Source organism: Salvelinus namaycush, chromosome 37, assembly GCF_016432855.1.
Source record: "Salvelinus namaycush isolate Seneca chromosome 37, SaNama_1.0, whole genome shotgun sequence".
Lineage (NCBI taxonomy): Eukaryota > Metazoa > Chordata > Actinopteri > Salmoniformes > Salmonidae > Salvelinus > Salvelinus namaycush.
The window spans coordinates 5,878,481-5,939,428 of record NC_052343.1 but is presented as its reverse complement, the minus strand read 5'-3'; the positions used below and the strand labels follow the sequence as shown (position 1 = coordinate 5,939,428).

General features: G+C 43.7%; 4 protein-coding genes across 4 annotated transcripts; 3 read left to right on the top strand and 1 right to left on the bottom strand.

Moving 5' to 3' along the window:
• The first annotated feature begins 476 nt into the window (after positions 1–476).
• Positions 477–7,834, top strand: LOC120031602 (trophoblast glycoprotein-like). The gene is made up of 6 exons (XM_038977408.1): positions 477–609; positions 885–969; positions 1,073–1,104; positions 1,225–1,513; positions 3,047–5,052; positions 5,799–7,834. The coding sequence occupies exons 5-6, from the start codon at positions 4,793–4,795 to the stop codon at positions 6,811–6,813; spliced, it is 1,275 nt and encodes a 424-aa protein (XP_038833336.1). The 5' UTR covers positions 477–609; positions 885–969; positions 1,073–1,104; positions 1,225–1,513; positions 3,047–4,792; the 3' UTR covers positions 6,814–7,834.
• An 8,417-nt stretch (positions 7,835–16,251) lies between these two features.
• LOC120031581 (keratinocyte differentiation factor 1-like) lies at positions 16,252–20,515 on the top strand. Its single transcript, XM_038977390.1, has 3 exons — positions 16,252–17,353; positions 17,702–17,779; positions 20,424–20,515. The coding sequence occupies exons 1-3, from the start codon at positions 16,252–16,254 to the stop codon at positions 20,513–20,515; spliced, it is 1,272 nt and encodes a 423-aa protein (XP_038833318.1).
• Positions 20,516–28,448: 7,933 nt separating this feature from the next.
• LOC120031271 (nuclear receptor subfamily 0 group B member 2-like) lies at positions 28,449–30,811 on the bottom strand. The gene is made up of 2 exons (XM_038976948.1): positions 30,031–30,811; positions 28,449–29,739 (listed from the first exon to the last, which is right to left on the bottom strand). The coding sequence occupies exons 1-2, from the start codon at positions 30,560–30,562 to the stop codon at positions 29,498–29,500; spliced, it is 774 nt and encodes a 257-aa protein (XP_038832876.1). The 5' UTR covers positions 30,563–30,811; the 3' UTR covers positions 28,449–29,497.
• A 14,451-nt stretch (positions 30,812–45,262) lies between these two features.
• Positions 45,263–54,190, top strand: LOC120031334 (zinc finger protein 407-like). The gene is made up of 2 exons (XM_038977040.1): positions 45,263–48,918; positions 54,072–54,190. The coding sequence occupies exons 1-2, from the start codon at positions 45,324–45,326 to the stop codon at positions 54,188–54,190; spliced, it is 3,714 nt and encodes a 1,237-aa protein (XP_038832968.1). The 5' UTR covers positions 45,263–45,323.
• Positions 54,191–60,948: the final 6,758 nt, after the last annotated feature.

The following is a 60,948-nucleotide window of genomic DNA, read 5'->3' as shown; positions in this document are numbered from 1 at the left end:
CACACAACACAATGTCACAAATATCTAACATTTTAAGGGAGTGTGCAATTGGCATGCAGACTAAAGGAATATCCACCAGAGCTGGTGCCATGGAATTGAATCTTCATTTCGCTACCATAAATCTCCAACATCGTTTTAGACAATTTGGCAGGATGTCGAACCGGCCTCAACCGCAGACCACGTGTAACCATGCCAGCCCAGGACCACCACATTCGGCTTCTTAACATTGGACCTTTGAGAAGTAGTTTTTTGCTAAAAAAAAAGAGAGAGATTTTCCCATTTTAATGGAAATCTAAGTTACTTAATTGTTACCGAGAAATTATTTGATATTGATATAAAAACGTCTGCATTTGACATTTGATTAATATCCAGGCTGGCTTTGTGATATTTGGTGCGTGACTGCTTTGCAGACGGCCTGGAACGCGGCCGCCATTTTTGAGCTGTGAGTTTAGTAGCCATAGGCTACGTCAGAGTGTCAAAATGACTAATGGCGCAGGAGGTGGACGAAATAGACATAATGATTAATTATCACGGCGGATTCGAAAAAATAGACCGGAAAAACAGCCGTTATCCTTATTGTATCGTTTGGACACCTATTCCAATACTGTCGTGAGTAGCCACTTTTCCGGTTGTTTTCTTTTGCTCTCACCATCTGAAATGGAGACACTATTTACGTGACAGATCATGTTGATAAACATCAATGGTCATGTAGGCTTTCACATCTTTTGGACATTTAAATCACTAGCTTGCATTATAGCTAGTGAATTTCCAAATACTATGTGGGCTGGAATTAAAATGCCCATACCGTTAGATGCCTTATAATATACGCACACTTTTTATTCCCAGGACCCCCCAATACAGTGCTGTACCTCTGTTTTGTTCAGGTAGTTGCTCCCCTTCATTGGTCACATGGGGATCTGTACTTCTGCAGGCGTGATAAGAGACTTCGCTGGATCGTACTTAGTGTCTGTGAGTAATGCAGATCATGCTACAGCTTTATGTGCATAAGCCTAATATTATTGGACCATCTGTTTCGTGATAGTTCCTCAACATTTCCCATCTTTCATTTCAGGAAGATAATATGGCCTTTGGAAGACCAACAAAGTAAGTTGGCTTTGTTCGTTCAATGCTTGGAGCTAGGCCTGGCATATTGTGCTCAAAATTGACATGCAGGCATTGCAGTTATGTAGTAAGGTATCTGCAGCATTGCTTGTCTCTTAACAGGTACTGGAAGCTTGATGTTGATAAGGTGTGTGGCACTGGCTCAGCTGTCTGGGACAAAGCAGTGCACAATGCATCGGAGGAGTACAAATGCAGGCCGGTATGAACATTGACAGTGTCATAATAAGACAGACAGGAAGGTCTAGTAGTGGAATTATATTTCCTTCCTAGGTTCTATTGAACATCACTCCCACGTGGCCCGGGCCCTCAACCTCATGCGTTACGACAACAGAACGTTCTGGAACATGGTCAACCTATGCCTGCAGACCCTTATCCATGGCAGGCATGTCAGGTGAGATACCATGCAATCATGCAATGAAGAGGTACTCTACTTTATGTAACAGAGTATGCTCATTTCTGTCCTAACCAAGGCGCGAACACTGAACCTTCTGTACAACAATACTTGCCACTCACAAAGCATCATTCTGACTGACCAATCACTCTCTGTGTGTGAGTTTCCTCTGGATCATTTGACTAACTGGTGTGGAAGGACTAGAATCAGACATGCTGATGAAATGGGCAGAATCAAACTATGCAACACCGGTCTGTATTGCAAAACAGCATCACCGAGTCTGAACAAGCAAGCATGCACCTACCAGCAGGCAACGTTCTGCAGGAGGGACAGAGGAGCTCCAGACACGGGGAAACATATGCTGTTGAGAAACCCCCTCATTATTCTCCCCCGACCCACATAGGGAGCTGGCGTCACTGCTTTGTGCAGCATCCACATTATCGTCCGAGGGCACCACGTTCTTAAACAGTGGGGCAGCGTGTAATTCATCATTGCCAGATGTGGCCCCCTCATCACCACATCAACTCTCTGCTGGGGCTCCCACTGCTGGATCGGGGGGGACAGGGGTGGAGGACAGGGAGGAGGACGGGGAGGGAGTGAGGGGAAGGGAGTGGGGTAAACCTCTGGGAGATAAGGGAGTTGGTCTACCCTCAGTGCCCTGTGTAAATTACCCTGGCTTCGGGGAAATTGAACCGACTGCACGTCCTTACCTGTCCCTATATACTGCCCTACAAAGGCAAACGCTCAAGCATTTTTCCCGCCATAAAGTAAGAACTGTTTCATCACATAGAATGTTTATATCTAAATAAAAAATATTTGACTGTGTAGATTCTACAATCTAAATGTGTTTATCCAACACTCTTGTTGTTTTTCTGTTTGACTTTGAATGGTCATTTATTTGACTTAGGGGTCATAGGTCAAATCAGTGGTCATGGTTGAACGCATAAAAAATTACGTCAGAATAAGATACTACATCAGTGCATTATCACTTATCTACCTAAAACATATTTGTCTGGACAACAAATTAAACTTTAAAGCCATTTTTCTCAGTTTCACTGTTGCGTTGAGTTTCACTGCTCTTTGTATGGCAGGGTGGGTAACTGCAGTCAAAACACGGTGGAACAAAACCAAAGTGCAGTAACTTCAGTTACTGCTGTTTTTACTTAGAAATTTGCAGTAACTACAAAATCCAACTCAAACTTTCTATGAAACAGAACATAATTGATCCAGGTCACTTTGTCACAAGATAAAACAGATACTACAAAGCCTGATTTCAGTCTTAACTAAATTCTGACCAAAAGTGTAGTTCCTGCATTTTGCCTTTGTAGTGCAGTATAGATTACAAATGTCTTAAGAGTATGTGTTTTTGACCAACAGCTGAAATGTGAAGATTTAATGACTGTCATTCCTGTTCTCTCTCTCTCTCTCACTCACTCACTCACTCACACACAAAATACCTGGCTGCCCTTCCTCATGCTGACTGGAGCCCTTGTCACCTTCATCCTAACACTCAACCTGCACTGACCACACCAGGGAGCTGGAGGAGTGGAGAGATAATACAAGGGATTTTCCTGCTCGGTTGTAATCAGAAAAAGTGAATGAAGAAGAGGAATGTTCCGATGGGACACTTCTTTGTGCAGTGCTAATATCCGCGCTCTCCGACATCCAGCAGAAAGGTGTCTCATGCGGGCAGTTATGTCCGGTTGTTCTTGCTTGTTTTGAAGTACCTTTTACTCGATAACAGAAAGGAATGTGGTATAAATGAATGTTTGGCTTGGGATAGTCATAACCATAAATATAGAACTGATATAGCGTCTGCTAAATGACAAGAATTTGAACGTAAATATATTGTCTACGGCCATAAATTCATACGGGTCTCTTTTACTGACCCCTGAACCCAATTTAACCAGTGTAATAACAGCTCAACATCATTTTACTTTGTAATTGTTTACTGTATTTTATCAGACAGTATTCGTTCATGCAATAGTGTAAGTTCTCTGAAGCAACATGCTCAGGAATGTTAATATACTGTACAGTAGTACATAATCATGACCAAGCATTTGATAGAATTACAGAAATGATGGGGAATAGGCTGTACCATATAGGCTAGTAAAGTTAAAACAAATTGCTTCGTAAACAACAGGTGTAGACTAACAGTGAAACGCTTCCCATCAATGCAGAGAGAAAGAAAATATAGAAATAATAGAAAAGTAATAATAAATACACAGAGTAACGCTAACCTTGCTATATATACATGGGGTAGCAGTACAGAGTCGATGTGCAGGGGTACGAGGTAATTAAGGTAGATATGTACATATAACTAGGAATAAAGTGACTTGGCAACAGGATAGATAATAAACAGTAGGGTATGTGATGAGTCAAAAAAGTTAGTGCAAAATGGGTCAATGCAGATAGGTAACCAAATAACTACCCAGGCTATTTAGCTAAACTATTTAACAGTCTTATGGCTTGGGGTAGAAGCTGTTCAGGGTCCTATTGGTTCCAGACTTGATGCATCGGTACCGCTTGCCTTATGGTAGCAGAGAGAACAGTCTATGACTTGGATGGCTGGAGTCTTTAACTGCCTGTTATTGAGGGCGGCACGTAGCCTCGAGGTTAGAGCGTTGGGTTCGAATACCGGAACCACAAGGTGAAAAACAAATCTGTCGCTGTGCCATTGAGCAAGTCACTTAACCCTAATTGCTCCAGGGGCGCTGGACAATGGCGACCCTGGCCGTGACACCCCACTCCCTGCGGGTCTCAGGGGAGTTAGCATATGCCCCCCCCCCCCCCCCCCCCAAAATATTTTATATTACACACTTGTGTGTAGCAGGACAAATATATGCACCGCCCAAATTATTATATGTACCGGGCAATGCGCACTACCCTGTTTTGTGTTGTTATTTATTGGAACAAATATAAATAAATATGCATAGCCTACTTATTCATTGTTTATAAACTGTTAAATCATATCACACAAAGACACCACAGAGGTCTACTGGTCGACTGTTCTGTGTAGTATAATATTATTAGCGTCTGTGCCTTTAAAAGACGTTCACTGTTATTCCTCTCCTTGATTCTGCGCGGGTATTTAAACTCAAGCTAACAATTCGCCGGTCCTGTTGATCAGCAGATGAAATATCCTTCTCACTCTCACTCAATGCAGACACAAACCATTGGGCTATCCATTCGGCACCATCTAAAGAAAGGCTAACACCTCATACCGGAATCCTTCTGCATATTCTGGTATTTATCAGTTTATAACTTTTCTGTTGCGTTATGCATAATTTGGTGATCATTGTACTTTTTGGTGCGCTACTCTGTGCGCTCCACGAGTGCTTGGAGTGCCCATCAGGCTGCGGATGCGTTGCTGACACGCGCACAGTGAAATGCGTCTCCAAGGACCTTCGCGCCATACCACAAGATATTCCAGGATACACAAGGAATGTGATCATCACAGGAAATCATATATTCAGAATTGGATCAGAGACGTTTCAAGACCTGAAAAATGTCACCACCATCATTTTGAGCAACAATAGGTGAGTAAATATTCTCATCAAAGATAATTGTTTTCTGAGGCGTCACTACAGATCCGGGTTCAATCCCGGGCTGTGTCACAGCCGGCCGTTACCGGGAGTACCATGAGGCGGCGCACAATTGGCCCAGCGTCATCCGGGTTAGGGGAGGGTTTGGCCGGGCCGGGATATCCTTGTCCCATCGCGCTCTAGTGACTGCTGGTGGCAGGCATGGCGTCTGCAAGCTGACTCTGGTCGCCAGTTGTACAGTGTTACCTCCGACACATTGGTGCGGCTGGCTTCCGGATTAAGCGAGCAGTGTGTCAAGAAGCAGTGTGGCTTAGCAGGGTCGTGTTTTGGAGGACGCATGGCTCTCGACCTTGGCCTCTCCCGAGTCCGTACGGGAGTTGCAGCGATGGGACAAGACTGTAACTACCAATTGGATATCACAAAATTGGGGAGAAAAAGCGGTAGAAAAAATATATATAAATAAAATAAAGAGAACTGTGTTCTTGCCGTTGCAGAGATTCAACATTTTCAACCATTGAGACATATGCATTTGTATTTACTTGCCTATACATTTCTGAAGCTTTGAGTTAAGATTCTAAACTACAACAAAATGATTATTCCATGTTCTCCTGAATGCTATCACACCAACTTATGAAATATTTAGATACCTCTATTTGAGCATGACAATAATTACGCAAACATTACTTCTGAATCCAATAATCGGTTTGGGGACTGTAAACATGGTCCATCTGTCTTCCCAGGATCACAGAGGTTGCGTCCCACAGCTTCTCTACCCTTTCTTACCTGCGCTCCCTGGACATGAGCTGCAACCATCTGGCTCTCATCCACCCTGAAGCCCTCATGATCCCAGGGAGTCCTCTAAAGGAGCTTAACCTCAGCCGCTCCCTGTATAACTACACCTCACTGACTGATCTCACCACCGCACTGCGCTGGGGAGGCCTAGGTGGGCTGCTCAGCCTAGACCTCTCCGGGAACCGCCTGGTCTTCCTACCCCCAGGGATGTTCTCCCACCTCCCCAGCCTGCAGCACCTCCTCCTGGGTAACAACTCCCTAGCATCAGTCTACAACGGCACCTTCTTTGGCCTGCGCCGCCTGGAGCTGCTCGACCTGACCCGCAACTCTTTCAGGATGTTCGGAAGCGATGCTCTGGGTGAGCTGGAGAGGCTGGTGCAAGCCCCCCGCATCCTGCTGAGCCACAACCCCTATGTCTGCACATGTGAGATCCAAGACTTTGCCGTGTGGCTCAAGAGCTCCCGGGCTCAGGTGGGGGATGCAGAAGCCCTGACCTGCGCCTCACCCTGGGAGTTTCAGGACAGGCCCCTGCAAGGGCTCGGGGTCCAAGTTATCGGATGCCATGTCACTTCACCACCTCTGGTCGGAATCAGAGACGAGGTGGACAACCTCTCCCTGCAGACCTCCTATGTCCTCCTGGGTCTGGTGCTGGGCTTTGTGGGCATGGTCTTCCTCTTTGTGCTCTACCTCAACCGGCAAGGTATTAAAAAGTGGGTGGTGGAGACGCGAGATGCCTGCCATGAAGTGTTGGAGGGGTATCAACACCGCTATGAGACCGACACTGACCCACGCCGGGAATACCTCTCAAAAGACGTCAGAGTCGAAGAGATGCCACCGACAAACGGTAGTTTTGGACAGGCTCACTCCGATAACCGCTTATCACAGCTACCCACTGACACCTGTTTAGTTCAGATCTCCTCAGACACACAGGTCAAGCCAGGCTCCATCTCGGTGGATTTGTGATTCCTCATTCCCTGGAATGGAACTGGACTGGAGTGAACTTGCATTCAGGGTTGGGTAGGTTACTTTCTAAATGTAATCTGTTACAGTTTAGTTACCTGTCCAAAATTGTAATCAGTAATGTAACTTTTGGATTACCCAAACTCAGTAATGTAATCGGATTACTTCCCCTTTATTAGAAGTAGACAAAAAAGGATCAACACACACACGTGGTCTCTGACTTGTGGTCACACTCGCTCAGTTGGAACAAACTTAAACCTGTGCTTTTATCAATGCTGAATTAAATGTCATTGAGAAAACAGCAAACATCCTTTCTGAATTTGAAAGTAATCCAACAAGTAATCATCTAGTTTTTTTTCTGTAATCTGATTACAATATTTTTTTGCTGGTAACATAACTGATTACAAGTAAATTAAAAAAAATCAGATTACATATCAGTTTCTGCCCAACCCTGCTCACATTTGTGAGGGACTTATCTGTATCATACATTCCTGTACAATGTGTTGAATATAATTACATCACTTATGTAAGCATAAAACTGCAGAACAGTTATGCTATTTAATGGAGAGCCTATTTTAAGTGTGAACAGCCGGGCTCGTTGTACCTGCATAGCCTTGATACCTCTTTTACTGTGGCCACATTTTAACTGACTTGCATAGATTTAACCAAGTTGCCATCTGTCTTTGGTGTTGTATGTATTATTATATTATACTTTGTGGGTCTTATTGACATATCTAGATGGAACCAAAGCAATATTACCTATCCGAAGGGTCTTGACTGCAAAACTAACCTTGAATGTCTACTCTTTTGGGAAGATTGAATGATTCCACACTGCACTAGGTCATCTTTTCGTCCTTAACTGACTTTGTAACCAGATGTGACCGGGCAAGAAAGAAAGGGCACATATTTCCAGAGTGCAGAAATGAAATGGTATTGAAGTGATGAAGCAGGATCTAGTGTGGTGTATAAACTCATGTGCATAACTTACCAGTGCTATGTAAGATAATTGAAATGAAACAATTGTAAAACCCCTTTGTGCTGCTCAATAAAAAATGTTTTCAAAATGTTAACCAAATCACATTTGCAGTAAGTTTCCATTTAATCTTAAATTAACTTTACAAATCTACAGGGTACTCTTGGGAATGACCACTGCTCCGTTGTTCTGTTACTAAGTGTAGGGCTAGTGTGATTCTCCTGCTTATCGCAGATGGGGGAAAGGGAGATGATTAAGTGTGTCTGTAGGGGGAAAGTGGGACAAGATGAAGGATGCTAGACAGAGTTGCACCTGCTGGCTCTGCAGGCAGCGGTGCATCTCTCTATCCCGTGTGCGAGTTTATTTGCAGGATTGTCTAACTAATGATCGCTATTGATCGAAGCAGCACTGACAGTAGATATTCATCCCCACCACAATGCAACTGGCTCTGGTCTGTGTGAGTTTATCTATTCAGTATTTGAATGATCTTATGATATAGCACTAAATGATGCCTGATATGTTGGAGTAACGTAAAGTGCAAATCGTTTTACAGATTGATTGCGTGCTACACACCGGTAAAGAATGATCATATTTTCAAAGATGTCAAGTCCATCTTTTAATTAGTCATTTATGAAGTGGTATCTTCAGCTAAAAGTACACATGCTCAGTCATCCCAAGGCAGGTGACGTATTGCACTGATACACTAGTGACACAGGCCTCGGTTGCTGTCAAAATGATGGAGGTGTACGGAGGATGTGGTGCGCACGGGCAGAATTTCTAAAACACCTGGAAACGCTGGCTATCATCAATAACCCCAGCAAGGTCTACATGCACTCTACTGAAGAGAGTAAATGGGCTGGGATTCACCATGCACCGAGTAAGGTCAAAGCCAGTCCTCTGATTACATGCACTTGGAGCAGAAGAGGCAGCGCATTCCTCCCGGCTCACTCATTATTTGTTGGAAGAGAGGGGCATAACCTACAGAAAGTCAGCACAAAAAAAAGGAGAGGAGATATAAGGTTCGTATGCTCGAAACAAACGTGACCTGGAAGCGTTTCAATGGTTTTACGTGACTGATGAGCCCATGTTTTGCTCTATGCTTTTTGAATTGAAAACAGAAATATATAACATAGACACTGAATGTGATATAAACAGTTCCTTTTCACCCTTTTACCAAGGAATAACATCGCCTCACCACACCAACTACATTTGCCAGGCAGCTGTTTTACACCAGCAAGCTCCACTCTCATCAGTTATTTAATGCAGTAAAGTGAAAAGTATACAGAAGTTATGCTACTTTTAGGCTGAGGCATTGCTATTATTGTGTGACTCGCTCCTGTAGTGGGTTTAAAAAATGTACTCTTCAGGAAACCAACCCATTTGGGTCAAATCAGTCAAATGTATGAGGGTGCCCTCTACTGGCATGAGTCTACTGTGTCTCTGTTAGACATTACTAATTCTATGGACATATCTAACAAAGGGATGACATGTTGCCTTCTGTCACACCATAGGCCACTTAATTGCAGCACCACAACAACCCAATTCCAAGAGTCCAATCAAACAAAAGGAACATCACAAATCACCTGAGGGGAGGTTGCTTTTTCAATTTGTACTTCGCTATTGACAAATTACTTTGACGTTTGCCTCCGAAATGAAGTTTGTCAGTATTGTTATCTGGATGGTTGTTTTTTTTGTTACAGATGTTTAGGCAGTTTGTGATACCCTGATGCTCCCCTTGATCCTGAAGCAATGGCCAGCACCCCTCCTATCAACATAGACACACAGCCAGCTCTGAGAAATATCTACCAACACTGGACAATGATACAGGCCACCACCGGACAAAGATCTCACCATACCATCAGAGATGCTAATACACCCAGGTTTGGAGCCATGTTTGGAGAACCTCTTACCCGACTAACTGAGCTTGGGAGTGGGGAGAGCGCAGGATCCAGCAGACCTGTCTGGAGGAGGAAGGTTGGAGAGGCCAATGGGAGTGCTGAAAGAAGGAAGGAGGCTGAAAGATGTGTATTTTGGGCCTCTCTGTTCATACGTTTGGACAGATCTTCTGTGTGTTGGGTGGCATAGGCCTGACCAGCTTCAGATGGCTTCTACAGGTACAGTGATGTGAAGGGCACTGGGGGTATGAGGAAGTCTTCGAAAGGCTATAAGCTAGCACAATACTTTGGTAGCAACCCACTGGGGACACACTGGTTGAATCAACATGGTTTCTACTTAATTTCAATTAGTGGAAAGGCAACAAGATAAATGAAAAACTGCACTTTATGTATAGTTTTGTTGTCTACCAAGACTTAAGCCATGCATTTTTCTTCACTTCCTAAGATATTGGACGTGTCAGAGTTTGATGGACAGGAGAAGCAGGATAGAGTTGAGTGGGAAGTCAAACCAGCATCAACCTCCCATTGCTCCATAAAGAAGATGGGCCCCACAAAGAAGGGGAGGGACTCACCAACCTACTGATGATTGAAAACCCTTAGATATTGAGGGTCAGAATTTCAAGACCTTTTATACTAGACAGTATTTTATCCAGATTACCAATATGGGGCATCATTCATTCTTATTTGACATTTTTTTAATACAACTTTTGCTAATAAAAATATACTTTTTGTTTGCACTAAATTGTGTGCAAAATTTTAGGTTTTAAATTACTTAAAAAAAAACATAGTTTGAGGCATTAGGATTAGAATAGTATAAGGAAAACCTTCAATATAATAAAATACAAATTAATAAAATGATTGAACTGTCTATTTCCATGTATAATCCTCAAAATATAAATGTATTTGTGTATTTTATTTTCTATTTCAGCATTTCTTTTCCAGTTGATCAGTCTAGGATATTTATTTATTTTTGTGTTGCATTTTCTATTTATCTATTTCATTTCCACGTTTAATTATTTCTCGACTGATATGTATTTATTTCAAGTGACACTGGGCATTCCATATCTCTGATGCTACTCATATCAGTAGATCTCTGGTCAGATACTTTGCAAATTGCGCCAACTACTGGATGATAAATATGTCATATGAATAGATATCCGCCTGGTGGCCGACACACGGCGGAAATGGATGTGGAGCTTGAATACGAGGGCGGTGGAAAAAAGGATGAGTGGACTTTTGTCCAAAAGAATGGAAAGGGGAGCAATGTTGTTGTGGTAAATGTCTTTAGTGCTGCAGATACCTCATCGTATCTAGTAGGAATGCGTTTTGGGGGTAAACAAGACATCTCAACTTAGTGAATCTGTGTGCACAAATTTGTTTACATTCCTGTTAGTGGGGAGGGGGGGGGGGGGGGGGGGTGATGAGGAGTATTTTTTTCTGTAATAAAGCCCGTTTGTTGGGTAAAACGAATTATGATTGGCTGGGCCTGGCTCCCCAGTGTGTGGACCCATGCACTCCCAGGCCCACCCATGGCTGCACCCCTGCCCAGTCAATTGAAATCCATAGATTAGGTCCTAATGAATTTATTTAAATTGACTGATTTCCTTTTATGAAATCTTTGAAATTGTTGTATGTTGCGTTTATATTTTTGTTCAGTATACATTTAAGAAAAGTATAACATGTCTAAAGAGGACTTTTCAACATTGCCTGCTCCCTAGTGTTCTCACTACTTAGAAAAACATAATATTGTAGGTCAGGGATAGTCTAGATTCAGGAGCGGGCCGACTTTTTCTGGAGCGAAGGTCGGGGGCCCAGAACATAATTACAAATATGTTTGTAACTACCGCAAGGCAAGCGGTACCGCAGCTCCAAGTCTAGGTCCAAAAGTCTTCTTAACAGCTTCTACCCCCAAGCCATAAGACTCCTGAACAGCTAATCAAATGGCTACCCAGACTATTTGCATTGAACCCACCCCCCTCTTTTATGCTGCTGCTGCTCTCTGTTTATTATCTATGCATAGTCACTTTAACTCTACCTACATGTACATATTACCTTAATTACCTCCACTAACCGGTTCCCCCCGCACATTGACTCTGTACCCGGTACCCCCGGTATATAGCCTCGCTATTGTTATTTTACTGCTGCTCTTTTGTTATTATACATATATATTTTTTTATTTATCTATTTTTTACTTAACACTTCTTTTTCTTAAAACTGCATTGTTGGTTAAGGGCTTGTAAGTAAGCATTTCACTGTAAGGTGAAACACCTGTTGTATTCGACACGTGACAAATAAGATTTGATTTGAGACTGCAAATTGACAGCAAGAACATCCTGATTTCAAACCCTAGCTTACATTTGAAGAAAACCCTAGCTTACATTTGAAGAAAACCCTAGCTTACATTTGAAGAAAACCCTAGCTTACATTTGAAGAAAACCCTAGCTTACATTTGAAGACAATCACACGTTTACAAATGCTAAAATCACTTGGAGCAGATTTCCTGGTGTTTTTACAGTCTGCTATGTCCAACAATGAAAATTCCACGTTAATGCTACTTCACTACAATCTTACCGTTATCAGGCCCGTTACAGCATGTTGCATAAAATCCTAATTCGTACCAAGGCTGGGCATATCATGAACTAAAATTCAATTGTTATACAAAATGGACACGTAAATAGCCTACTAATTATGAGTTAATTATCATAAAACTCAACAGGATTAAACCTGTCTCTAACTAGGATTCATTTAAAACTAGGTTTAACATTTGGTGCAACAAGATGAATAGATAAACCTTGATTTAACCCAGTTTAAGAGTTAATCCATGTTGGTGCAACCCACCCAGAAAGTTGTGGTAGAGGTTTATCAGATGAAGAAATATTAAGCTCTAAGACAAAACTTAATTAGATGAGCAGCATGTAACTGGAGAGGTTGACGTCGAAATAGGCGAGGATACACTGAAATGTGTTTTGTCAGATGGAGGGTTCAGGCATACCACTCCAAATAATGGTGTGTTTACATTGACTCGTGATGAATGGGAGAGGGTCCATTCGGAGAGAAGTGGTAGGTATTTCAAAACGTTCTCATGGGTAGGCCTATTTGCAGGAAAGATTAAAGAGTAGAATCCTTACTGTGTAGTACATTTTCGAAATCATACATTTTCAGGCATATACACTGCTCAAAAAAATAAAGGGAACACTTAAACAACACAATGTAACTCCAAGTCAATCACACTTCTGTGAAATCAAACTGTCCACTTAGGAAGCAACACTGATTGACAATAAATTTCACATGCTGTTGTGCAAATGGAATAGACACCAGGTGGAAATTATAGGCAATTAGCAAGACATCCCCAATAAAAGAGTGGTTCTGCAGGTGGTGACCACAGACCACTTCTCAGTTCCTATGCTTCCTGGCTGATGTTTTGGTCACTTTTGAATGCTGGCGGTGCTTTCACTCTAGTGGTAGCATGAGACGGAGTCTACAACCCACACAAGTGGCTCAGGTAGTGCAGCTCATCCAGGATGGCACATCAATGCAAGCTGTGGCAAGAAGGTTTGCTGTGTCTGTCAGCGTAGTGTCCAGAGCATGGAGGCGCTACCAGGAGACAGGCCAGTACATCAGGAGACGTGGAGGAGGCCGTAGGAGGGCAACAACCCAGCAGCAGGACCGCTACCTCCGCCTTTGAGCAGGAGGAGCACTGCCAGAGCCCTGCAAAATGACCTCCAGCAGGCCACAAATGTGCATGTGTCTGCTCAAACGGTCAGAAACAGACTCCATGAGGGTGGTATGAGGGCCCGACGTCCACAGGTGGGGGTTGTGCTTACAGCCCAACACCGTGCAGGACGTTTGGCATTTGCCAGAGAACACCAAGATTGGCAAATTCACCACTGGCGCCCTGTGCTCTTCACAGATGAAAGCAGGTTCACACTGAGCACATGAGCACATGTGACAGAGGTGACAGAGTCTGGAGACGCCGTGGAGAACGTTCTGCTGCCTGCAACATCCTCCAGCATGACCGGTTTGGCGGTGGGTCAGTCATGGTGTGGGGTGGCATTTCTTTGTGGGGGCGCACAGCCCTCCATGTGCTCGCCAGAGGTAGCCTGACTGCCATTAGGTACCGAGATGAGATCCTCAGAGCCCTTGTGAAACCATATGCTGACACATGCACATTTGTGGCCTGCTGGAGGTCATTTTGCAGGGCTCTGGCAGTGCTCCTCCTTGCACAAAGGCGGAGGTAGCTGTCCTGTTGCTGGGTTGTTGCCCTCCTACGGCCTCCTCCATGTCTCCTGATGTACTGGCCTGTCTCCTGGTAGCGCCTCCATGCTCTGGACACTACGCTGACAGACACAGCAAACCTTCTTGCCACAGCTCGCATTGATGTGCCATCCTGGATGAGCTGCACTACCTGAGCCACTTGTGTGGGTTGTAGACTCCGTCTCATGCTACCACTAGAGTGAAAGCACCGCCAGCATTCAAAAGTGACCAAAACATCAGCCAGGAAGCATAGGAACTGAGAAGTGGTCTGTGGTCACCACCTGCAGAATCACTCCTTTCTTGGGGGTATCTTTCTAATTGCCTATAATTTCCACCTTTTGTCTATTCCATTTGCACAACAGCATGTGAAATGTATTGTCAATCAGTGTTGCTTCCTAAGTGGACAGTTTGATTTCACAGAAGTGTGATTGACTTGGAGTTACATTGTGTTGTTTAAGTGTTCCCTTTATTTTTTTGAGCAGTGTATATATATATATATATACATATATTTTAGCTCCATAGAGGGAGAAACTTGCATTGTCATTTCATAATACTGCTGCATATAAGGTGCACACCTCCGCTGTTTGGCCACCCAGAACAGAAGTGGTAGATACACCAGTGTTGAGAAACATAACATCTGAACAACGCACAAATAACTTTTGGGATTCTGGTGAAATTAAGTCACTACAATTAGTGAAATAAAAACTTAAAAATGAAACATCGGCACAAATAATAGTTTTTCCCGTACAGCGCTTTATTTGTACCGTATAGCGTTCAGGCAACCCATTTTAAAATGTTTGACCACAGTAAAAGTCCAGCAACACTGCATATTATTCAGTTCCCCATGAAATGATAGCACATATAGATTCTACAGACCCTACTGAGTATTCTCTACAATACTTTTATTGCGACATCTAGAAATAGTTTTTGCTCTGGTTTTCTGTTCTACCTGATAATTAATTGCACCCACCTGTTGTTACCAGGTCTAAATCGTTCCCTGATTAGAGGGGGACAATGAAAACAAGCAGTGGAACTGGCTTCGAGGTCCAGAGTTGAGTTTGAGGGCAGAGGGATTCTTATTGTGGGCAATGGAATGGCTGGAGTAAAAGGCCAGCAACATTCTGTATTATCTAGCGCCCCATGAAAAGACACCATATATAGCCTACATTCTACAGACCCTACTGAGTATTCCCTACAATATTTTTTACTGTGGCACCTAGAATAGTTTGTTTTATACGGCAATACTATTTCATGTACAGTGTTTTGCATTGGGGCTATTTATTTGACCTTGGAACATGTTTTAAAACACACGTGTATTGCAAATGTCACTTACATATGAACCACTATGAATATTGTTCATGTTTAGTCAATTATTTTCATATATTATGAAGAAATACAGGTTATTGACACTTTTCTATTATTACGTGGGGACTTTTATTTTGAACATTTCTGATCGTCACGTCTTCCCTGTGTGTGGGTGTTGTAGAATTTGGATTTACCTGTAGCCGCAGGTAATAACCTACACGGGAAGACGGAGGAACAGAACACTGCGGAATTTACCAAAAGGAGTTTAGTCTTCAGTGGTTAGGGTTGGTAGCTAGCTATTTGTCTTGAAATCGGTTGACTTTGTCGTGAAGAAAACACAATTGGAGAGTTGAGGAACCGATACACACAAACTCGACCCAAAGAAAGAAAGTTTTCCGTACGGACTTCCGTAATTTTATCGGCGTCAAGAGTTAACAAAAGTAACCCAAACGATTTATGCGGTAAGTTAACTTCTCAAGTGTTCACCATATGAAGAAGCTTATCCTAATTTCGAACAAGCTTGACTCTAGCCTGACAAAGTGATCTTATAGATGACATGTTATTTGTGTTTTGAAATGTCATATTTAAAACTTCCCAATTTCTTTACCCTTAAAAAGGTAGCCTACCCGATCAAAATAGACCGAATGCACGCACGGAAAATGTATCCAAAACAAAGTCCTTGTGACAGTTCCACCGGCCAAATTGATAAGCGATTTAGATTGACTTGAAAGATATCAGAATTTGACTTTTTCCTATGGCATTCTCTCCAATTGCATGATTGTTAAAACGTGTATCTGCAAAGTAGCCTACAACAAACTATGGGCTGTATCTCAAAATACAGTATTAGTTCAATGTTTGGCGTCAATAGTCTACTTGTTGCAACAGGAAATTATTAATGTGACTGTGACTGGCAAAGAGATGATTAGTAAGCATAATAATTACTGTGTTTTAGATATGACTATTATAAAGTGTTCATGTTCCCATCACATTGAAAGGTCCCGGGAGGTTTGAGCCATGCCTGGCCACAGCACAGGGGCTCCTCAGAAGTCCCGCCACGACAAACAGCACAGGGGACACAGCACCAGGGCTGACGGCTACAAGCAGGGCCGCACCATCTCTAGAGACAGCACCGCCAGCCAAGAGTCCTACAAGGACCCTCATGCCGACCACAACACACGGGAACAGTACAATGGCGACCACACCCGTCACTCTGAAGGCCAGCAAGGCCGCAGAGGAACACCCTCGACACGACACGTCAACGGGCGGGGGTCAGAGACACTGGGCTTCATCCCTGGCTCAGCAGACTCTCCCCAGAGCACAAATGCATGTGGTTCCTGTGCCTCTATGGGCTGGAGTGGCTGCAAGGCGCTCCTTTGCTGTGTCCTCACCTGTGGCTTCTGTGGCAGCCGGGATCTCTGTCTGCCTGTCAACAACGAGAGCTCCACGGACCACCCCAGCAAGGCCGACCCTGAGCAGCCCCACCCCCCCAACGGCATGTCCGTGTCCAAGCCCACCTGCGGCATCCCTCTGGAGCCCAGCATCAAGCTTTCCAAACAGCCCTCCAAGCTGCCTCCCAGTGACAGCTTCCGCTACAAGGACGTCCGCATCGGTGGCCAGACGGTGGTCTATCCCACCTCGTCGTCGGGCCCCAAACGGACGCGTACGGGCGGCAAGGGCGACAGCCAGCGTCCCGTCAGCAACACCAGCACCATCTACTCCCGGGAGGACCTGGATCTGGACGACCTGAGCGACAGCGGCACGGACATTGACTCGCTCATCACTAAGAAACTTCTAGAGCTCTACGCGCTGCACCAGATCGACCAACTGGCCAAGTGCACGTCTGACTCGTCGTTCTCAAGGAAGACCAATGAGATCAGCGAGTTGATCTGCAGTATTGCTCAGGACTACAACCTGGAGCAGCGGGAGGCAGAGTGCAGGCTGGTGCATGGCGTCATCCGCATCAGCACGCGCAAAGGCAAGAAGAACAAAAACTACAACTCCCAGGCCCAGGAGCCAGTGCACCAGCAGCCGCGAGCAAACGGGGGGAACGACCGAGGGACCCTCCTTCCTGACAGTGGCAATGAAACAATGACGTACACCTTTAACAGCAGTGAGAGTAAGAGAGGGTTACTACATTTATGTATCCATTCAAAATAACTAGTGCATTTCAGGTATTGAGGGTCTTGAGCGAATAAGGGTGACAAAGTTTTGTCTTTCAATTTAAGTCAGAAAATCCAACAATGAATTCTATTCCACATTACTTTCCCATTTAACCTCCCAGTTTTCCCCTATTCTTACTTCATGTTTATGTCGCATACCAAAACCATAGATTACTCTGCTGAAATGCTTTTGGTGCGCTAGTTAGTGTTTGTTGTCTCACCTCTTCGGTATCATTGAGTCTCCATTTTCTATTCATTCATATACATCTATGTTTGAGTAACTGTAAGTTGTGTTTTTACCACAGTGGAGCCTGAGGTGAAAGTGTCAGAGCTGACACAGTCGGACGAACTAGCCAGGAAGATGAGGTACTACAGTGGAAGAAGTAAGTACTTATGGGCTTGAATTCACTGTCTCGCAGTAGGAGTAATGAATGAGATTATATGGACATGGGGTACCTGATCCTAGATCAGCACTCCTCTGAGATGCTTTCTGAAAACGTGCCCTAGTCTAGCTAGTCTTGGCCAAACCTGCACCTACAGTAACATTGTTTGACACTTATTTTACAGTATTTAGACTAGTACTATATCTAGACCCTGTACTTCCCCATACCATAGATGTTGTACTGTATAAGATGCAGTGCATTTGGAAAGTATTCAGACCCCTTCCCTTTCTCCACATTTTGTTACCTTACGGCCTTGTTCTAAAATGGATTAAATACAATGTTTTTCCTCATCAATCTACACACAATACCCCACAATGACGAAGCAAAAACACGATTTTAGACATTTTTGCAAATGTATTAAAACAAAAAACATACCTTATTTACATAAGTATTCAGACCGTTTGCTATTTGACTCAAAATTGAGCTCGGGTGCATCCTGTTTCGATTGATCATCCTTAAGATGTTTCTTCAACTTGATTGGAGTCCACCTGTGGACATGATTTGGAAAGGCTCACACCTCTATATAAAGTTCCAACAGTTGAAATGTGCATGTCAGAGCAAAAACCAAGCCATGAGGTGGAAGGAGTTGTTCGTAGAGCTCTGAGACAGGATTGTGTCGAGGTACAGATCTGGGGAAGGGTACCAAAAAATATCTGCAGCATTGAAGGTCCCCAAGAACACAGTGGCCTCCATCATTCCTAAATTGAAGAAGTTTGGAATCACCAAGACTCTTCCTAGATCTGGCCAAACTGAGCAATTGGGGGTGAAGGGCCTTGCTCAGGAAGGTGACCAAGAACCTGATGGTCACTCTGAGAGAGCTCCAGAGTTCCTCTGTGGAGATGGGAGAACCTTCCAGAAGGACAACCATCTCTGCAGCACTCCACCTATCAGGCCTTTATGGTAGGTTGGCCAGACAGAAGCTACTCCTCAGTAAAAGGCACATGACAGCCCGCTTGGCGTTTGCCAAAAGGCATCTGAAGACTCTCAGACCATGAAAAACGAGATTCTCTGGTCTGATGAATCCAAGATTGAACTCTTTGGCCTGAATGCCAAGAGTCATATCTGGAGGAAACGTGGCACCATCCCTACGGTGAAGCATGGTGGTGGCAGCATCAGACGCTCCCTGTCCAACCTGACAAAGCTTGAGAGGATCTGCGGAGAGGAATGGGAGTTATTCTCCAAATACAGGTGTGCCAATCTTTCAGCGTCGTACCCTAGAAGACTCAAATCTGTAATCACTGCCAAAGTTGCTTCAACACAGTACTGAGTAAAAGGTCTGAATACTTATGTGAATGTGATTAGTTGTAAAAAATTAATTAGCAAACATTTCTAAAAAACAGTTTTCTTTGTCATTTTGGAGTATTGTGTGTAGATTGAGGGGGAACAATCAAATCGATTTTAGAATAAGGCTGCAACGTAACAAAATGTGGAAAGTCAAGGGGTCTGAATATTTTCTGAATGCACTGTATATCTTGAATCTGAGCCAGCATCTATTTACAGTTTGGTGGGTTCTGTAGCGTTTCAGTGTAATTGTTCTACACTGGAAATACTCTCCCATATCTGATCCGATACATGTTTTCAGAACAATAACACATTGTTTCCTTGTTGTGGCTCATGGAATGGTTCTTTACTTGTCCTGGGCAGTCTTCATTTAGGCACCAAACAGCAGAAAACTGACTGGAACAGGGAAGGACTAGCTAGACTTGTCCAATTTAGAAACGCTCATTTTCCGTTGCAAAACGTTTCTATCTGCGTGGCCTAATGAACACGACCCTGGGTTCTATGCGGCAGCAGAGGTAGTAGGCCTAACCTCTGGGCTTGGCTGACTGCTCCGGTAAGTCATGGTAACTGAGGGGCTCTGTTCAACGCAGCTGCAGGCGTTTTGTAACCTTCTCTCTGATCACCAGTGGCATACTGTGTTTTGATGTGACTCCTGGAGAAGGAAAGCCTTCGCATTCCTCCTTTTTCTGTGTGCTGTTTTCTGCTGGCTATTATACCACCTCCCCCTCTCTGCCACCCTATACACCCCTTGCATCCCATCTCAGTTTCCCTATTTGCTCTGGGTAGGTGGTAGTGGCGGTGCATAATGCCCCCCCCCTCAGGCAGCGTATCAGGTGACATTAAATACCTGCCACATAATGGACGACGGTTTATGAAATTTGGGTAGTAACCTTGATTACAGCTTTTTGTTGTACGGTGGTGAGAATGGAAGGTGAGGGGGAGTCTTGTTACAATGCCTTTTGAATAGAGGAACATTGCGATGTTTTCACACCATATACATCTGTGGGAGTGTGCCAGGATATCAGCTGTCAGAATGTAATTTTTCTATCTTTATTTGATGAAGGGACAGTTTAATGGACACAGATCTTAAGCCTAGTCCTGTAAATAAAAATGCTCAATGGAGAATCTGTAGCTTTTAAATCCAGGATTAAGCTTAACCAGTGTCCAGGAAACCTGTTCCGTAAGGTATGGAGTGGTTCAGTAACCATTTAAAGTGGTAACTTCAAATATTTCTATACCTTATAGTCTCTGTCCATTTTAAATACTGGCTGGTAAATGTCTCTCTCTATTCTGGCCCTTCTAGCTGTCTCCTCCAGCTCAGCTACAGCCTACTCTCACTACCAGCATGACACAGAGACTGACTCGTCAGGGGCCCCACTGCTGCACGTCCTCTGAACGCCATGACAAGGTCAACGCAACGTCCAGGGCACAACGTTCTCAAGGGCCTCAACCGAACTGGGGCTGGCTGTTGTGTGGTAGTGGGACATGTTTTTGTTGATCAGCCTATTGTTCCTCCAACACTGTCATGCTTCCCAGGAACTAATAGGACATCCTGTAATGACAGAGAGGATCTTAAGTGTGGGACTATTGAAGCCAGCTCTTCTCTCTGGTGTGGATTCAGCATGTCCTTCCAAACCACGGAACCGTCTGTGAGGGAGGCCTGCTTGGAAGTGCGAGATGGTGGCACCAGTCTACGGGTGCCCAATTGGCACATATCTGAACATTGGAAGAACAACGGGATTTCTTTTTTTACGGGAAGAAAACTATGGACTTTTATTGTGTATTTGCATGCTATATTGTAAGTTGTTTTTATACCAGTTATGTTGTTGCCTTGCCACTCCTAGCAGAGACACTAAAAAATCACTCCATGCATTTTTAACTCGGTTCTCAGTAAAGTGACTGAACCCTAACGCATAACCGTCCCTGTTTTAGTGTGCGTGTGACTGTGTTTGACATCCTACCATTTGGACCCAGTAGCAGGTTTAGCTTCATACTTTACTTTCAGTGTCAAAGGAGTTACTTTGTACAAAACTTTTTTTCCCCAAGTGAACGTTGCTTTTTGGTTTGTCTAAACATCTCTTTCTAAATTGGAATTGGGGCATTTTGTCAATGTATAGGTACATTTTTATAAAAAAATTAAAAAGCAATGATTCTCCTTGCCTGTTTATGCCAACTTGCTACTGTTTTAATTCAACTCTGTTGATCTAAAATATAGTTAAATCTAATAGAGTATGGTTTCGGTATGCACATTGGATTGCATCTTAACTTGGTCTGTGCATGCGATTTCCATTGACACCAATCCTTGAGTTAAACACAGATCTCAAGGATGGATTCAGTCCATTGAGTCTTCAATTACTTTGTGCTGCTTATGTTTACATAGATGTGTGTTATTTGGGAACACTAGGGATGATGTGTTTTTGATGTTTGGTTAGTCTCTAATTTGTCATTTGATCAGATTTATGTTAAAGGTCAGCTATGCAGCAGAAGGGGGGAAAATATCTAATGTAGTCTACATTTTTTAAAAGCCTGTACTGGTAATTTATTGTCAAGCTTTCAATCTTTCTTTCACCATGTAATGTGTTAACGGGCATCGCTGTATATTCTTTCAACACTAACTAGTCCTACACTCTTTTGCCTGCTCTCACTGTCACAGCAACATGTTTGTGCAACGTTGCTGGGCTACTTTATCAGCACCTCTCTCTCTCTCTCCCCGTCTCTCAAATTACTGTCGTCAGCCCCCCCTCCACCCCGGTCAATGTGTTGTCAGTCTATTTCCGCCCTCAGCGAAAAAGGAGGAACTCGTTTGACTGGTTTTGACAAAAGAAAGGATATCAAATCCTGCTGCCTGTCCTGAGTAGTTCATCGCAGAGGGGAGCACTATGAAAACCTGCTTTTGAGAATTCCTCTGTATCCCGACGCTCTGTTGAGATTCATTTCTGTTTCCCCTGGCTCTCTGCCCCCTCTGCAATCCAGTTCTACCTGTGTGAGGCATCGTGAAATTAGTTGTTTCACAACTAACACCTCACACCCGGTCACATGACATTATATGTACCTTCTCTAAACCGAATGGCACAGAGAATGTCTCTTCTCTTGGATGTTGACATGCATGGTGACATATTTCAATAAATACTTCCATGTTGACATATTTCAATAAAGACTTCCATGTTGACATATTTCAAAAAAGTCTTCCATGTTGACATATTTCAATAAAGACTTCCATGTTGACATATTTCAATAAAGACTTCCATGTTGACATATTTCAATAAAGACTTCCATGTTGACATATTTCAATAAAGACTTCCATGTTGACATATTTCAATAAAGACTTCCATGTTGACATATTTCAATAAAGACTTCCATGTTGACATATTTCAATAAAGACTTCCATGTTGACATATTTCAATAAAGACTTCCTTGTTGACATATTTCAATAAAGACTTCCATGTTGACATATTTCAATAAGCATACAAAAAGCCCATGTTTGCAGTGGACAACAGATTTTATGTGTCATGGAGTTTATCATCTTGATTCATGTGCGCATGATTGTTTGGAAGAATTGTGTTAACATTAACCTAATGCAGGTTACAGCCGAACCCTTCTTGCCCTGGTGTCAGTTTAAATGACCACCACAGGAGGGAGCAGCGTACCACAATCATTGAAAATCGTTTCCCTGCTCCAGCTTAAAGGGGAAATGCACCTGCTGATCTGGCCTTGTTTTTGGCTTGCTCCTCAAGAAGTGGTACCGTGACCCAAGCCAAACGCCAGTTGGTGTGAGTGTTTCTCGGGTCTGTCCTTGCTACACCGAGACACACCTATCTGTCAGAACCTTGCCCGTAGCCGTTTCTCCCCACGCAATCGCAAACAAACCTGCAGGTTGAGTTGAATAAATACAGACAGATGTATGGTGAGGTGCTGGAGGAAGCTTTGGATAGGTCAGTAGCTTACAGGGTAATATGAGAAGAATGCAATTGCTGAATTTAGGTCGATATTCTAAACATAAGTGTTTTGATAACTTTCAACTGTATTAACAGGTCCATGTAGAATAACAACCCTTTACATATTACCGTAGAAGCAGTGTTCTGCTAATATAAGTGCATCTTTCGTTGTCATTCCCAGCCACTACAGGTACTGTGCCTATCGACAATTTTGGCAGGTGGTAATGGGGCTATCTTGGCAACCATGTCGGAGTGGTCATACCTTCCTGTGTGGTATCTCATATACAACAGGAATTGCATGATCCTGGTGCAGAACACACAGGGTTTCTCCCTCCCCATATTGACTGATACCATTAAATTCCATAATAAAAACAAGACAATACAATTAAAAGTTGTGTCTAGTAAAATGTTTATGCCAGGTCTCGCCCGTACATGCGTGTCAGTCAAATCCTCTTGGAAGTCTCCATGTGCTGGCTCCATAGATGTTTCTGTGAACACACACACACACAGTCACTTCTATTACCAATGTGTTGTGAAATGTAATGTTTTTAATTGTATATAACCTGCTTCATTTTGATGGACCCCAGAAAGAGGTCCGTAATAAATACAAAATGACAGTTAGGATAGGTAATATCTTGACAACACAGTGCAACGCAATATTAGGAAGGTGTTCCTAATGTTTGGTACTGTATACTCAGTGTATATATTATTATTTGTACTATTGTTTCATTCACTTCTCATTTTGACCTGCACTGTTGCAATTACATCTGCCACCCTGTGCATGTGACTAATAAACGCATCTAATCTATAATTTAAAAAAATTTTTTTTTAAAAGAGGTGAGGCTGGAGGTGAGGTCTTTATCAGAGGTCCTGGGTTCGAGCTTCGGTTTGAGCCAAATCAGGAGGAAGTGGTACTCGCTAAGCAGGCAGCGTGACGTCCTTTCTTTTGACGCCAAACCCACCACTGGCGTGCGTGGCCAAAGAGCTCTACTTTCAGGTAAAACAACAAATGTAAACGCTTGGAGTTTGCTAAACGACATTGGAACCTGTGCTATGCTCAGATGACATGACAATAGAGCTCCGTGGCCACGCACACCAGTGGTGGATTTGACATTGAAAGAAAGATGCATATGCAGAAAATAACCCCATACCTACTGTAAAATATGGTGGTGGATCTTCAATGTTTTTTGGGGGGCTATTTTGCTTCCACTGGTCCTGGGTCTCTTTTTAAGGTCAACGGCATCATTAACTTTACTTAGTACCAGGACATTTCTGCTAAAAAGCTGGTTGCCTCGACCAGGAGGCTGGAATTTGGCAGCAAGTGGATCTTCCAGAAAGAAAATAACCCCAAGCACACATCAAAATCCACAAAGAAGTGATTATTTGACCACAAAAATCAACATTTGGCAATGGCCATCTCAGTGTCTGGACTTGAACCCCATTGAAAACCTGTGGTTTGAATTGAAGAGGGCAATCCATAAGCGCAGACAAGGATATCAAGGTTCTGGAAAGATTATGTATGGGGGAATGGGCTATTTCAAGCGCTCTGTTGTTCAGGGTGAAATCTGAACTTGAGATCCACAAGTGGGATTGCATGGAAATTCCACTGACCCAGTGAAGATAAGGTATTTTCTGAGTCTGGGGTAATTTTACGTCTAGGGCTCAGGAAGCTACATGAACTTAATTTTGTATAAAATCATACATTGATGTCAATGAAATAGTTGATTTTGTATCATAGGATTTGGGCCTCAGTGTGTAAAATTCCACTGAACAAAAATAAAAATGCAACATGTAAAGTGTTGGTCCCATGTTTCATGAGCTGAAATAAAATGTCTCAAAATGTTCCATACTGACAAAAAGCTTATTTATCTAAAATTCTGTGCAGAAATTTGCTTACATCCCTGTTAGTGAGCATTTCTCCTTTGCCGAGATAATCCATCCACCTGACAGTTGTGGCATATCAAGAAGCTGCTTAAAGAGTGTGATCATTACACAGGTGCACCTTGTGCCGGGGACAATAAGAATTTATCAGTAAGTCCAACTGGCTTCACAACTGCAGACCCCATATAACCACGCCAGCCCAGGACCTCCACATCCCGCTTCTTCACCTGCGGGATGGTCTGAGACCAGCCACCCGGACACCTGATGAAACTGTGGGTTTGCACAACTGAAGAATTTCTGCACAAACTGTCAGAAACCGTCTCAGGGAAGCTCATCTGTGCGTTCATCGTCCTCACCAGGGTCTTGACCTGACTGCAGTTTGGCGTCGTAACCAACTTCAGTGGGCAAATGCTCACCTTCAATGGCCACTGGCACGCTGGAGAAGTGTGCTCTTCATAGATGAATCCTGGTTTGAACAGTACCTGGCAGATGACAGACAGTGTGTATATCATCGTGTGGGCGAGCGGTTTGCTGATGTCAATGTTGTGAACAGAGTGCCCCATGGTGGCGGTGGGGTTATGGTATGGGCAGGCATAAGCTACGGACATCAAACACAATTGCATTTTATCGATGGCAATTTGAATGTACAGAGATACCATGACGAGATCCTAAGGCCCAATGTCGTGCCATTCATCTGCCACCATCACCTCATGTTTCAGCATACAATATTAACCAACCTCGCACAGCCATTGAAGAGGAGTGGGACAACATTCCACAGGCCACAATCAACAGCCTGATCAACTCTATGCGAAGGAGATGTGTCGCACTGCATGAGGCAAATGGTGATCACACCAGATACTGACTGGTTTCCAAATCCACACCCCTACCTTTTTTTAAGGATATCTGTGACCAACAGATGCATATCTGTATTCTCAGTCATGTGAAATACATACATTAGGGCCTAATGAATTTATTTCAATTGACTGATTTCCTAATATGAACTGTAACTCAGTCAAATCTTTGAAATTGTTGCATGTTTCATTTATATTTTCCTTCAGTTTATATTGTGGAAAACCTTGTAGTACCTCAATAATGCTCAGGTTTTAATAGTCAAAAGTTACCCGGAGTCCATACCATTCGTTTAATAGATCCCTCTATTGCACCAGGAGAAATCTGCAGGCCTAAATCCAAAATGAATGAGTGATGCTGCCAATCTTTCCCATTCATTTGGAAATGTGGCCTCCGAACGCATTGAGCATGATCCACACAATGGATGGCATGAACATCAGACTCAAATAAGTAAGGTTTGAAATATGTCACTGCCCACCAGCCAAGTGTTACATCTGCTCCTGCCACGCCCTCTACTTCTCGTCCTGTCTCCCTAACCTGCCGCCACTCCCCCCAGTACTCTCTCCCTCTCTCTCTCTGTGTGTATGTGATTGTGTGAGTGGAGACAGGTGTGCTGGAGGTGTAACAGATCCCCACCAGCTGCAACCAGTTCCATAATCAAGGCCTCTACAAATACTCAGCCCTGCCACTTTCACACTGCCAGTTCATAGCCTCTGCTCAGTCAGTCTGTGTTTGTTCCTGCATAGAGCTTGTTATCCTGTTGTGCCTGTTTCTCCCTAGCCTGACACTGCTTTTCTCTCCGCTCTGACTCTGGTCCCTGTCTCCAGTCCCTCGTCTCGTCAGTCCTGCTTCCCTGCCCTGGACCCCCCCTGCTTTTCAATAAACACCTTATCTTATCCCTGTCTCCTCGTCTGAGATTGCACTTGGGTTCACCTGCTCCGCCCCGTGTAACACCAAGAGCTGTCGAAATTACAGCTGCGTTAAGTCCATGAAGCACAATGCGTTTATGTGGGTTGTGTTTAGCCAGTTGAGTTCGCATTGGTCAAAGCAAAAGAGTAAGCTCATGTGCCAATCTTTAATTAGAAGACACCAGGGGGCTGTAGAGAGACCTGTGGTACAACTACACTCACAGAGCACAGAAAGATCATGGCCGGGGATACATTTCACATACTGTGCTTCTGATCAGCGCTGCTCTTCTTTGGACTGATCCTACATGGGACTTTGGGTATAGAGTGGAACACCCAATATCGCTCCAGTGTGGGAGGTAAGATCAGTCTGCCATGTGCCACTTTGCATCCTAAAGGTGACCGTTCCTCAACTATGTGGCTGTTCCACAGAGCTGGATCTCAGAGTGTTATTGAAGTGGACTCCTACGGGAAGATCAATGTTGAAAATACAGAAAGAGCAGAGAGACTGAGTAGGGCCTGGCTGCGCTCTGGTTGGTCATAATATCAAAGCTGAGGATGCTGGACGCTACACCGGTCAACATTACCCTATGGAATATGGCCCAGAATATGGGGATGGTCTGGTTTATCTATCTGTCGTTTCGATCTCTTCATTAACACCAGCGCAGATCTACAGGCTCTCCCGACCTTCCTTGACTTCACCCCAACATTCTCAGACCAAAGTCGCCTCTCTGTGATGTCAATCCGTTGCATAGGGCTCTGTGTGGCACTGCCCTTAATGGTTGTCATAGTTGGTGTTTACACCAAGATGAGGGACCTCCTAAAAGCAGAGGTTTCTTCAGGCATGGAGGCGACAGAGCACCAAGTCTTGGGCTGATGTCCTGCTCCTTCTCACTCTCAGTTCTCTCTTAAAGATGCCATGTTTTCCACTGTCAATGTATTGATTGTGTAAGTCCTTTACTGATTGTATTACTTTTACTGTTAGCTACATTAAATGATGTTAGGAAGATTTGAACATGCATGTATTATATATATTTTAAATGTTTTCTGGAGACGTATCCCTAGGCTCCAAAGCCTTTTTCTTGGTTTCGACATAAAGTTTTGCTTTTGTGAATTGCTCTGTAAAAATGTCTATACTAATTTGTGAATACAAAGGAATAAAACCATGCAGAATGTATATTTGACATCTGATAGATCTGTCTTTATTGCAGCATAAATAAACACTCTGTACTGTGTATTCGAAGAGCAGTAAGAGACTTATTTTTCGGTAACACTGTACCTAAATACAAAAAAAGTCTGAATAAAAAATAAAACATTTAATCACACATTTTCACCTTTATTTTTGTTGTTGTTGTGAAAAGTTGTTCACGTGTCCAGTCTAGGGAAACTAAAATACAACCTAATGTTAGATAGTGTGACGCTCTACATATGTAGAGATTGTATTCTTTATTTAGATATGTAGAACATCTTTGTGACATTTTTCATTCAAGCCCGACCTTGGCTTCATTAGACTGAAAATATTATTCCTCATATCTTATTGGTATGATAAGGGGAGCTTAGTGACTGTTATCGACCGTTGAGACAGTCACTATGCAGTTCCGTTGAGGCTGTCTCTCGTTGCTACACAGTGGTCCCGTGTAGCTCAGTTGGTAGAGCATGGCGCTTGCAACGCCAGGGTTGTGGGTTCGATTCCCACGGGGGGCCAGTACAAAAAAGTATGAATGTATGTACTTGTAAGTCGCTCTGGATAAGAGTGTCTGCTAAATGACTTAAATGTAAATGACTTAAATGTTGCTGCTGTGAGCCACTCGTGAGAGGAGAGAGGCAGCAAGATGACGGGAACAGGGTACCCAGCTGGTAAACCACCTTCCAAAGTGCCCTCTGTACCGGTGAGGTATTACAGATAAAGCTTACTGTTCAAACACATTACGAATCAACAGGAAGTTATAAACTCGAGGAGCACTCTCACACTACTGTGATAGCCTTGTCTATGTATGAAAACATCACTGATGCTTCACTCATTCCCAATTCCCAACACAGATTCACTCTAACCCAATGGTTAGGGGGGAGAATGTGGGCTTTTAAATTCTACACATATTTTCCCAGTGCTCTGCATATTAGTAGTTACTTTAGAAGAGATATGTTTAAATTGAGCTTGAAGGGCTCCTTGAATGGCAATGCCTGCTGTAATATAGACCTCTTGAACGGGGACGTTTAATCTACTTTGGCTTGGCTAATGCTGTTTGTATTCTTATCTCGCAAACCATATTCCAAATTGTAAAGACACATAACACAGTAATTGTATAAAAATATATTTCGAAAAGATATTCTGGAGGCAGTCCCAGAAATGATTTACATTACTCATGCAAACATTACACAAAACAAACAATGTATCTAAACAGTATTCTGCACAATATCCATGGTTTTAAGGAATGTGTATTGTAGACTGGAGCCTGTCTGATATAACCAGTAAAATGTCTGTTATAACTACCAGCCATTGTGACCTCAATTTTCTACCAAAAATGTTGCTAATATACAGTAAATGTTGCTCATTCATAGTTGGATGTAAACAATAGCAAACTGTTCTCATATATTTGAGAAAAAAAATATTTTCCTATTTGGTCAGACATGAAAACCTATCAGGGATAGTGTTACTGTGAATAAAGAATACACATTCCCCTTATGACGAGAACTTATTTGTCAATCTCTTCACCACATGACCAGGCACTCCAACTCAGTCCTGGGGGCTCAATATCCCTCACAGCAGGAAATTATATCAGGTCTCTGTACATCAGCTCTACAGTAAGCTACCTACTGAAGAGCATATCGACCAGGAAGTCCAGTAGATCTGCTTGGCCAATGACAGGACGGAAGAAGAGCTCGGTGATGAGGTTGGGTGTGATGGTCTTGAGCATGGAGGCCGCGAGCAGGATGCCAGCGAAGCGGCCTCGGTCCCCAGGGTGGAGTGATTGGACCACCTCCCTCAGAGCATGCTGAGCCTCCTGCTGTAAGTCCTCCACGAATAGAGCTGCCTTTAGGTCTTTCACATCTGTTGAGAAGGACAGACATGTATCATGAGTGGACAAGCTACATTTTATGCCCAGTGGTACAGCACAGTACTTTTCAGTTGTATATGACATTGCAATAGATTTTTTTGTAACGCTACTGATCAGCTGGATTCACTGAAGATATTTTATGTTTTGTTGCGTTGAGTCGACATTGTGGACAAGCCCTTAACAAGTCTTATTTAATGTTTGAATTCTGTTTGTAGGTAAAATCCCTACCGAACATGCACTTCCATTGACTGGTTGAAATATTGAAGCTTTAAGGCAAACCTTACCTGGGTTAAATATCATGGTGCCCTTGAGGTATGCATACTCCTTTGGACTTAAATCCAGACTCCAGAACTTTTTGAGGCATGACTTGAGTTTGTTCACACCAGCCAAGGTGGGCTGCTCTCTTTCCATCACTCCGCTCTCTTGAGAATTCAAGAGGATTCTTTTCAGCATGCTATCGACAGGGGTGTCGATGACGTCAAAGTTCATGCCTTCCTGGGCCAGACCCAAAATAAAGAGTGGCACCCAGCAACTTTGGAGGAGCGACAGTTGATCGTTCAGTGGGAGTTGGTTGAAAGCAGGTAAGTTCTTCATGAAGTGAATTGTTTTCACCAGCACTCCCGATGCCCCTTGGCAAATGTCTGCCGGACTTTTCAAGCACACTGTCCGTCGCATCTCACAGTTGCATCTACGAGGCATAAAGTTGTATTTCAGGCTGTTGTGGCTTGACTTGTAATTTTCTCGATTGAGGATGTTGTAAAGGATAGCATTTGACTGCCTATCATTGTAGTCTGTACATTGACATACGTTATCCATTTTGATGAGATACAGAACAAACTCTCAAAAACAAAATGAAAAGCTGAAATACATTCAAATGTTCTTGTCCTACCAAGACAGGCTCTTGTTGAGGTGGTGTGTGGTTGTGCGGATGCCTTGCACCATGCTTCTATTTTTAAGGCCAACCCACTGAGCTAAACTTGTGCACCTTGACCTGTCAATACTCCCTCGGTGAAAAACAAAGTGCCCCTAAAGAGCAGACAACTCGACTGGCGGCATCCTTCTAAAGAGCAGATAAGGTTTTCTCAATGGAAACCAAAGGAAAGAGCATATCCATATTGGGCGGGGTGAGCCTAATCTGTGTGACTCTGTCATTACCCCAGGCTGTACCAAGCTACCAAGGACTGTGGGAGTACTCAAGCACACTGTATATAGCTCCGTTCATTGCCAGCTCACACCTAAGTTGAACACGGGCCAACGCAAACAGGTAAGGGACCACTGACCTGTCAGCTAAGTCCTTGAGCGATGTACCCAACCTGAACTTTTTATTTTACTAAGTTTAGTTCAGATTTACAAGGGCTAAATATTCCTAAACCAATAGGCCTGCATAACCGAATGGATTTCTTGGATAAAAATGATGTTACATTACATCTTACATTGAACAAAAGCTTAAAAATGTGTTTTGTACAATGCTAGGAATGACAGACGGAATTAGTGAAGGAAAATAATAGTGAAACACATTGTAATTCAGTGAGGATTTGGAAGCTACAGCCCTTCTGCCCTAAACTCTGATCCCAGCCATGTGTCCCCACCATATATTCCACACTGACTCAGAAGCTTGTCTCATCAATAAGTGTTTTCTGGGCAAATCTGGCCAGTAGACTTCTCAATACACAGACCCAAATTAATACCAGACCCCGACCAAACCAATACACAACCTTTTGAGACACACACACCAAGAACCAGACTCTTGACACTGAAACCAAGTGTATCGAGAGCCTAACAAGCCCAAGACCAGTGCAAATGTGAAAAAACAAGGACCAGAACGAGACCCAGAGCAAAAGACCAATCTGAAGGCGTCCCATCCAGCTTCCTCAAAAAGCAAGGTGCCCTGACACGTTTGTGTTGCGTCGCTACTTTTAGTCACATAACTCCGACAAGAGATATCTTGACCACACGAGTTGAGAGACAAACTATGGTCTGGGACCATGAGCTGAGATCCCGACCTAGACCTGAACATTGATGCTGGGACCCAGACCCAGTGAAAAGACCATGACCACATTTACCGTACGTGGCATTGTGTGATCTCAAGACCAAGACAACAAGATCCTGTCTCTGGTTCCAACTAACCCAACCATTTAAAGTATGTAAATATATTTAAAGAGCTTTGCAAAAAACTGGATTAGCGGGAAATTTGTCTCTCTGAACTTAAACAATCAAGTGATCGATTTTATACATGTCTGTCATTGAACAACTCCATGCCATGATTTAATTAGTGAAAAAACACAAATGTGTAAAATTGGTGGATATGGTTTGTTATCTTTGCAGTGCCTAGCACAGAGGTTTGAACCAGATAAGCTTATTACTTTATTAGTCTGATAAATTAACAGGATGTGAGCATGTGTCATACAGTGCATTTGGAAAGTATTCACACCCCTTGAATTTTTCTACATTTTGTTACGTTACAGCCTTGTTCTAAAATTGATTCAATTGTTTTTTCCTTGTCAATCTACACACAACACCCCATAATGACAAAGCAAAAACTGATTTTTAGAAATGTTTGCATATGTATTAAAAATTCAAAACCCTTTACTCAGTACTTTGTTGAAGAATCTTTGGTAGCGATTACAGCCACAAGTTTTATTGGGTATGACGCTACAAGCTTGACACACCTGTATTTGGGGAGTTTCTCCCATTCTTCTCTACAGATCCTCTCAAGCTCTGTCAGGTTGGATGGGGAGCGTCGCTGCACATCTATTTTCAGGTCTCTCCAGAGATGTTCGATCGGGTTGAAGTCCGGGCTCTGGCTGACCACTCAAGGACATTCAGAGACTTGTCCCGAAGCCACTCCTGCGTTGTCTTGGCTGTGTGCTTAGGGTTGTTGTCCTGTTGGAAGGTGAGCCGTCGCCCCAGTCTCAGGTCTTGAGACCTCTGGAGCAGGTTTCATAAAGGATCTCTCTGTACATTGCTCCGTTCATCTTTCCCTCGATCCTGACTAGTCTCCCTGTCCCTGCAGCTGAAAAACATCCCCACAGCATGATGCTGCCACCGCCGTGATTCACCGTAGGGATGTTGCCAGATTTCCTCCCGACATGATGCAGTGCTTTAGTTCCAAACTTCTTCCATTTAAGAATGATGGAGGACACTGTGTTCTTGAGGACCTTCAATGCTGCAGACATTTTTTTGGTACCCTTCCCCAGATCTGTGCCTTGACACAATCCTGTTTCGGAGCTCTACGGACAATTCCTTCGACCTCATGGCTTGGTTTTTGCTCTGACATGCACTGTCAACTGTGGGACCTTATATAGACAGGTGTGTGCCTTTCCAAATCACGTCCAATCAATTGAATTTACCACAGGTAGACCCCAGTCAAGTTCTAGAAACATCTCCGGTATGATAAACGAAAACAGGATGCACCTGTGCTCAATTTTGAGTCTCATAGCAAAGGGTCTGAACACTTATGTAAATAAGGTATTTCTGTTTTTAATTTTTAATAAATTAAATTAAATAAATTTTCGCTTTGCCATTATGGGGTATTGTGTGTAGGTAAAAAAATGTTATGTAAAAAAATGAGGAAAATGTCAAGGGGTCTGAATAGTTTCCGAATGCACTGCATGTGTTTGGGTAAGGAGGCGTAACCCTGGTTACCACAACACTATTGCTTCATTATCTTTTATACTTTTCATCATATTTTATCAAGCTAGAGTCTCTGATACACTGTTTCAACTGTCAAATATGGCTTCATAGCTATCAAAATGTCTAAATCAGAGATTTCCTGCTGACAGGAGTCAAGGTCAAGCTCATGAGCTGAACGACTGCAAGAAAGAGATTGCAAGTGCACGTCGCCGATGGCATCAGCAGTCCCCTGAATGCTTGCATGACTTCCACTTTTAGTCACATAATTCTGACATGAGACGGTGCCCATTGGTGTATTTGAGTAGTTTATCCTAACAGATGAAAAAACATCAACATGCTACATCTGTGGGATATGAGGGTTATGAAGAAATATCCTACCGGTGTGCTGTTTTTTGGCATCACTGATTATTTGGACGAGTCACGATTTTGCCGGGGTACACCTAGACCTGAATTTCAGAAGGGGAGGGGATTTGGCCCATGGACTTGGCTGGGAGGATTTTAGAGGAAGGTGTGGAAAGAGGATCCGCCCTGGTTCCGCCACTCGCACTAGGCCAAACACCTCAACCTCTCCCCCATAACAAATTGAGTAGCTCACAGGAGGCCAGCGCTCACGCAAGATGTGGTTGATGCAAGATGTGGTTTGCTGAAATACATTGGTGGAGTGGTGTGCATAATTGGTGTGCGTCTGACTTGAAATCCATCATTTCAGACATAAAGCCCTCATTGAGTAAGGACGAAGAGGCAAACTGGCTAAATAGGCAACTGAATTTAAGACAGACGACATTTCTCTGGCAATAACCTGTTACGGTCTGCACAGGGAGGTGTGAGATCCGTATTGTGTCGTCTCCTCGGGCTCTTTTGTAATGTATCTGTATTCTCACAGGCCTAACTTGCTAGTTTAACGAAAACATGGGGATATTTTGCCAGATACATTCTCTACAGTGAAATAGTCAGACATGCAGGTCTCCACTCCCCAGGGTAAGCATCCAGGTATTGTAACTCGCGAGGCATGCTGGCAGTCGTAAATGCCTTTGATAACGCTTGTTTTTTATTGAGGCGAGGAGCAGTCTGAGACGGGCACGGAGGACAGACGCTTATCACCGCAGAGATAGTAAAAAAAAAAAAGCAAAAGAGCAGTCAGAGCGTACAATTATGGCTATCCGAACAGCAGAGGATGAGGTCACATATGATCCAAAAAAGATCAATTTAACTTTTCATGATTTTTACTGCAAACTATATACCTCTGAGAGAAAACACACGGAGGCAGAACTCCACTCCTTCCTAGAGGGAATCTCGCTACCTAAACTATCAGAGACCGACCAAGAAGATCTCAACTCCCCCTTCACTCCTGAGGAGATCCTGGAGGCAATTACCTCCATGCCACCTAACAAGTCCCCAGGCCCAGATGGATTCCCCAGAGAGTTCTACAAAGCTTTTTGGCCCCAGCTTAGCCCTATTTTCATGCCAATGCTGGAGGATTTTTGCAAAAACGGAGTTCTCCCAGACTCAATGCACACAGCTCGCATTACAGTGTTGCTCAAAAAAGACAAGGACCCCCTATCCTGCTCCTCCTTCCGGCCCATAAGCTTGTTGGATTTCGACTACAAAATAATTACCAAATTGCTCGCCAAAAGACTAAACACTCTTCTTCCCAAAATAATAAAAGCGGACCAGACGGGATTTATTAGTGACAGATACTCTTCTGATAACATTCGCCGTCTTTTTGATATTATTGATCAAGTAAACGCACAGAAGACCCCTGTCCTGCTGGCTTCACTGGATGCTGAGAAGGCGTTCGACAGGATGGAGTGGAGCTTTCTGTTCTCAGTCTTAGAGAAGTTCAACATGGGCCCAAACTTTATTAAATGGATCAAATCACTATACTCTCATCCAAATGCCATGGTGACTACTAACGGACTGAACTCTGACAGATTCCCTTTGGGACGGGGCACAAGACAAGGGTGCTCGCTGTCCCCCCTGCTCTACTTGATGGGGGCGGAGCCTCTGGCAGAGTTGATAAGGAGCAATCCAAGTATTATGGGTGTTCCTGCAGGCGGCCTGCAGCACAAGATTTCGCTTTACGCGGATGATGTCTTGCTCTACATATCCAACCCTGAGAAATCCCTTCCTCCCATTTTAGATACAATTGCTCAGTATGGCACGTTTTCAGGTTATAAGATTAATTTTAACAAATCCACTGTCTGCCCTCTCAATATTACACTCACCAGTTCTATGAAGACACTATGCCCATTCCAATGGAAGACACAGGGGTTTCAATACCTTGGGATATTCATAACACCAGATCTGAATAGGCTTTTCAAAGAGAATTATCTTCCACTCCTGGATCAAATCAAGAACAACCTCCAAACCTGGATCTCCCTCCCAATTAGCTTAGTAGGAAGAATTAATGTAATCCGTATGAACATCCTCCCTAGACTGAACTATTTATTTCAGATGCTCCCATGCTATCTCCCAGCTTCCTTTTTCAAAACAATTAACCAAAGCATCACCAAATTTATATGGGGCAATAAAAAACCTAGGATCAAGCTTTCCACTCTATCGAAACCTGAATCTAAGGGTGGTCTTGCCCTTCCCTCCCTTCAATTGTACTACTGGTCTGCCCAAATCCGCAACATGCTAACATGGATCACAAACAGACAAGAGTCAACGTGGAGCCAGATAGAAGCCCAATCTTGTGGTTCATTGCCACTAAGCTCAACTATATTCATTGATAACTTTAGTGAAGTGGGCAACATAGCCAAAACATTTGTGATTTACAGTACCCTACGAGCGTGGAGGGATTGTAAGAAATACCTGGGCATCTCCTCCCAAATATGTTCTCACTCGCCTATAGTAGGCAACCCAGACTTGCCAAAAGCCCTGAGAGATGCCAACTTTAATCTTTGGCATACTCTAGGAATCAGGACCTTTTCAGACCTATTTCATCAGAAGACCACTACACTGAAATCCTTTCAAGAGCTCTGCAATGAATTCAATGTGCCAAGATCCCATTTTTTAAAATATCTACAAATTAGACATGTCATCTCCTCATTTACTTCCAAGAGGAGGTTTAGAACTCAGTTGAATGAAGTTGAAACCCTTCTTGTCACAGCACAATCCATTAAAGGCAAAATATCCTATATCTATAGACTCCTTTCTGAGAAAGGAGGATCCTCCTTTACTCCTTTGAAAATAATATGGGAAAAGGACCTTGGTCTGACTATCAGTGATGAGTTATGGGCGGAGGTTTGCGACAGGGTATACTGCTCCTCTACTAATGTAAAAATGAAAGAATCTAATTACAAATTTTTGTACAAATTTTATTACACTCCCCTGAGACTCCATAAAATGAAAACAGACATTTCTCCTAACTGTAATAGATGTACCTCTGAAAGTGGAACCTATATGCATGTATTTTGGAGCTGTAGAGAGATTGCCAGATTTTGGCAATCTATACATACTGCTGCACAGAAAATACTAGATGTACAGTTTGATATGACCCCGTGTCTCTATCTTCTTAATGCCCAGCAGGACTTTGTTCTTGATCCTGACAGAGAAAATTTGCTCATGACCATTACATACTTTGCTAAGAAATGTATTCTTCTATTGTGGGCCTCTAATACTTCTCCTACATTTAAAATGTGGATTGACCAGATTGTTGACTTTCTCCCTCTTGAAAAGCTCACTTATGACCTCCACAAGAGACAGCCCAAGTTTGATAGACTCTGGTCTCCACTACTCAACTATATTTAAAATTGGACAGAGTGAATGGGGGAATCAGGGAGATGAGCAGATGCGTGTTGTGTAAGGTGCTGTAAAATCTAAAAACTAATTATTGGCTCGTCATCTCAGCTAAGGCTGGAAATAGCTAATAAGAACCTTGATAGTGCTGCTGCAAGTTCTATAATTTAAATTTTGTTATAATTATTATTTGTGTGTGTATGTATGTATGTATGTATGTATATATATATATATATATATATATATACATATATAAAACAATTTTTTATTATTATTATTATTTAAAAAAAAAATTTAAGTCACATCTGTGAATGTGGAATGTGTTTGGTTGGTTGATTGAAAACTTAATAAAACTTTAAATTGAAAAAAAAAAAAAGCAAACACTGTCCTTCATTCTGGAAGAACGTCGCAAGGGCTGCATTAAAGCAGCCCCTAAAGTGCTACATTTGCTCTGAGGCGTATGACGCAATGGCCATCGCTGTCACCTGCGGAATGTCCTTGCAACAAGTTGTTGACATGCTTTTATTGCTTTCACACTGCTTTTAATACACCCCAGCCAATGTCTAATGCCTCTACTTTCAGCTTGTTACACTGTTTATACTGTGTTGGAAAAACAGAAACATTTGATAGTAACAGCAATCATTACTGGAACGTTTTCTAGCGAGGAAGTTTATTGCGCAGTTCAACCAAGAATTAAATTATTGTCATGAACTTACTACACAACTGTAATTATCGTGGTATATTTCTTTGTCATATTCAATTTCCCCTGAACAATATCACTTATTAAGCACAGGGATAGATAGTAAACTGCAGCATCTCTCCTCTCTGCTACCATGGTCATTGAGTTCGAGAGCGGGAAATACCATCCTGTCTGACTCTGTGTGTGACGGGCACAACTCTTATTGGCCTTGATCTACTATACATGTCACAAAGGTTCACATGAGTCAACGCTCATGTGGGCACCAGACCCAGTCGGTGACATCGCCTCCTCGTGACAGCATGTCAACTCCCAACACGGCACGCTCTCTAGTTATCTGAAGGATCTCGTCTATGGACGTGGAGCTCCCTCAAACGTGTACAGTGGGCCAATATCAAATCAAATCACATTTTATTTGTCACATGCGCTGAATACAACAGGTGTAGGTAGACCTTACCAACAATACAGTTCTAAGACAATAGAGTTTAGAAAAAAAAGAAAAAAGAAAAAAAGAACACAATAAAATAACAATAATTAGGATATATATAGGGGGCACTGGTACCGAGTCAATGTAAACAGCAATCAACAGCAGTGTAAAAACAAAGGGGGGGGGGGGGGTAGAAGCTGGGGATAGAAGCTGATGAGGAACCTTTTGGACCTAGACTTGTCGCTCTGGTACCGCTTGCCGTGCCGTAGCAGAGAGAACTGTCTATGACTTGGGTAACTGGAGTCTTTTGATCGTTTTTTCGGCCTTCCTCTGACACCGCCTAGTGTCAGTATGTCTATTCGTAGATCATGACGCTTGCCAAAAGGATGTGATTTTCATTGCTTTACTGATTGGATGACTGCTCTTTTTTGGCTTTTTCTTATTTTCACTATTAATTCAGCTTTATGGGAAAATACAAACATGTGTTTCAATTCCTTTTGGTGTCACGCCCTGAACATAGTAAGCTGTTTTTTCTCTGTGTTTGTTGGTGCGTGATGGTGACTTGGGTGGGTTATCTAGGTGAATTTGTATGTCTATGGTGGCCTGATATGGTTCCCAATCAGAGGAATCGTTGTCTCTGATTGGGGATCATATTTAGGCAGCCATTTCCCTTTTGTGTTTGTGGGATCTTGTCTATGTTTAGTTGCCTGTCTGCACTATTTGTATAGCTTCACGTTTCGTTAGTTGTTTTTGTTCAGTGTTCACTCATTAAAGAGAATGTACGCATACCACGCTGCACCTTGGTCTCTCTCATACGACGATCGTGACATTTGGAGACCTATTTCTCCAACTCTATTTGAATTTGATCTGTATTCTAAACTCTTACTGAAGGGTTCTGAATTCAAAGTTGAGTGAGCCTTGTGAAAAGCACATTTCATCAGCCCAATTATCTATACTTTTCAGGCTGAAGTGGATTTGTGTCACTTGGTGCCGCCACCCAGAAGCCACCTATATTTCTCATTTTATTGTCTCCAACTCAAAAATACTGCCATAAAAGCAGAGTTCAAGGCCAAGGAGAGGCCTTCCTCTTTGTCGTCTCCAGGTTGCTGAACTGTGATAACCTACAGGTATTCTACAATAGTTGTGTCTAGGGCAAGACAGTAGTAACAAAGGAACTCAGAAAGAAATTGATTTTCACGGCATTGTATGGAAAATAAGGTTATGATTCATGGATTCAAATAACCTTATGGATTATTAGAAATATGCCAATCTGTAATAGTTGTGTTATTATACAGTAAGCAACCTGTTGTTTCAAAGTCTACGTTGGAGGGACAAAACCTGTAAAATATGACCATCTCATCAAGACTGCTCAGGGTTCTGGGTAGGGAATTTGGGATGCAGCCTAAAAGCCTAAGTGGGGTCCTCTTCTCATCTCAATTTCTGCACTGATCTAAAACACCTGGACATTTGATCGCAAATCAGCTGGTGGCCTCTTCAGTATAAAGGAATGAGAAATGACGAGACGACACAACCCTGGTAGCAATACTGCACACCACCCATTCTGTATCTAATCCAGGCAAATACCTAAATGCAGGTATTATGGGTTCTGTGTTATTACATGTATTACTAACCCTGGGAACATTTTAGCGCCCTCTAGTGTTTTTCTAGGAGAAATATGATCAGCCTTTCAAGCAGTGTTTTAAAAAAATTATTTGCAATGGGTTTACATGAAAATGTACATCAAGCCGTCGTTGTTAAAATCAATAACCATTTGCATTTCTACTTGCAATTATATCATGCTTCTTTGAGATAACTAATCAAAAGGACCAAAGAGCAAATGCTGGTTTGTTGCGTGAAATCTATTTATTGATGATGACGAGGCATCCCGCAAGGAAGACGGGCAGAGTTTCAGTCAGTGTCCAACATAGCCAACCCTTCCTCTCTTAGTAAAGACAGCTAGGTACAAATGACTAATGAACCTAATGAAAAATTGGAGACGGGGGCTGCGTTTCTAACCATCCATGTCACATAATTTTGACTGTGATGAATTAAGCAAAATTACTGGGAAAGTAAACAGTGTACTCAATGCACGGGCATCATTTATCATCTCCTGACCTGATAGACTACCGTATCAATTAAGGCGCATGCATTAATCAATTTTCAAACTTCACCAACGAACAGGGATGTCACATGGCTACGGTGATTAATCACTGACCAATGTTAATTGATACATTGTGTGTCTGTCTGGAGTGATGCTCCCACTTGTGGGCTGTATACAATTGCCAATGAAACAGAGCAGTGGAATACAGGGACAGCGCAAAATAAGTCTAGGGTCGAAGGTGAATTACAGTGAGAAATAGTGCATGTTTGAGATCAACAACATTGCAGTCAGACCGTGCAGAATCACTGATCTACAAATCACCTTGCGTCCCAAATCTACTCACTATGAGATTGTGATTCTGCCTTCCTTGCCTTGCTGGAACTGAGCCCCTGATCACAGGTGTGATCATTTGATACCTGTTGTTGAGCTTCTCAAATCGTCTAAAAAGTAGGCTAGTTTCCTTTCTGCCATCTAATTTCTTTCATCTGCAATTATGTGTAAGAACGTAGGCCTACAAGTGAAAACCTGGTTATCAGCCTCCATATTTCCCCCAGGCTATCATGTCTTTGAGGGCAGATTTTCGAGCTCCCAGTTGTTTTGAATCTTGGTCCCCACCATAATGTCGCGTTTACGTGCCTGTCGGAACTAGGAAACTCTGAATAGGTATACACGTTGAAGTTATACACGTGCTGCGTTTAACGACTCAGCAAGTCAGACATTTCTGAATATCCTAGTTCCCGACTAGCATCTGAACGCGGCATTAAACCCCAATCCATCATCTTTCTTTTTTAATCCCAAAAAACAGGATAAATACAAACAGACAATGATAAAAAAAAAAAATATATATATATATATATATATATATATATATGAATGAATGTATGTACTTGTAAGTCGCTCTGGATAAGAGCGTCTGCTAAATGACTTAAATGTAATGTAATGTAATAACACATGCTAGGCTAGGGGGTACAACAAATTACACAAAGATGAAAATATACAAACGTATTGATTGTTTTAACAGCTTTCTTATTAGAATAATGTAGAATGGTCTTAATGTACTGCTTGAATTCCTTATAGAAAACAAGGAAGAGTGTTTTTTTATTCGTGAATTTACATTTATGAACATGACATTTTTCCATTAGCACAATTAGATTGAGGTAAAATTGTTTTTCCTTATCCTTATTATAGTTAAGGAAACCGAGCAGCACATTCTCCTATAAAAAAATTATATTAACAATTATAAAACTATGAATATCTTGCCATAATTTCTTTACATGTAGACAATGCCAAAATAAATGCGAAACTGTTTCTGGATGCTCAACACACAAAGTACAATCAATGTTAATGTCTTTTTTGAGTTTCTTCAGGTAATGATTCACAGGGTAATACTTATGGATCATTCTGAAAGAGACCTCTTTGACCTTGTTAACAAGCAGGTATTTGTGTGGTAATAACCATACTTTTTCCCAACATATATTAGTAACCAATGTATTCCAGTAACTTGTGACATAAGGAATGGATACAATATCCCTTTGAAATAAAGCACGTATAGATCTATTGTTCTGAAGGTGCAAGGAGAAACATATTTTCCCTATTGGTGAGTCAACTGGATCAAATGAGGGTAGGTCAAGAAGGTGAGGTCTGGTTACACCTCTAAACAACATGAGAGTTCCAGATGGAATAGCATCAAAGACTATGGCGAACTCTGTAGGTGTAGCCGGGATATGGTAAGGAGATTTTTTTTAAATACTCATAATTGAGTAACAATCCTTCTGCATTAAAAAGTTGACTCACAGGCAGGATATGATTATTAAACCAGTTCTTAAAAAATAAATACTGGTTTCTATACAAAATATCCTTATTGTTCCAAATGAAATACCTATGCGGGGAAAAATGGTTTATATATTAACGACCACGCTAACAAGTATTGTCTATGAACAGCAGATCCTTTTGTAGGAATCTTATCAATGTTATTGTTACAAAGTAACATAAAATTGAAGCCACCAAAACGGGAGAAGATATAATGACGGATGAAATTCCAAAATGAAGTGTCCATCATCCTTCTAAATCGGAACTTTCCGAGTTGTCCTGAACACGGCATCAGTTTGCTAGAGTGACGTATGGTACGTGCTACGGTACGCCACTTGTGACCAAGGGGGAAAAGCGCGGACATTGAGAATACTGGGGAAATTGTAGGTAAGCTGTTAAAACTACCATCATATAGATTACTTAAATACGAGTCTGTAATTCCTAAAGCATTATGGATATTTACAATTTATGTATAGCAACTGTTTAGCTTACAAACACCTATATTTCAAAGGTCGACATTAGCTTCCTTTTTGGGCCTCTGTGCTGCCGTCGTTTTTAGAGCATAAGAGCAAACAAGTCCCACCTCTATGCCGCACTCATTGGACGACAGTGAAAATATTGTTATCTGATAGGACTGGCTTCACGTAGCTTAAATTACTGGCTCCTCTGAATTTTCATGAATATTTTGAACATAAATCGGATTGATGTTTGACACAAATAGGAACCAGTCGAAATCAAATAGCTACATCCAAACCTAGTTTGACGCTAATTTCCCAAAAGTCGATTATTACTTGATACCCTTGTTCTCAAATTATTAGAAATACGTTTGGAAGGATGACCCATAAATTGAGAAGTTTTGCCGCACCTAAGGTTACTTTAGCTACTTTTGGCAGCACTCTGGCATTGGTAGCAACTAGCCAGTGTGATAGCCGACCAGCAGTGTCGTCAAATTAGCTGACGTTAGTCCTTTTGTTGCCAATTTATATGCAGACCGTCGACATTAACTATCTCGTACATGCATAACCACCGGACCAACCATGCTAGCTAGCTAGTTAGACCCGCGTGGCTGTAACTGGCTAACGCAAGCTAATGCTAAGCTAGTTAGCTACTAGGTAGGAAAGCTGGACTCCCAGTTGAAAGAGCCTAGCTCTGCTTAACATTCCGCTGTCCAGGGTAACGTGGAGAAAGGGACTGAAAAACGAGTCTTCAGCAGGAAAATAAAGTTTGAATTCGTGTAGTAATATGTGAAATGTACCTGGTTGGCTGTCAAGTGATAAACACAGTTCGTCAGATAATTGTACTCCCTGACTGATTAAACATGCCCTTAATGATTCTACTTTAGTACGGTATTTTCTCACTCCAGTAACCACCTGACTTTCTTCAAGTCTTTAAATTACACTGAACAAAAACATAAACACAATGTTAATTGCTGGTTTCATGAGCTAAAATAAAAGATACCAGAAATGTTCCATATGCACAAAGCTTATTTCTCTCAAATTTTGTGGACAAATATGTTTACGTCCCTGTTAGTGAGCATTTTATCCTTAGACAAGATAATCCATCCATCTGACAGGTGTGGCATATCACAAGCTGATTAAACAGCATGATAATTACATAGGGGCACCTTGTGCTGGGGACAATAACAGGCCACTCTAAATTGAGCCGTTTTGTCACAACACAAAACCACAGATGTCTCAAGTTTTGAGGGAGTGCAATTGGCATGCTGACTTCAGGAATGTCCACCAGAGCTGTTGCCAAATAATTACATGTTAATTTATCTACCATAGCTACCTCCAACATAGTTTTAGAGAATTTTGTAGTATGTCCACCCGACCTCAACCGCAGACCATGTGTAACCACGACAGCCCAGGTACTCCACATCTGGTTTCTTCACCTGTGGGATTGGTTGGTGCAGAGGAGTATTTATGTCTGTAATATAGCTCTTTTGTGGGGAAAAACGAATTCTGATTGACTGGGTCTGGCACCCAGTGGGTGTGCCTATGCCCAACCATGGCTGCGGCTCTGCCCAGTCATGTGAAACCATAGATTAGGGCCTAATTTGTTTATTTCTATTCACTTATTTCCTTATATGAATTGTAACTCAGCAAAATGTTGTGTTTATATTTTTGTTTAGTATACATACCATGTAATCTCTCATCAATTTGGACACCATCTTGAGATAAATCAATACTTTGAAGACGTGTCCTGGCAAGGCATGTGAGAGGGTGGCTAGACTGGCTACTGGAACAGGTGGGAAGAGGTTCAGGTCAGGTTTAGTTAATTTAGATTTTTTTTAAATAAATCATTGCCTACTTTTGAACCACACTTGACCACGCATATAATTCATTTGACGTAGTATCTAAAAGTTTGAGGAGAGTAGTCATAAAATGGGGAACAAAAAATGAGTTAATGTAATGTCAAGGTGGGGCGAAGTCCCATGTAATTGGGAATTATATTTTTGGCATCAGGTTGAAAAAGATATTGCATAGCAATGAGATTTTGACCAAAATTCTCACAAGTGATTGGCACCACATCCAGAGAGATGGTGCCTAAATGTAGACTACAATAGATAGGTCACTAGAAGGGAGAGTGAAATATCTAAGCCGGCTAAGTTGTTTTTAGGAGACTCGTCTGTGTCAACCATCAGCTGTACAAAGTCTATTGTAGAATGTTTATAAATTAGGTATCTTTTGAAGTTAAATAGATTTAAAAGGGAGAGGTAAATAGAATCTAGGCCTAATTAATTGTAACCTACTTCAATCTATGCTACTGACCACTCACTGTCTTTCCCTGGGGGTTAGGTTATTTTTATCTAGATTTAGTTATTTGATCACATGCAAATATCCAACATCAACCACCTTATCATTGAACAGTTTCATTCTAAAAGCACTAGATGGCGACCGATAGCTACGTTTGCCCTACTTCATTTTAGTACATGCAGAATGATCTCTGAGTAGCCTACTCCATCTATACAATTTGAAACACAGTTTTGTTATACGAAACAGTATTGTTATGTGATTATTATTTTGTTCAGCTAATTTCACAGTCAATTATATGAAGATTTCCCATCTTAAATGTTACTTTACAGGAACAGGAGCATAACTTAATTGATTGCTGGAACAGAGTCCAATTTCCTCTTCTCATGTAAAGGCATCAGGAGGTGTCTAACATGGACAGAGAATTAAGGTCAGGGAAGGAAATTAACGAGGACAAGGTGCCTCATCATGGTGACACAGGAAGTGTCTCCACAGAGGAAATGGAGAGTGGAGGAATTCCTTCCCTAGCAAAGAGGCCCAGGCCTGATGATGTCACAGCTGACAGCACAGGAGAGATTGAGGAGGACATCGGCGGTGAGGTGGCTGATGGGAAGGAGTCAGACCAGCCTCCTCGGGCTGAGGTGAACATTACCCCGGAGACATGTTACGGCTGTGCCTGTCCCATCTGTGGCTTTGTGGCCAAAACGCCAACTTCCTTGAAGATTCACTCCAAGAGGAAGCACACTGGTAGAGGAAAGACCAGGGCTGTGAGCTCAGCTGAGGTACTTGTTGAAATAGATGGCTCCACAACCGGAGCAACAGCACGGAGTTCAAATTACAAGGCAGGTGGAGACACTGAGTGGAAAGTGAGCAGCAGTGAGAGACAGCAGGATGCCACAGAGAGTCAGGGCACAGAGGCAGGAGGTTCTGAGGGGGAGGTGACTACAATAATAGCCAAAGAGGAAATTGCTGAGAAACAAGGGACAGGGAGAGATACTTTTGACAGGAAGGTGACTCCAATAGCTACAGAGGAGATTGCAGAGGAGGAGCAAGAAAAGACCCCCGGTAAGAAGATGGTAGGTAAACGGGGCCCCAAGCCAAAGACTATACATGCTTGCAGCTACTGTGGTCACGAGTTTAAGGACAAGCCGAGCCTAGATACACACATCAAGAGAAGCCACACCAAGGAGATGAATTACTTCTGTGAATTCTGCTTGTACGCCTGTGTGGCAAAGTGCGACTACGAAAAGCACTGTCTTAGTAACAAGCACAACAAACGAGTCACGGAAAGCAGGGAATCCTCTGGCCTCTCGTCACCCATGGACAAGAAGACAGCCGAACAGGCTCAAATCTTTGCCTCCACGACGACTCAGACCCGGGCATCCAAGCGTGCGCTCGGTGCCAGGTTCCAGCTGCAGTGCGGGAGTTGCGAATTCAGGGTCAGCAACTCTGCTTTGCTGGAGAGCCACGCTCGGCTTAAGCGCCATGGCGAGCATCGCTTCCTCTGTAACGTCTGCCGCTACTACACCGCGACATCCGAGTGGATGGACACACATGTGTCCTCGGAGAGCCACCGGCGTGTGGCTGAGGAGAAAAACGCAGGGTCCTCCTTTGAGGACTGCGTTGAGAAGGTGAGCATAGATGCGGTCGGTGACGACATGCTGACAGATGACGTGGCTGTAGGGGTCATCGGACATGATGGAGAGCTGCACCCTGATGTTAATGAGGAAGCTGTTGAGGCTGCGAAAGCCATGTTGGAGAACATGGAAGAGCACATGGACGAGAGAATCCCTCCCAAGAGGAGGAGAGGCAGGCCAAAGGGGCCCGCTGCAACTACATGTGAATACTGTGGACTTCTCGCCTCCAATAGTACCAATCTAAACGTGCATATTCGTCGTAAGCACAGCCGGCAGTACAGCTACACCTGCAGGCTTTGTTCTTACAACTGTGTGACGAAAGGCGACATGGACCGCCACTGTGTCACAAAGAAGCACCTTAAACGCATGGAGGATGCTAGCAGCGATGGCCAAGTGGACCTGGATACGTCAGTGCAGGTCGTGAGTACAGAGTCAGGCTCTCAGGCCAGCGAGGTTGAGGCTCTACATCAGAATAGTCCAGTCAGTGGAGGGTCCAAAGGAGAGGGAGGGGCCACGGACAAAGAAGGAGAGCTGTCGCAAGACGACGACAAAGCACAAGTTAGCAGCCCGAAAAAGAGCAAGTACGACTTGGTCAACTCCTGCAGCCATTGCAAGTTCGTAGCTCATTCGATTCCCTCCCTCGACCTCCACGTGAAGAGGAGACACACCCGGGACTTTGAGTTTGTGTGCCTGGCGTGCAGCTACTATGCGGTCACGCGTCGAGAGATGTCTCGCCACGCCTCCACGGACAAGCATAAGCAGAAGAGTGAGGTCTACCTAGAGAACCTGGAGAGCTTCGTGGCGAAAGACCTGGCGCAGCCGGAGGAGGAGGCCACGGAGCTGGGGAACAGAGCTGACCCTGATGGTGACAACAATGCTCGCACTGAGGATCCTTCCCCTTCAGTGCCCCCTGACACAGACATGGAGCAGCCCACTAACACAGACACAACTACAGACCAGCCTAACATTATAGACACAGACCAACCCACAGACACAGATACAGACCAGCCCAACAACACGGACACAGACCAGCTCCCTATCATCGATGCAGAGCAACCCACAGACACAGATGCAGACCAGCCCACAGACACAGACCAGCCCAACAACACAGACACAGACCAGCCTCCTATCATCGATGCAGAGCAACCCACAGACACAGATGCAGACCAACCTACAGACACAGACCAGCCCAACGACACAGACAAGGACCAGCCCCCTTGCACTGATACAGACCAACCCACTAACACAGATACAGACCAATCCAAATACATAGATCAGCCCAACATCACTGACATAGACCAGCCCAACATCACAGACCAGCCCCCTATCACCGATACAGAGCAACCCACAGACCCAGCTACAGACCAGCCCACATACACCGAGCATGTTACCACTAACCCCACACAGACTTCTGACGTTTTGAGCAACGAGCATGCAACTCCAATAGTGGAAGTTAGTGGCACTGTTGTTGAGGAAAACATGGAGATCCAGGTGGCTGGTGAGGCGTCCGGTGGTGGCTCGGAACAAGCCAGCAACGATGCTCCAGGTACAATTGAGCCTCAGGAAGCACCAGCAGAAATCACCATATCACCGCCTGAGGAAGGCCAGAAGGAAGGGGCCGAGGCAGCGCCAGAGCCAGTCTGTTCCGACGACGACGTTGAGATGGCAGATGAGAAACCTGACATCTCTTACCCAGAGAAACAGCTCGCCAGGGCGCTGCCGTTCGACGCTTGCATCGTACCTCTCAAGTCCTTGACTGAAGCCGAGCTGGTTCTGCATGAACAACGGATGGCTCACTCTGTTGAGGGCCACTCTGGCCCGGCTGTAAGTGGCCTGGCCGGGGCGGGCAGTTTTCAGAAGATCAAAAGAACCAAACCTGTAGGGGCTTCAGGTCTGTCCAAGGGGTTAACTCCCAACCCCCGCATCCGCTGCGAGGACTGTGGCTTCATGGCGGACGGCATGAGCGGCCTCAATGTGCACATCTCCATGAAGCACCCGTCCAAGGAGAAGCACTTCCACTGCATGCTGTGCGGCAAGTCCTTCTACACGGAGAGCAACCTGCACCAGCATCTGACCAGCGCCGCTCACTTGCGCAACGAGCAGGCCAGCATCGAGGAGCTTCCGGAGGGCGGCGCCACCTTCAAGTGCGTGAAGTGCACGGACCCGTTCGAGACGGAGCAGGAGCTGTTCGTGCACATCAAGGAGAAGCACGAGGAGCTGTTGCGCGAGGTCAACAAGTACGTCCTGGAGGACACGGAGCAGATCAACCGCGAGCGCGAGGAGAACCAGGGCAGCGTGTGCAAGCACTGCGGCAAGGTGTGTAAGAGCAGCAACTCCATGGCCTTCCTGGCGCACATCCGCACACACACAGGTACGTTGTCTCCCAAAACACTTATTTGAAAACCTTCACTGATATAGTTTTTTTAATGATACATATTTCGTTTTTTTATGAGTTATTATAAAGTTATTGATAACTGCATCACTACTATTCATAGGTGTTATTATACAGTGTATTCCCCACTTAGAATTGACCAGCAGTGTCAATCATTGCATGCGTTGGAAATCAGGTTTTGAGATACTGGGGTCTAGCCTATATTAGGGCCAGGCCAGGTATCAGAGGAGAGACATGGTTCGCGTTGGAGAAAAGGAGAAGGTAAAGACTGAGCTGCAGTAGGAGAGATGCTAATGGACTACGGATTAGGATTCCCTGTGCACCGCCTGGTCAAAGACATGTGCGACTCATAATTGATGTGTCCATTACCAAGACTCAGTTGTAATTATAGTCAATAAGTCTCTGTAAATGTGTTAAAGCTCAGGCTAAAAGCATTGGAGACCCAAAGAGAGGTGGGCTAATAATTTAAAATAATCAATGCAGGCGTATTCAAAGCTCTTAATTTCCCTTGTGTGTGTGTGTGTGTGTGTGTGTGTGTGTGTGTGTGTGTGTGTGTGTGTGTGTGTGTGTGTGTGTGTGTGTGTGTGTGTGTGTGTGTGTGTGTGTGTGTGTGTGTGTGTGTGTGTGTGTTTGTATGTGTAATTTGTGTGTGTGTGTGTGTGTCAGCCTACATGGTGAGCTGATTATCCTCAATCCATTAAGATTTATCTTGTCATTTATAATGCAAATCAGGGTTCGGCTGGTCAGGTCTATGACTGGGGAATGTCCGGCGGGTTAAGAATAGAGGGCGCTCCATTACTCTTCCCTGACCATGTGTATTAATTGCTTTTAAAATCAACTTAATGTAGGAATGAGAAGTGAGGGCGCCATCAATAAATGCCCTTCTCTGCTTCCTCCCGTCCGTCCCCCTTTCAGCCCAAACTTTAATGGGACTTTAATTGGAGTACAGACAGAGCTCTATGGTCGGGTCTGGGTGGATTATGTGTCTGTGTGTCTGAGGTTGTGTGTGTCTTGTGTCTCTCTCTGTGTGTGTGGAGTGACTGACTAATGGCCGAGGAGTGTTAAGATGTGTGGAGAGTTGACGGAGAGGTTGCCAGTAGCAAAGTCAATGAGAGTGCTGCCACGACGCACTATGGTAGTCTGGTCATGTGGGTCAGAATACTCACATACTCAGGCTGCTGCTGCTGCTGCTTTCTCTAAGTGTGTGCCCTCACCCATCACCGAGACGACATGATTAGGACTACTTCTGTTTGTGATGACCTCTCAACTTCTAATATAGGGGAAGAGTCACCATGGTCTCACCATTGCAAACTGGTTCAGGTTGGCAAATGCTCTGTTTCGCTGGGATACGTCCTGCTATTGATTATATCCGCAAAATAAAAGCATACAAGCAGAGCAACTAACTGTCTTTACTTTGGCATTCGCCTCATTGTCTCTATGGCTCAACAAAACCACACTTTGTGTTTACGTGGTATGCGGAGAGACACACACACTGTACAGTAAGACTGAATTGCAATTCTGTTTGTTGTACAGTTGAGTAGTCTGAAAGGACGGACAACGTGAATAAGAGAAGGATTATGAGGCCCAATGATCAACATTTTGATGTATCCTTTGCGGGATATTTGTTGAATCTGTAATATCCGTTTATGAGCCTACTACAGCATTTCATGTTGCCATGTAAACAACACCATTACTCTGGGTCCAGCTGAGGAAAAGTGTTACTTAAGCAAATGAAAACAGTGACACTTTAAGAAGATGTGTTTATCAAAGTCAAGGGCACATTTGGAGGTCTCGATCGAGTATTGGCGTTATTTTTTTTAGGTGGCTTTTTCGATTGAATTATCTATTTTATTTATGAGTTTGCTCATTTTTTTGTCGCCTATTTGTAGAATGCACCTATTTCTTAGCATTTTGACAGCTTATGCTAGTTATTATTATTGCTAAGTTCCCTCATAACATTGAGTTATTCTCTATTTGTATGTGGTCATTTATCGTGTACACTTCTTCCAGTGCTGTGGAGCAGGACTGTGGGGTCCGCCAGTGTTTGGACTGGGAGCACGTCCAGATGGTTTTAATTAAGCCAAGATTTTATTTACTTGATTAATCAGTGAAATCAGGAGATGGTGGGAGGCTGCACGCATATTTGTCAATTTGTCCCCTGAAAAAAAAAGAGATTTTTTTTGCCAATGAGGATGCAACTGGATTTGCATTTTGAGCTAAATTGGTCACTTTTTCACTTGAGAGAGCTGTCTGACCTTCTGAGGCCTGGGGTGGGTTGAAGTAATGGGCACACACACATAATCACCACACACACTCTTTCTCTCTAACACACACACACACACACACACACACACACACACACACACACACACACACACACACACACACACACACACACACACACACACACACACACACACACACACACACACACACAATGAGCTTCTGAAGGTGTATAAAAGCTAGTTACAGGAGCTTGGTTTGTATGTGTTGGTCTGGCTGTATGATGTCTGACCGGGCCTCTCTTGATAAAAAAAGTTTATCTTGGGGTGGTAGACAGACATGGATATTATGTTCCCACGATATTTGATGGAATATTCAACCCTGGGGAAAAAATATGTCCCTTTGAATATGTTTTAAAACGGGGTTTGCCGTTTTCAAAGCGGTATTTCAGGATTTTGGCAACGATGACCTTTATCTAATTCCCCAGAGTCAGATGAACTCGTGGATACCATGTTTATGTCTCTGTGTCCAGTGTGAAGGAAGTTAGAGGTAGTTGTGCAAGCTAATGCTAACTAGCGTTAACGCAATGACTAGAAGTCTATGGGTATCTGCTAGCATTGCCAAAATCCTGAAGTATCCCTTTAACATTCCGAAAATTAGGCTAACAAGTAAGGCTTTAGATATGGGAGAGGTGAGGATGAGGGTGGATAGAGCGAGCGAGAGAGAGGGTTAAACATTGCGGGAGGGTTCTCAAGGAAATGAATTAGTCATTACCCATCTCATCTGGGATGAGGGAGCCACATTGTGGTTGGCAATATTAATTTAACATGACACTGCATTGATGGTCAATTTCAGTTTCATGGAGGCTGTTTAAGTGGAGTGGTGGTGTATTAATTTGATGAGATGTGGGAAGGGAGGAATACCACATCTCTCTCCTCCTGCCATGTCTCATACTCACTCACACAGCCATCTGGCCAGATCCTCTCCCTCTACGCCTGTCTCTTGCTTCACCTCGGCTTGGGCGCGTGTCTGTGTGTGTGGGAGTGTGTGTATTTGTATGTTCGTTTTGGGTGCGCATCATAGGGGTGTGTGTGTCGAGGCTAAATGAAGAGGCCCGATTCACCGGCGCTCATGTGTTAACGCCCCTCCCTCGTCTGTTTGCAGACCTTGTTAGCACGCGCTTGCCTTTCAATCTTCGTTACAAGCTTAAAATTCAACGTGTCGTACTTCCAGTTCGCGGCAAGTGAACCGTGTATGAACGAATTAGTAATCTACACAAAGTGCTTAATCAAATCAGCGGCTGCCCCTGAAATAAATATTGCAATGCGTCTTGGGATGTTCACTGGGAGAAAGGATTGTAAAAAAAAAAAAAAAAAAAACATGCATAGCGAGTATTTTATAGGAGGTTCCCAGTCAGATTGGTTTGTCATACTGGAGAACTGCAGCTCTAGTCTGTCTGCATGGGACCTGGCCCTTGTCTGTCTGCATGGGACCTGGCCCTAGTCTGTCTGCATGGGACCTGGCCCTAGTCTGTCTGCATGGGACCTGGCCCTAGTCTGTCTGCATGGGACCTGGCCCTAGTCTGTCTGCATGGGACCTGGCCCTAGTCTGTCTGCATGAGACCTGGCCCTAGTCTGTCTTCATGGGACCTGGCTCTAGTCTGTCTGCATGGGACCTGGCCCTAGTCTGTCTGCATGGGACCTGGCCCTAGTCTGTCTGCATGGGACCTGGCCCTAGTCTGTCTGCATGGGACCTGGCCCTAGTCTGTCTGCATGAGACCTGGCCCTAGTCTGTCTGCATGGGACCTGGCCCTAGTCTGTCTGCATGGGACCTGGCCCTAGTCTGTCTGCAGTACTATTCTGTGGCATGCTGCAGCGCTTGTTTGATTGAATAGGCCTTCCCCAGTCAGTGTGTTCTATTAGCCTAGGGTGTGGTGTCCCTTCTAGCCATCATGGGCGCTGACGATCCATACCAGCCCCCTCTCTCGCTCTGCTGCTCTTAAATGACAAATGGCGGGCAGAGACTGTGCCCCTCTCTCAAACGCCAGCGCCACCCCACCCTCCCCATTTATTAATGACAATGATTAGAAGGAAACCTCCGTGCAAAGCCAGGCAGAGTGATTAACGCTTTTAATGATGGAACGTGGTAGTGAGTGCACACAAAATTGATTTACGTATTCTGCCTGACCTTTGGTATCCAATTTATGCATCCAGAAGCAAAGGAAGGAAGAGTAGGTAAGAGAGAGATGGAGAGAGTGACGGGGAAAGATAGAGAGGAGATTGAAGGAGAGAAAAGCCATGTACTCACTGTAGGAGCTTGTGTTTTCTTTTACAGTACCAGTCAAAAGTTTGGACACACCTACTCATTCAAGGGTATTTCTTTATTTGTACTATTTTCTACATTGTAGAATAATAGTGAAGACATCAAAACTATGTAATAACACATGGAATCATGTAGTAACCCAAAACATATTTTAGATTTTTGATTCTTCAAAGTAGCCACCCTTTGCCTTGATGACAGCTTTGCACACTTTTGGCATTCCCTCAACCATCTTATTTCATAGTTTTGATGTATGTCCTGGACTCAGGCCGTCTGGTTGTTTTACAGTCAATCTTGGGCAGTAAAGTGGTACAGTAGCTGTTAACAATATTCCAGATTTCAACAACCTGACTAACAACAAGAATTCACCACGTCATCGTTCACAGTGTCACCATCTCTGCAATTGTGCAAAGATCTTTCTGTTTGAATGTTATTAAAGAATGTCCCCTCCCCCTGCATTATAGCTCGTCTCTACCTTCACCCCTACGTCTACAACCACTCCTTTCTTTTTATTATACTGTTTATAATCATTTGTGTATTTTTTCCAATACATAAAGTAGGATAAATTGACTTCACTTATTGTTCTGCAGGATCGAAGCCGTTCAAGTGCAAAATCTGCAGCTTTGCCACCGCCCAGCTGGGTGACGCCAGGAACCACGTGAAGAGACATCTGGGCATGAGAGAGTACAAGTGCCACATCTGTGGGTGAGTAACACAGTCAGTGACTAGTCACTACCTTTTTAACTGGGGATGTCCGGGTTGTGTTCGTTAAGTTCCAAACGGAAGAAAAAAGGTCCTAAACGGAATGAAACGGCAAGGTACTATCTGAACTTAAGAAGAAACGCTTGTTTTCCTTTTACGTTGCTACGGTCTTATTGGGTTTTTAAGTCATTTTTTGCCATTTAGGTTGGATCACAAGAAAAAGACCCTCTTGCTCGGCAAACCATTATTTCCTCTCTTATTGTGATACGTTTCAATACAATCTGTCATATCTCACCATAGTCAACATTATAGCGCAACAGCGTAGGGCTAAGCCCATAAACTCAACGTAAAATGCTTCTGCGTCTCTTTCCTACGGCCACAGAAGCACTGCGTTTAGGCCAAGTTCAGTTCAGTCAGTTTCGTTCCTATGCTTGATCTTCCTACCATCTTACTGTGTTCAAATGGACACGTAGGAGTGTTTCTGTGTCATTTGGAAATGGACCAAATAGCAGGATCTTCAGCTTGTACCACGTTCTCTGCGGCTATGTGATACATAGACGAAGACGTGTAGTTATTTAGTCCCCCTCCATGCTTCTGTGTAAACTGTTTGTTTAAATGTGTTCAGTTTAGTTCGGTCGCTATGTTTTTTTTTTTCTTCTTCTTTCTGCCACGGTCGAGTGGAATGAACGTGTTTATTTGTCGCCGCCGTTCACAAACGTTTTACAGAAAGGCAAACGGATTTTGTTAAACACAGCTACCTCTAATGAGGAAAAAGGCTCATGTTTCACAAGCCCTCCAGCTAAAGCCTTATCCCCGAGTGCTATAAATGTGTTTGGGCTTTGACCAAGAGAATATACACACACACAGACACAGACACAGACACAGACACAGACACAGACACAGACACAGACACAGACACAGACACACACACAGACACACACACACACACACACACACACACACACACACACACACACACACACACACACACACACAGACAGAGACACAGACAGAGAGAACGCAGTTCTCCAATGTGCCTGACTGCCTTTAAATGAGTCTACTAAATACTGCTTCTGGTTTCACAAATCATGGCGGATGGAGGAGCTATCTCCCGCCTGAGCCAGACACTGGTGACAAATCGGCCCTGTGTGTGTGTGTGCGCCCGCGCCCACTACTGACTGATCACCGGGGCAACTTTCCTCTTGACTAAAGAGCAGCAAACAAAGAACAGACCAGAAACACCCTCATTAAGGCCAAAGTAACCACACTCTCTCTTCCCAAATTATTCAGATGAGATAATATAGGCCTACGTATTGGTGGTTAATCTGAATGCAGAGCTGTTGCTAATGGTTGTTCGTGTCTCAGTTAATGCAATTTCCCCTTTTCGGGTTTGGGCTGACCTAGAAAGTGAGATTACAATGTAGGCTGGCCATTAGGCATTCTGTTACACCCACTGGGTGAGGTGATATTTTGCGAAACAAAACCCTCTTTATCTAATGAAATCGTTTCTCGTTATTACGATTTATCATCTTGATTACAATAGCAGAAGCGTTCGTTTAAGTTCACTCGACCGACGTTTCTGGCACTACAAAATTGAAATTCATACGTTTAAGCAAAATGGGGTGGTTTTACACCCAGAGATACAATTCCTGGCACGTACAAAGCCCCTCAGACCATGGCAATTTGACTGGAACATTCATCAGTAATTCTATTTCTATGGTTCTACATGGCTTCCCTGCTTTGCGAGACAAGCCAATGTAACGTTAACCAGTAGTCTGTTCATCCATTTCCCATTACGATCACAGAGTGAGCTCATCCTGCTCTCGTTAGAATGTTGAGGAGGAGCAGCAGCGTTGTTTAACTCAATCTAAACACGTGTGTGGTCTTTTTTCCCTGCGCTTGGCGCCTCCCCCACCCGGTGAACTCTGTGGCTGCGAATATTACCCGCTTTTGACACTGTGCGCTAACGATTGAGACGCCCCCAAATGGATGCGGTGCCCCTCTGCTGTCCACCTCACTTTAGTTGAGCCGAGAGCCGCGGAGGGCTGCTCGTCTCCGCAGAGGACTCTGGGAAGTTGTTGATAGTTAAAGATCATATTGTTGTGGCATTTAATTAACAAATGCAAATCAAGGCCAGGACAGATAGGCACCTCTGACCCAGCTGCCAATCAAACGTGAGAAGGCTGGGAGAGGGCTGTTCAGTATAGGTAGGCTGTGTTGTGTGTACACCATGCCTTTACACTCTCTCTCTCTCTATCCCTTCTTTTAACTAACAGTTACTCTCTCTTCTTTTCTGTTTCGGTTCCTCTCTCTTTCGTTGTGTCTTTCTTGTCCTTCAGAGTGACATGTCTCTTAGCTGATATCCTCTGCTTTTTACAGCAAGTTTTTTTAATATATTTTTTATTTATTTTGTACCCCCTTTTCTCCCCAATTTCATGGTATCCAATTGGTAGTTAGTCTTGTCCCATCGCTGCAACTCCGGTGCGGACTCAGGAGAGGCCGAAGGTCGAGAGCCATGCGTCCTTCGAAACACGACCCTGCCAAGCCGAACTGCTTCTTGACACACTGCTCGCTTAACCCGGAAGCCAGCCGCACCAATGTGTCGGAGGAAACACTGTACAACTGGCGACCAGAGTCAGCGTGCACTGCACCTAGCCCGCCATAAGGAGTTGCTAGAGCACGATGGGACAAGGACATCCCGGCCGGCCAAGCCCTCCACTTACCCGGACGATGTTGGGCCAATTGTGCGCCGCCTCATGGGTCTCCCGGTCACGGCCGGCTGAGACGCAGCCCCAGATCGAACTCGGGTCTGTAGTGACGCCTCAAACACTCTGATGCAGTGCCTTAGACCCCTGCGACTGACTTTTTTGCCATTTATGAAAGTGTTATTCAATGCGTTTCTATGGGCAATAGTAGTAAAGACCAAATTCAATATTTTCAAATCGTTTTTTTACATATATTTTTTTGATACCTAAAGGGGCCCTAGAATACAAAATGAAATCGCTAAATGATCCATGGTATGACCATCTTAAAACAATTCCATATGTCAACTCAGACCCCCCCCCCCCCCCCCCCCCCACCACCGGCTTCGACTTTTAAGAATTAAAATACTGAATCTTGCAGCAATGACATCTTCTAACTGATTGATGTAGTCCTAAGCTGGCCATAAAAACATAACCTGCAAAAACAGCAGAAAAACACAAATTGCCTCCCTAGCACATACAGTACGACAAGATTCCTCATACTGTATTTAATTGGTAAAAAAAAGCCTTTTAAACACAAGGCTGGTTCTTGTCTTTTCTCTGTGTGTGGTGTGAGTCAGGTCCACAGTGGGCCTAGGCCATTTAATGAGCACTCCCTTCCTCTCCTCCATCATGTTCTCTCCTCCCAAAAGGCTCTGGATTCAGCATTTCAGCATCCCTTACCCGTACCCCTTCCCCCCCATCGCCCCACTGCTCTCGCCTCACCCTCCCCAAAGATGCCATGGACGGCCAGTGCTGTTTGTACGTGTTAAATTATGCATCAGGAGTCTAAACGCTGTGAAGCATTGGTTTAATATCTGGGGGCCAAGTCGTTGGAAGTATTAACAACATCCTGGATGGTCTTCCCATTGGACCTGGTTCTATAATATCATATCGGCCAGACGGCCACTATAGTATGAACTACCTGTCAACTAGCTCTAGTTTAAACTTTAACGGTTTCTCTCTTCATCTCCCCCCCAAAAAGTTGTCCGTCTTTTCGGTATCTGAGAGGTCTTTTTCCCCCTCTCCCTCCGTTGACTTAGTAGCCGAGTCCGGAGTGAGTATATTTAGTCATCGTTTCATGTTGGTGTCATGTGATTTGAATGGAACAGGATGGGGCTGGCTCGTGTCAGGCTTTTGTGTCTCCCCGTCTGTGAGTGTGTCTTCTGCTGGTCCCAGAATAGCCCCATCAGTTCAGTTCCACCCTCCCCTCCCTTCCCCAGCTCATCCTCTGTAATATGTCTTAATGCCCAGGCCTGTACCAGTGTGTGTGTGTGTGTGTGTGTGTGTGTGTGTGTGTGTGTGTGTGTGTGTGTGTGTGTGTGTGTGTGTGTGTGTGTGTGTGTGTGTGTGTGTGTGTGTGTGTGAGAGTCCGGGCCTTGACAGGAGAGGAGCATCTTAGCGCTCTGCTTATCCAGAGAAAGCCGTCACTTAACTCAGCCCCTCCATTGTGTGCCCCCCCCCACCACCACTCCCACCCCTCTTCCTCCCTGATGTGATACTCTTTAATCCTCAAACAGAATCTGGTTTTAACTCAGACTATTTTTCGGTGTTAATGGTTGGGATCCCGATGAGGAGGGTTACAACGTCACTCCCCCCTGATCTCTCCGCCCCCCAAAATAATTGTACATCATCGCTTCATAACGTGTCAGAGGGGTGTTGGTGGCGTGCAATTAAAACCGGCGAATATAATACAGGAAATTACGGCCTGTCAGGTCGGTGAACAACACAGTCGGTATTTGAGTTACACTTAATCATCATGTGTATTAGCGACTTCATCGGATTTCCACTCTGGTGTGAAGCGCTCTCTCTCACTGTTAAGGCTTTGGATTGTGTCTGAAAGTACAACACCCAGGCTATAGCTCTGTACTTATGTGAAGAGACGACATTTGAAAGCTCATTGCCTTAGTAAATTATATAGGTTCGTGTGAACGAAAAGGATCACCCACCCATGTGCACGCGGAGCGAAATGGAAATGCAAAAATACTGAATTAATTATCACACAACAGATGTAAACATTGAATATTTACTCTCAACAAGCCAGAAACCACGAGCCGCGTTATGTTTGCATAATTCATTTGCAACCGTTCTGAAAAAGCTTCTAAATGAGCTTGTATCTTGATTGAATCGCCTGTACCAAACTCAGGATTTTTTGTGTGCTTTTTTAGGTCATGTTGTCCTTTTTTATATGAAAAATAATTCCTTCCCCCCCATCAGAAACACACATGGCATTTATCTACATTAAAAGAAGTCTCAATGTTTACTGTTTTGCTACCCATCTTCACCATCACGTCAGTTAGCGTGCGCGATCCTTATCGACCAAAACAAACACATTTTGCTTTGATTCGCTTAACTTTATTTAGTGCGGCATTATCCGGAAATGAAATAAGTAGCGCTAAAGGTCATTTGGAAAAGAATGCAGAAAGGCTGGTCTAGAAAGGTTAAATATGTGACTGAGCTGTTTGGATGATAACGAGGAGGGGTCCGTCTGCTCGGAGAGCTCGGGGTTCTGTTTCTGACTTCACTGTGTGCGCCGCGATCGCTCTTTATGACCGGGACAGCTTTACAGCCCGTTAGCCCGCTATAACATGATAAAGCACACCCTAATAGATTGGATGTGTTTAGTAGCCTTGGGCTGATGTTTGTAAAATGAATGTTTTCGCAGAAAGGAACACAAACACACAAACACACACATACTAAAGCCACGACAGGGCAGTATCTTTAATAGTCGTATACAATATGCAACACAGTTCGTATATATTTCACAGTCAGTTTGCGTTAGATTCTACAGTATATTCCACTGACCTATATGCTGGTATTCGGCATGCAGTTATTGAGGAAATATTAAATAATTTCATGAGCATCTTTGTTCTGTGAGCCGGGATCAGTCTAGACCTGTTAATCAAAACTTAGTAATGGTACTCTTAGTAATGTGACCCCAAACCTCTTTTCCAATACTAGATGTATGCTTCAAGTGACACTTTAGGTGGAAAATGCTGTGTCAGACTCATATTTGTGAGTATGTTTTTGTATTGGCTGAATGGGCCCAACTGTGCGTCTCTTTTTGTATCTAGCATACGTACTCTCTCTTTCTGAGCTTATCCATCCTATTAGGCCCACCTCTTAGTAAGATCCTCAGACACTTAACGGTCGAGGTCCTGCTCGCTCTTTAGTGGCCTCGAAATGGGGGCTGAGGGGCTTTAACATCAAAACATTCCCCTTTTAATCAAACAAAAACAAACAAAGCCAGACGCCATAAACGGCAAGATCAGTGTTTTAGCTAAAGCAGCTAACTCAGCACATACACTGGAGGGCTGGCTTGGTCATCACATCAGCAAAAGTGGCTGCATTGTCACCGGCTGAGTTTGGATGGGCCTGTTGGAGTCAATTGGCCCTGCTACACTGTACCGTGTTGTACAACGAAAAGTTGCGTAGAAAGCTGCGTTGGGTTATGATTATGAGAGAGATTGATGGAAGGGTTTGTCTGATCGCAGCCTTGTTGTACGGTAAGCGCAAAATGCTCCCCTCTGAAATGGCATGCTTTACTGGTTCGCTTAGACATTTTGGAAAAGTCTGTTCAAGATATCCTTTAAATATCCAGACAATCCATGATTGTCATTCTCTTCTGGCCTTCGCTCTGAGTGAAAGGGAGACTTGGCTAGATCCCAAAGGCTCAATGTCCTTGTGAGTACGTCCCCCCCCCCCCCCCCCCCCCCCTGCTTGGTGCCTGTCCGGCACACGTCACTCCCAATCACACAGGGACCTCCATCTCACCAGAAGAGACGAGTGGACCTGCTGTCTCGACGTAGTTTTATACACAACAAAACAGCTCCTATGGCGATGTCTGGGGTGAGAATGGTGACAAAATAGAGAGAGAGAGAGAGAGGAAGCAAGGAAGGAAGGAAGATGAAGAGGGTCGAGAGAGATAGAGAGAGGAATATGAGGAGAGGGAGAGAAAGTACGTGAGATAGATATCACCCGTGCATTGCTCTCCTTGTGTGTTGGTGTCAGGGGACCGCAAATT

What these genes read in the sequence shown, in the direction of transcription:
- LOC120031581 (XM_038977390.1), top strand. Translation starts at nt 16,252, where the DNA reads ATGCCTGGCCACAGCACAGGGGCTCCTCAGAAGTCCCGCCACGACAAA. An exon ending in CACCTTTAACAGCAGTGAGA is followed by an intron (nt 17,354 to 17,701) that starts GTAAGAGAGGGT and finishes TTTTTACCACAG; the next exon opens with TGGAGCCTGAGGTGAAAGTG. An exon ending in GAGGTACTACAGTGGAAGAA is followed by an intron (nt 17,780 to 20,423) that starts GTAAGTACTTAT and finishes TGGCCCTTCTAG; the next exon opens with CTGTCTCCTCCAGCTCAGCT.
- LOC120031602 (XM_038977408.1), top strand. Translation starts at nt 4,793, where the DNA reads ATGCATAATTTGGTGATCATTGTACTTTTTGGTGCGCTACTCTGTGCG. An exon ending in ATCATTTTGAGCAACAATAG is followed by an intron (nt 5,053 to 5,798) that starts GTGAGTAAATAT and finishes CTGTCTTCCCAG; the next exon opens with GATCACAGAGGTTGCGTCCC.
- LOC120031334 (XM_038977040.1), top strand. Translation starts at nt 45,324, where the DNA reads ATGGACAGAGAATTAAGGTCAGGGAAGGAAATTAACGAGGACAAGGTG. An exon ending in GCACATCCGCACACACACAG is followed by an intron (nt 48,919 to 54,071) that starts GTACGTTGTCTC and finishes ATTGTTCTGCAG; the next exon opens with GATCGAAGCCGTTCAAGTGC.
- LOC120031271 (XM_038976948.1), bottom strand. Translation starts at nt 30,562, where the DNA reads ATGGATAACGTATGTCAATGTACAGACTACAATGATAGGCAGTCAAAT. An exon ending in CACCATGATATTTAACCCAG is followed by an intron (nt 29,740 to 30,030) that starts GTAAGGTTTGCC and finishes CCTTCTCAACAG; the next exon opens with ATGTGAAAGACCTAAAGGCA.